Source organism: Cuculus canorus, chromosome Z (genome assembly GCF_017976375.1).
Source record: "Cuculus canorus isolate bCucCan1 chromosome Z, bCucCan1.pri, whole genome shotgun sequence".
NCBI lineage: Eukaryota > Metazoa > Chordata > Aves > Cuculiformes > Cuculidae > Cuculus > Cuculus canorus.
In genome coordinates, this window is record NC_071441.1 from 9,509,386 (window position 1) to 9,577,539 (window position 68,154).

The 68,154-nt window shown below is 38.6% G+C and overlaps 1 long non-coding RNA gene across 6 annotated transcripts; it reads right to left on the minus strand.

Annotated features, from left to right (window-relative positions):
* Positions 1 to 8,787: 8,787 nt before the first annotated feature.
* LOC128850554 (uncharacterized) lies at positions 8,788 to 38,338 on the minus strand. Of its 6 annotated transcripts, XR_008447992.1 has the most exons (8): positions 38,101 to 38,338; positions 30,166 to 30,288; positions 17,691 to 17,906; positions 16,392 to 16,474; positions 14,120 to 14,301; positions 13,526 to 13,605; positions 12,761 to 12,821; positions 8,788 to 11,564 (listed from the first exon to the last, which is right to left on the minus strand). It is a non-coding gene; the product is annotated as an uncharacterized LOC128850554 (long non-coding RNA). The 6 variants fall into 6 exon arrangements; XR_008447989.1 differs by having other exon boundaries at positions 8,788 to 12,821; XR_008447991.1 differs by having other exon boundaries at positions 12,761 to 13,605.
* Positions 38,339 to 68,154: the final 29,816 nt, after the last annotated feature.

Here is a 68,154-nt window from a genome sequence, read left to right on the forward strand (position 1 = left end):
TTGCTGTCACCAACACCTCCAGGTCCTTCTCAGCCAGGCAGCTTTCCAGCCACTCTTCCCCTACTCTGAAGCACCACACAGGGTTGGTTGTGCACCAAATGTTGGATTAAAGAGAAAGAGAGATAGAAAGAGGCTACAGGGTGCCCAGGCCTTCCCGCTGCACAGGCTCAAAAGGCACATGCACCCAGCTCAGGTTTTTGTGCAGCCTACACCCAGACAATGGATCACAGTGCCAGCGTTGCTGAAAAAATACAGAAGTGCATCTCACAATCACAAAGCAAATCCTGACTGTTCCAGTTCTTGCAGGGTTCAAGAATATTATTAAATGTCAAGAGCTGACACTTTCATGAGCTGGGTAAACTCGAACAATTTCCAAATGCAATTTGCAATGCAAATGCTTTGGATTTCCATTCTTTCCATCCCAAAGCACTGAAAGAGACACATGGAAATATTTAAATTCTAATGTTGAATTCTCTCCTCTCTCATTGCAACCTTGCACTTTCTGCTCCCAGCTGGGGGAAATAAAAAGCTTTTTTTGTATTTCTACAAATACTCAAAACATCATTACATATAAAACACATTGTACAATTGGAACATCATTGTTACCATTGCTGAATCAATTTCCTTCTTCATTTGTGAAGTGCATTTAAGAAGGAGGCAAAACGTTGTGAGAAGCAAGCACATGAAAGAAAGAATTGAATTAATTAAGAAAACCTCATAGAGAATTCGTGTTAGGGCAGATCACTGATCCGGAGGCTCTGGGTCTCTCTGCTGTGTAATCAGGGGATTTCCCAGCAGCCTGTCCCAAATCAAGGTGAGCACAAGGTGCTGCGGAATGAAAGAACAAAATAACTCCTTCACACTTTCAAGTTGAGGATTTTCATAATCCTCAGTGAAAAAGGTCCCTATGCCACACACCTCTGAAGGATTGCGAATTAAAAGAAAAGCAAAGGAAAAAGGAAATTAAGCTTCTGTGACCAGCTTAAAGCTTTAGAAGCTCTGCAGTGAACAGCAGCTCAAAGAGCTCTTTCAGACTCACATATCAGGGCAGTTAAGGGCAGAAAACAGGAGTGTTTGGGTCAGTCAGAGCAGAAACAACAGGACTGAGAGAATGTGGGGGAATGTGACAATATGTCAGCGAGATTTGGCAGCCAGGGAAATCGAGAATATGGTATTGTGCCTCTGTGGGCTGAGCGCAAGGTGTTTGTGAGAGCGCTTGGGAACGTAAGTGTCTCTGAGGATGAGAGGGTCTCTTTAGGGGCCAGGGATGAAGTGTGGCAGCAGGAGATTCCCTGTGTCGGTGTCAGGCAGTAGTAGAGAAGACATTTGTGTTGGGGTGTGTATGGGTGTTGGGAGTGCAGAGTGGAGGAAGGAGGATTATGTGGAGATGTGGTTCACACTCCAGGAGGCAAAATATTAGGGAAATGAAGCAGCAGAGGGTAAGCAGAATAGCAGGGGAGGAAACGGAACTATGAGGTTAGGTGGGGTTGAAAAAGGTGCTCCACAAAATGGCTGAGGATAAAAAATACTAATACTAAAGACATTAACTGAAAAACAAGTTATAAACCAAAGGAAAAAGCAGCAAACAATGGTGAAGAAGAGTAATACTGTAATGAGAATAGATTTAAGAAAGCATAAACAGAAATGAGAATATTAAAAGCCCGCAGGAATCTTCAGAATTATTCCCCATGGTATTTCTGTGGCTATGCAGGATTCTGTGAATGTGGGTCTCAATCTGCATAGAAAATACCATGTGATATTTGGATTACAAGCTGTTTGCCTTATCCCATTCCTCTTTCATGTTTGTGTTATATAGACATAGTATGAGACAAAATATTGATAGTCCATTCATAGTACCTACAATGAAATCACTGTGACTATTATACATGTAATGTTACAAGGCAAGGGTATCTTCCTCCTAGACCTATGCACAGTCTGAGTGACTATTACAAGGAAGAAAATGTGCCTAAAATATGCATAATTCATAAGGCTGTCTTGAGTGAAAAGAATGATATTGTCAGGAAATTTTAAATTCTTTTATCATTACCAAAATATATTAATTTCCAGTAATAATTTCTCTGTGATGAATCAAATAACTTCATATGCACAGACCATTTTATAGTACTGTTTTCATTTCAGCACGTCTTGGAGCCCTGTTCATGTACTTGGACACTTCACCGCAATAGACACAAGTAATGAAGCAGCCAATGCTCCCAAGAAGTTTGCACTGAGCACAAATGACAACTTAATCACCTTTGACAGTTGGAAAATACAATATATTCGTAAAACTTAAATAGATTCTAATGAACAAAATGTACTGTTCCAAAAAAAAAAAAAAAAGAGCAAAGCAGACCACTCAAATAAAAAACTAACCAAGACAAAACAAGACAAATCAAAACAAGGTATTTCTTTTTTCTTAGATAATGATTAATTTCATTTGCAGTATGACACAGTTTTAACCCTCTGAGGGGACATATGAGGTATTCAGATAGTTCACTGAGTAGCAGGAGCAGTTCTTGGCCAAGGAAGTGTGAGCAGACACAGCACATAGCTTTAGAGCTGTATAAGTACCGTCTTGACAGAAGAGACTAGTGCATCTTTTTAAAATCAGCAATGAATGTGTTTTAATTATTGGCAAATTATCTCTATATATACCTTATGTATGTGAATACAGCCCTCTTACAGTTTATTGGCTTAAAATACCAAGGAATCAGATCACACCATTAAAGCACTGCTAGATTAGCAGAGCATTTTTAGGACAACGACTGGGAAATTCATTTTGTTGGATGATGGTGAACAAATTCTCAAGGCAAGTGCTTCACTCCACGTGAAAATCTGAGCCTGTACTAGTTTTAGTTCACACTGCTTATTAGCAGTTTTTTGGCACCTCAAACCTTTCTAAGATGTTTGATTGGTACCTTACAAATTGAAAGAATATATAACCCAATAAATAGATACCCCTTTATGGTACAGAAATGAGGAATATGACTTAACAGCTGCGTGTAATTTTGAATCAAATCAAGTTTTCTCCTCAGCCACCTCACCAGTCCAACTCTAAGGAAGTGTTATAGTAAGACTAAGAGAGTCTCATATGATTGAAGACATGTCTATCTGTGACTTGCGTGCCTGTCTTGGCAAGGCACTGAGTCTGAGCAATCACAACTTGCCTTTTAGCAGGGTTTATCAGCCTGGGTAGATGGATTTGGTACGGACAACATTCAGCTCTCATCCAAGCAGATATGCCCTGGGCCACAAGGCACAAAACCCAGGTGGAATAATAGGCTGTCCATGGTAAGACACAGTTATGATCAAGTGAAACCCAGCACTTACTTAAGCTCGGTGAATTTTCCTGCAGCAGAGGCCATTTACTTTACATACCTGTCGGGAAAGCTGCTGGCCTTCCTCTCCCTCCTGCAGAGCATCCAGCAGTTAGGTGTCTCAATCTGGAGTTAGACGTCTGAATCTGTGGTAGTTGTATGCCTTACGTGTATCCTCTTCCTTTGTCCAACATATGACTTCAAACTCAGTAAAATTGTAGGTTTACACAAAATATGGTAACACACTTATGACAGTTCTTGGTAAAATAATATGAGGATGATTCATATAATTCCATCTAGTCTTCAAAAGAAAAGGAGCAACAAACAGTTTGCTGTTGCTTCCGATACTCTGCAAATCCCTCTCAGGACTGTCAACAGGCAGGCTAAATTCTCTAGCACATGGCAACCACTCTGCCAGATAATTGTGGCACAGGGTTAGCTGTGCAAGCAAGAGGACCAAGACATCTTCTGTATCAGTGGTGAAAGAGGCTGGAGTCTGACCCAGAAAAAATGTTTCTCTCAGAGCTGCCCATATGGCAAAGCCCTGGCTTAGCAAAATATGGAAATAAATGTGTAACTATAAAACTAGTCCATGACATGAAGGAAATCCATGGGACTACACAAGGTATATTTCATACCAAAGGGACTACATGGCATCACATATCTGATAAGAGGACTACAATGTTGCAACACAACCTCTTTTGTGGAATAGGGTCATATTTTTTTTGTTTTTTAATTCTATCTGAGCTAAATAATGTTTAGTCCCACAAATGTGATCAGCAGTTTTAAAACCTAGCTGATCCTAATCCTCTTCCGTAACTCTGCTCTGCCCTGGATGTCATCCTCTGACCTCTGTGTTACAGCACTTTAAAAAGATACAAATGATGAACTCATTACGCTCTAGCCTGAAGCATGAATGTGCATGAGCTGTCCTCTCAAGCCTTTAATGCTCAGAGGTCCTCTCCAAATGTTAGGTTACATGTCCCACAGTGGCCGAGTGGCTGAGATAAAAAATACAACCGTAAAATAATAACGTAAAGCTATTTTAGGCCTGGGGACGGTGTTTCCTGGTTAGATCTAGTGTGGAGATGCTGTAGGAAACACGTCAGAAACATCTGGAGCTGCGTTCCGCCTAATGAGAAGGGTGAGAGATAGAGATGGGACAAATGGACACAAAACCAAACCAAGAGTAAAACCACATTATCATGTTTGCACGTTTTCTGAAATTTCATTTCTACTTCTTTATATATGGAATCTCTTTTCCTGAATCCCTTCTTACAGCATGGATTTTCAGCTCCCTTGTGCAAAAGCAGAAGCCAAGTTGTTTTGACATGTATTCTAGCAGCTGAATAGCCATTAAAAATTATGAGGCTGATAATGCAAACCTAACTAAAAGAGACCAAAGGGAAAGGTTCATGAACTGTAAGCAGTCAGCTTCACTTCCACAGGCAGTTATGACAGAGCTGTTTCATATTAAACCCCCTATCACACCAAATCAAGTCAATCTAGAGCTCTTTGCTGCCTTATCATACATTATGAATAAAGAAAAGATGAAGATGGAGACAGCGAAATCAGAGATAAAGAAAAGAGACTGTGCTACAGAAAAGGAGCATTCCCTGCAAACTACCACTTGTCATAAGTCAAGTGCAAGTTCTGTTCATACATTTCACTCTCAGACCCACCGGTCTCTGAACTCCTCGAGGTAAACTAAAGTGGGAAAAGGAAAGGGAACAGCAAACAAAGAAATTAATAGGAAATGTTCAGCTCCTCTGAGGCAGAAAAGCTAGCTATGCTCAGGACAGTATGTCTTGCATGCTACTAGCAAGGCGTGTCTACATTTGGGGTCATCTGCATTGCTAAGCACAGACAGTAGCAAGGAGGTTCTGTCCTCGGTACAAGCTGGAAGATAACCACAACCACCCAAGGTAATAGTGAGGAGAGGAGCAAGGCCCCTACACACTAAGGGAACAGTTTTACAACCAGAGTGCTACGGGAATGTGAGAATGAGTTGAGCAAGAAAAACAGTTTCCTTGTGAAACACTCCAGAACCTCAAGTGGGCGCTGCTGAAACCAGTTCTGAGCTTCACAAACTAAATTACAAACACTGACCAGAGAGGTGCTTCATTTTCTTCCTCCAAACACTAATCTCTGAAATTTTAACTGTGTCTTTAACATAGGCTAAAATATCACACACACCACATGATCATGTCAGCTGCATAGCTTGAGATGTGGGTTTTCTTCCAGACTGCTTGACCATGGTGTCTGTTCCCTGCTTCTATGAGAAAGTGTTATGGTGAACAGGAAGTAAAAAGTTTAAACAACTTTGCTTTGTGGATTATTCTTACAATACTGGAGTTAGATTAGTACATCCAACACAAGAATCTGAAAAAAAGCTAGAGCCAGAAAAATTTATACTTACATCTTTTGAGTACCTCCAGGAAAGAGGTAGTAGCTGATTGCTGATCTAGATGTAATATTTTCCAGACCTGCAACAGTTTAGGCACCAAACCTTACTTCTGCGAGTAATATCTCATGAGTAAATAGACACAGGCATTTCCAGAAAGGAAATGTGTCATTGTCATTGTGCTCTATGCTTTATCTAAGTTTTGCTACTAGAATAATGTTAATTTTTTATTATCCAATGCAAAGGCATGAAGACATCATCAGTATGCCTCAGGCTTCGTTACAGAATTGAAAGGAAACATGATTCCTTTACCACTGCTTAATATTTTTGAACGAGAGTTGCTGGTCGTACTTCAAGAAGATGCTTGTAGTTATGCATTCTGAAGAGATGGAACTGGTTCCTTGCGTACCAGCTGGGATGCCAAAGTGCCAGCATTGGTCTATAAGCCTCATATCTCTCTTTAGCCTTCCACCCACCGGTAAACAGAGTGACTTTTCTGTTTGGGGTTTGCCTTTTGGTGAGTCCATTCCCGAGCACTTAATGCCATGCCAGTAGCCCTCAGATAGATGCAACCATGTTATCAGCACTGTTAACACAGTACTGTTAAGAAACACCTTCCAGAGGCACCAGAAGTGCTATGTGCACGCAAGATCAGTTAATTACGGCACAGCATCATGCAAATCCTGTGACATTGCTTCTAGACCCCAGGCAGCAAGGCTGTGCCACTTACTAGGTCAGGAAATTGCTGCACTGTGTTTCATTGCACCCCAGGTAGACATGCCCTAACTCATTTTATGTTTCATAATAAGCAAAAAAAACCTCACTTGGACTTTGTAAGTTTCATTAAATACTTGGCAGGAAGGTGCTGCAAAATACGAGATACTGATTGACATGCAGCAGCAGATTAAAGTTAGATGTCTGGAAGGATTATGACCCTCCCCTCAGCACCTATCATACCTCATTCCTGACAGAGGCAATGAATAGGACACACTTCTATATGCAATGCTGCAATTCTCTCTTTTTTAGCTGTACTTGTTTGCACACTTAAATGTGCATGTCTAGTAGGAGGGCATTAGCCTCTGGGAATCGTAGTGACCGTGTAAGGCAGTAACTACTTTAGATGTTCCATGTCTGCTACATGGAAACCGATATGTCCCATAGTCAATGCCTACTTTGTCCTGGTAAGCCCAGCCCTTAGGTATCATCTAAGCTAATGAATGACTTTTCAAAACCAAATTCAGATACTCGAGAGCTAGAGGGAGGGATGAAAAGCAGAATGATGAGTAAAACCTCAAAGGTTTGATAAGACAGGATTTATCTGTAAGGAACTTCCCCTTTTTTTTTTCTAATTATTATGTTGTTGGTCTGCTTACAGATGATAAGGCAGTAAACGCTGCCAAGAACCTTACACAATCTGAATGAAATTCAGATTGCAACTGGCAAAACAAATCATTCGTAATCATGTTGAGTGTTTAGTGTTGTATATACAGATGTCATTTTCTGACACGCAATACAGTGGAAAAAAGTAAAAATGTTATTATTTGAAATAAACTGACCATCTCACACTGTGTAATACCTTCTGTGAAATAAGGATTATTCAGCACTCCTGTGACTACACAATCACTGGCAAGTGCAAACAAGAAGGTATATATATAGAGAGAGAGAACACATCTCAGCTGTGCAACCACTAGCTGTGGGAAAAAGGCAGCACAAATTTTAGCGGCTCTGCTTAGCAGATCTGATGACAATTAAGAAATAGTGTTGGAAAATTTGCCTTTGAAAACATCCAAGATGGAGAACTACTCTTTAGACTAATTCTAAAGTAATTATACCAGACATATATTATTTTTTCTCTATATGGCTTATTTCAGGGTTTTTTCTTCTTTTTTGCTTTATTAATTAAAAACATTTAACATTTGTTTGGGGAAAAAAATAACATTTTCAACAATAATGACACACTAACATGCTTGTGTGCTGAAAACTAAAAATGACCATTTACAGCTCAAAAGCAGTTCTTAGTTAACCCAAATAGACCTATGTGCTTACAAATTACCTCTGTACAATTGGTAATTCAGAATCCTAAAACAGCTAGTCAGCTTTAACTCAGAATATTTTCATCCTTAGCATGACTTTAATGCTTTTTCAAATAATAAATATTTTACAGTGTGAGAGCAGGTTAATGCTACATGGGTTTGCATTTCTTTAAATGTCCTGCACTACGTGACTAACATTTCAAAAGAATACCCCTCTCTACTACACCCTTGCAGTACATCTGCAATGAAGTCTATCACATAGCATACAGCACTATAACGTACTTAGACTGATGAAAAACTTGTGCAGATAAGATCCTTGGAAATACATTTTATATCAGTTGTACTCTCATTAAAGCTGAACAAAGCCTCATAATAGCATGGAAATAGCTTGGTAGTTCTTACTGTGAGCTCGTAGAATGCAGACCCTCAAAAAGAACTCCTCTGACATGTTCTGACATTCTGCTAACACAATTACAATCATCACAACACAGAGAGATAAGAAAGCGGCAAGTTGAAAAAATTTAGCTTTTTTTTTCCAGGGGGAGTCAGACTGTTTTTTCTTCTCCTGGCTTTGCTAAAACTGTCTTTGAAAATGGAGGTAAGGCAAAGCCTTCTTTGATTTATCCACAAAGGAAATAATCACCCAGAAAAAAGCTCCCTCGTCAAAAGAATAAGTCATTCTATTACTTGTTTAAAGGAGGTCCAACTGTGGATCTTGGGGATTCATAAGAATCAAAAAGCAGAGAACAAACATGCTTACTGCGTTCTCCTGCTCTATGCACAAACACTGCCTCTGTTTTGTGGCAAGCACTTCTTATTTTTACACCGGCTTTGTACGTCTGTGTGAGTTTGAAGTGCGGTCCTGGCCCAGATCTGCTAGTTCCTATTGCAGTCATTTGTCTCTCTGACAAAGGAAGACCCGTGGCACGCGTCCCTGTGACAGCTCTGTGATGTTCAGATGTCTCACTGGCAGAAAGCAGCTGCATCACTACTGATCATTTGGTCCGATAAGCCTGCTTAGTGTTCTGCATAAAAAAAAATCAAATGTGCAGGGCTGAGATTAACGTCCCTCTGTTACCATTCCTCTCATATTGGAGACTAAATGTTACAGTGCTGACAAACCCTTGTTCCTTTCCTCAAGAGGACCAATTTAAGGCCCAAGCTGTCCTCATTCTCATCTATTCAGAAGTTTCCATCAGAGGATAAGATGTGGCACAATGGCATAATGACAATTACAATGTCTCTACCTCAGCGTGATGAGAAGAGCTTCCCAGAGACTGTGTCATGTAATAGCACTGTTAGAGAAATTGTTTCATTATATTCCTCATTTTTTAGCTGTATTTTAACCATGAAGCTACTTCACGGAAACCAAAAGACATTTATGAGCACACAACAGTGATTAACAGAAGCAACTATATTTCTGTACAGGCAAATGCTGTTTAAAAAAAATCTCATTATTGTATTAATATACATAAGCCTACACAGACACCCCTCTCCTCATCTCTCACGTAAGTCTTTAGCCTCTTCCTCCTCATAAATTTTCTACCCCAAAACTACATTTCTGCTGCAGTATCCATAAGCGCTCTGCAGTCAGGATTGCGCAAATCCCAAGCCACAGCATTAAAAGCTGATATACAGCAATTATCTATAAACAAATCTTGATGGCATTTCTGAATTTAGTTTTTTTCTTGTGGGCAACAAGTTTAATGACTCGCCTAGTGGGAAAGGCATTGGAACAATTAAAATATATCCAGATCAAATTTGGTTAATATATGTAGTTGAAATATAAAAAATATTTTCAAAATTAATTATATAGCTTCTTTGAAATAAACAAATTTAACAATACAAAGTTTAAAAGAAAAAAAATAATTAACTGAACTTGTTGTCCAACAGATTGCAATAACTGAATCAAAAAACTCCATATTCACACATTTCTTTTAATAATATGTACAAGTGTAGTGAGCAGTAGTCATTCTCCATAAGAAGCAGAAATATGCCTATTCAGTACCTCATAGTACAAGACCAAATATAATATATCTGAATGTTAAGGTCTAGTTTCACTTCTTTCAGTTTTGTGTGCATTTCAGGGTAGGTTCACAAAATTCTTAGAAGGTGGTTTATTGTTTTCTCATGACTTTGTAATTTCACCTGCCTAAACAGGTTCAACAAAATAATCAGTGAATTGCCTCCTTAAAATATGCAAAGCTTGTAATAATTTTCTTTCAGTTGTGAATGATCATGAAACCTTTGCAAGACAACATATAGATTTTCAGAACACCTTTCTGTAGCTTTGGGATTTATTTATCTGCTTTGTGATTAGTCAATGGAATGAATATTCATAACTTGCAAATTCCAAGAAGGTTTCCATTTCCAATGCACAGTCACAGACTTCCCAGCAGACACAGGAATACATAGCATTTTTTTCATCACTCCGTCAATACATTCCACAAAGGAAGTGAGGCTTAGTAGTCCTATTCAACACATGAGAAAACTGAAGAAACAGGCAAATAAAGGCAGTTGCCCAGACTACCACCCAGGGTGTGGCCTCCAGGGAAGCAGATTACACTGTCTTACAAAGTGTGGTGGACACCAAGACCAGATCCGAACACCTCACAATCTGTGTTTGGACCAGAACTGTGGGTTCGTCACAATGTTCCTTCTATATTGAAGGATCTCAGTAAAGTGGAACGCTCACAAGGTTCAGGGTACTATCAGAACTTTCCTGGATTTACCTGTGTGACAGTATTATGCCTAGGCTTATGGAGTGCAGCACCTCTGTAACAGCTGTTTATTTTTAGGCTACATAGAAGTCTAAGTCAATTATTTGGGAAAAGTCGTTCCTGCTCTCTACTTCCTTTGAAATAAGTAAAGTTCAGGATGCATTCAAGGAAAATTCCTTAGCCGTAGAAGCAAAACGTCCAATAAATTCAATACAGAGGTGGCTTTGGCAAGCTATCTTGTTCAGACTAGATTTGCTAGCATTAGAGGGTGACCTATGCTGTCCGTCTACACGCTCAAGTGTATTCACATGCCATCTGTTGCAGACTTCACTGTGCAGAAACATAAATCGGGGAAGACAGTGGGCTTCTAGGACAGAAAGGTATTTGGGGTGAACACCTCCTCCTGACTGAAGGGAGGCAAGCAATCTGGGAACTTCTTCTAGCACAACATTTTTAGCCAATTCAAATAAATTCGTCCTCCAGGCTATTGTAACTCCTGCCAGGAACTGATTCATCCATGATAGGTTTCTGAATCTGGGTGATGGAATCATGATGAAAAGAGCAAAGCCTCAGTGTTTTTCACAAAACAAGAGTTTTTTTCCAGGTTTGTTCTTCTCCCATTCCTCTTTGCATAAGTGCATCAAGCCCTTGGCATCAAGCCAAGGATTGAACTCCTTAATAGTGTTGGATAGGTATCTTTGGAAAGGACTTCTTTTTTAATCCTTTTAATAAGAAAACATAATTTTTTTTAGCTACCAGACATTCCTTATATAGACATAGCATTACAGGCAAAAGCTAAAACAAGAAGAAACCTTGCTTAACATTTTGATAGCATTGAAAAAATTTCAAAAATTGCAAAAATTTAGGTCTAATCGTACTTCCATAAAATTAACATTCCCAAGTCTTACAATACTCATTTTTTAAGCTTTTCTGTTGGCAATTGCTGTTACAAAAGCATGTACAGAAAATTATATCTTGTCTGAAATAAAACTGAACACGCATTTTATCAAATTAAGAAATGTACCAGTTCCATATTTGTTTTTGTCTGCTAGCATCATACTCCTGCTTCTCACATCATGTTAGCTTTTTTCTGTGATACAGGACACAAAAATTTAAAAAATCAAAGAGAGAATTAAAAGAAAAAAAGATGCATATGTTCCTAAGCACAAAATTAAATTCCAAATTTACATACAGATTTCTAAAATCTGAAAGAATTATCACTGTAAGATATTCTGTGTAGAATATTTGCATAAATATCTACATGACGGTAAATCTCTTTGTGTGACAGAGAGATACAGTAAGCATCTCAGATTTTACAAATAAACCACGATAAGTTTTTACTATATGAATGATTATCTAGAAGAGAATCAAAGGGTGACCCAACATGAATGATAATTATTTTTAAAACTTTTGTTCTGTCTACATCATTTTCTGTCACTCCGGATTTAAAAATCTCATTATCCTTAGTGCCAAGGAAACAGAATAAAACCGGTAAACAGAATACAATAATCATGCGTTTCGTCAACACGAAAGCAATGATTCATTTGAAACACAAATTAATTCTTGACTCACTCGTTAAATGCTTTACTTTTAATGCTGTAAATTATGTGACCCCAAAGCAATAATCATATTTTGCATTTTGATAGAGCTTCTCACCCTGCTTGTTTTTAATTGTAGTGTGTATAATTAGTTGGTAGTTATCTTGCTATGTGCACGTTGAGAATGTAAGGTCTATGAGAGAAGGGCCTTCTTATCCTTTCTAATAACTACCATCATGGGATTGTGTCTCATTATACGGACTTTTTAAGTTATCCCCAGCATTCAAGCACTTCAAATCAATTAATGCAGGTCAGTCATTATTATACTTTCATGACTTGTAAGTGAACTCTAGCCTGAAGATTTAATTTTCTGAAGTTTTCAGCTATTTGATTCTGCCTAAAGAGACTCAATTCAGAGCAGATTCACTTATGGATGTGTCCAGGCGCACTCAACACATACACATGCCAAACGATGTTCTGCATTCCAGTGGGCAAGTATGTGGAAGTAACTGCTCTGTAAATATCCCACTTTCACAGCCCAATGGGACTGCCATGATCCAGCTTGGGCAAGTATCAGCTCGTACATAGGCAAATATCAGGTAGCAAGGTGAATTCAAGCTGCCAATTATAGCCTTTCTGTACACCTCTTGCACATTGCAAAAGCAGAAGCCGCTGAGCAGCAAAGAGATAGAGGAACAAGCTGATGGCATCTCTGTTGGTCTTTGTCGTGCAATGCTTCTGTTCTTACCTGTCCTGAGTTTCGTAGATTCCAGGAACACAACTAGGAACTGCAGACAGTATTATAAGGTCTACAAAATGGATAAGTTATTTAGACCATGAACACACAGGGCAGCTGTAATGACACAAATCATCACTGCTTTGTTTATCAGGAAAGTGACTAGGGGACCTTAGGCCTGGCATAAACAGCCTTTTGGAAGCAAAGAGCCACTGAACAACCCAAGCAGGCTGTTGTTGCTTCTAAAAATCTTACGTACACAAACACGCAAATCCAGTGCCCCAGTGCACGCTCTGCCATTTGGAAAAGAGAGATGACTTCAGTCATTCTCCAGGCTCTGAGAAAGCAAAACTGCAATGCAGAGGTTTCTCTGTCAAATGACTAATACAAAAAGTGTCTGGCGTTATATGGGCAAAGGAGGATAGGATGTCTTACTTACTCACAAGTATCCTTAGTGAGCCATAAAATTTAGGCAACCTGAACAGTTCTAGCACTCTTATCCTGTTGGTGCTACATTTCCTTTCTTTATATTCAAAAGAGAAGGTTAGGCGCTTACACACCTGTAGATCTGATGTTAAAATTGTGGGGTCTATAAGTTAAGTTGTCCGAAATATTTTCTTCCTCAGGGAACATTTCCTGAACAATATTTATTCTATAAATTTATAGAGCTTCTGGATTTGCAGAAATGTTTATTTGGTTCTAGACAGAATAAGTTATAGCCTCAAATCTGGATTCTCAGCAACCATGGTTTGATGGAAACTTCCTGTGCTCTCCTACCTGATCCAGAAATACAATATTCACAGAAGCTGACAAGCAGCTTTATTCTTGACTCTTCTTTTGCATTTGCTGTTCTCCTCCTGCATTTGAAGAGTATAAAGTAAGGGAAAATATGAGTTGTTTCAAAATACAGTTTAAATGATTTACCATATATTTACATCCTACTACTATTAATTTTTTATTAAAAAATCCCTTTTTTTTCCAACAGCTGCAACCGTTAAAAATTACTTGTCAAAATATTGTCAAATGTTAATTAGGAGAGGATGGAATTTAAACTGTATTTTCTGTCTTACAAGGCAACTAATGGAACAATATTTAAAATCCTATTAACGAACACTCATTTCCATGTAAAGTAGGGGTATTTCTACATGTATGAAGCCAATATTTAAAAAGCATACATCATAATACCAGGTAGTGACTACTTCTTCACTGATAACATAGAATAATATATTCCTTTTATGTAGAAGGCATGCACAAAATTCTGGTAACAGCTTAGCGATGGACATTTCACATTTACTCTTACTTACCTATACATGCCTTAAAAGGTTTGAGTCAGTTGTAGATTGATTTATTCCAAAATATAAAATAACTTACATTTTTTCAATATCTTGTGCATGAATGAACTCTGAATCTTCTGGATTTATCCCTTTTAATGAACGTCTGATTTTGTCTCCTCATACTTCAGGTAGAATTGTGGGCCCTGTATTATCATTTGCAAAACTCTCCCTAGATTTCAATGAATCTGAGTGTATTAATTGACAGTCTGTTCATCGCCCCTGTAGAAAAAAAGAACAATTACTGTCAACGTCAGTGCTGTGATTAACTGGGTCTCAACTCATCAGGATCTCTCAATGCATGAGCAAATCTCATATTTGACAGAAGTCATGTCCCAGGCAATGCAGCCACAGGAAAATTATTGGGTTGCTGTGAAATTACATAGCCATTTAGTGGCGGCTTCCCATGTGCTCACTCTTATCCAAAGCAGCTCTGAGGTGGTGCGAGATATTTGAAAGTGAACCCTAAGTGAAAGTGAAGGTAAGACACCTTACTTAGGGCCATGAAAGAAAGACTTTGTGGAGAAAGAATAAAAATTAGACTAACCAATGTTATCCCAGTCAAAAGAACAGAAGCAAGGTCTCTGACTTCACCACGCCCTTTGTTGGCAAAGATAATGCCTGGTGCTGGGGTCTTTTCTCATTTTCAGTTGTAGGAAATTCACATGAGGTAAGAAAGGGAAATTCATCCTACTGTAGCACTGCCATTTGCAATGAGAGTTGTGACACTTCATGCCTAACACACTAAGAGCTGTGTTTTCAAGAAAAAAATAGTGCATTCCTGACCATGTAAGAGATCTGTAATGAGAGAGCCTGCATCAGACAGAGTAATGCACAAACATGTTTATGTTTTGTGGTCTTAAAATAACAGCACTGTAAAACAAATAGAGATTGGCATGTGCATGTGTTGAGTGCGCCTGGACACCTTCTTCTTCCTCCCATGGAAGCTGAAGGACACCTGGTAATCTGTCTAGAGATGAAATATTGTTTTACACGCACCATTTCTCTGCTTCTGTTTAGGTAGGGGAAAATGTTGTGATTTCCTTAACATGGCTCTGGAGATAAAAGATGTTTGTGATGTAATGACATTATGAGTCAGTTAATAAGACCCTAAATGGCAACCGTATTTTGAAGCTTACAGGTTATGGATGCTAAAGAAATGGTGCGCCCATCTAGCTAAAATGTGAAAAGACTGACCTCCACATACTCACAAGAAAGTCAACAAGTACAGTGGCTTACTGAATGGCTTGAGTGCTTCTTTCTAATTCAGTGACGGAAACAGCAGTAACAATTCTACAGATAGGGATGATGGTGAAAGGAGATTCAAAAAGATCAGGGAACACTATAGTCTATCCCAGAATGTTAACAGGAAGAGTGCAATACACGTGATGGGAATCGTATGATATGATGACTCACAGGTTAACGAAGCAGTCATTTCCCCACCCACCATTCCCCAATCCATACTAATCCATACTGCAGTTTCATCCACTCCTGATCATATAACCCACCCCTCTGCAGTAGGAAGGAGAAACGCTATTTGAAAAGCTCTACACCTGTTTCTGCCAGAGATTCCTAAAAGAGTTAATTCCCCTTCCTTTACGTATCTGTGTACCATCCATAGAGAAACATTATTATTTCTAGTCATGCATTCTCTTCTCTCCATGCCCTGCAGACGGGTTAAGAGACAACTGGAAGGAAACATATCATCTTAGGACAGAAAGGTTTTTTTGGTCACTTTCCAGTAATCAGACACTTTTATAGTACTTTTAAAAGTAAATTATCTTTAGTTTCTCATTTGATAATTATGTCTTTGTTGCCATAGACAAAATATCTTAGGATGCTGGCTTCCATACATTTACTTCATGAGCTAGTAATTCCTAGATTGTTTTTTTCACACCCCTGTGTATTAATCCAAGGCATATATAGCGCTCACAACACAATTACTGTGGCAAAGGACTTTCCAGACTTTTGGCAGAAAGCTACATGGTCTCACATATTTGCAGGTGAAAATTATGTCTTTTATGTAGTTGCAATCTATGTGCCAAGGCAGTGAGGTAATTGAATGTGTAAATGACACGATACTCATTGCAGCATATTTTCAGTCAAAAAAATTCAGATAAAATCAGGAGGCAGCTTTTCAAAACTGGGATGACATGCTGAAGTAAAAATGTTTCTAAACAAATCCTCACAATTTTTTGGATAGCAGGTTACAGTCTTATACTTTCTTCCCAAGCTGTTCTAATAAAGAATGAACACCGATACAATTTTGGCAAACCAAAATGCAAGATAAGAGATCTTTCAGAGCCACCAACCTTTCCACACAGCCAGTCAGCCAGAAGAAAAGTCATGTAGCCCCTCGACGCCAGCAGGCTCAATGTGATTTTTGTACAGAAGCCTGCATTAAAGGATGATACAAAGTGTCAATGTGTCTTACAAACTGGAATTTGAGCCTAACTAAATACAAATCAGTCCTGAGTTTTATGGTTTTACAATAATCTCTCTTTTATTGTGGGTTTTCTCATAAAAGTCAGTAAATTTGGGCTGGGTGTTTGGATCAGTTTTTTTAAGGTTTTTGTTGGTGTCTTTACTAGATAGCACCAACTGTTTAAGATACATATGCATATCAAACACACATATATATGTTTTAGCTTTTGCACAATATTTAGAGACTGAAAACAATTATGAAATGCTTAGCTGTACCTTTTTATTGACATAGCCTTCCTGTTCCTATGACTAGTTTCCTCTAAGGAAAATGTGACGTGTTGGATGATTTCCCATTTTCTGTTCAGGCAGGAAGTGTAGAGCCCAACTGACATTTGGCTTTTCTGCTACTCTTTAGTCACTGAAGAACACCTGCAGTCTAACTGTTAGCTTGTTCTGCTGCCCAAGGTCTGTAACTGTCAAAATGCATTGTTCAACAAGGGAAAAACTGACGTTACACCACCTGGGAATTAAATAATTTATAATTTATATACAGCAGTATAATGGAGACACACAGGGCAGAATGATTCAAAAGAAAGAAAAGCAACCAGTTAGAATTATATGCAGAAAGCCTACATTTTCTTCTTAGCCCATGAAGATTAAAAGTGCGAAAAAAGCAAAAGGGCTTAGTATTCTTCCCTCTCTATCATTATCTCATTGCATGACCCTAAGCAACTCTGTAATCCCTTGGTGCCTCAAGTTTCCTGCTCTAAAAAGGTGAGTTGAGGATGTTAGGTTTGTCAGAGTGGGTTTCGTCCTATGTAACTACCTTCAGAAAGGGTTCTTGTTGAAGTTGATTGCCTAGGCTCTTTCTAAAGACAAATAGAGAGAAACAAGGACTTGCAAAGGATGTTACAACCTATACAGAGTGTGTAAAATATCAGAGTGCTCTGTTCCAATTCAAAAGCCTTGTCTGTCTCTCTCAAGTGACTATAGAGGAAGCCTTCGTGACCAGGTTAAAGCAGACACTAAAATAGATGATAATAAGTCTCATTTGTCAGGAACCGAAGTTAAGACTTATTGCTTAAATACTAAATTCCTGTGCAATATTTTTGTGCCAGTAATTCTTCCATACATGTACCGGTATTGCAACAATAAACTGTGTATATAGAGATAAAATATTCCCTTACCTTTAATCTTGAATCTTGACAGCAACTAGGGAGTAAAAAAAAATCTCATGCTGATCTCTCTGTTTCAGTCTTGCCCTGAGCAGAATTTAGTTTGCTTTCACTTATTGTCTGTGATCTCATTTGATTTTAGGTGCCTGGTTGTCACAATCACTATGTTCTTCCTCGGAAACAGCTCCAATGCTGGCCTCTGCCACTGCTTTACAGGAGTCCAGCTTACTGCAAGGGAACAAAAATGCATTTTCAAATCCCCAGTGACAGGAAATTAACCCTTTATTTTGTATCTTTTGTAAAATTCTGATATACTGTTCAAAATATGGGCTTGATCCTGAACTTTTTACTTGGGTGATGCTACCACTGAAGTCAGTAGATATTTTGTCTAAATAAAATTCAGATCCAGGATTTTAGACTGCAAGTTTATTTTTATAAGCACACAGATTTTATAAATACAAACATATATTAAAGATATAAATACATGTATGGGTTTTGTTGAGTAGAGGGAGATTGTCAGAACTAGGAGTGAGAATTAACCCCACAACTCCCACTGACTCAATACAAAGATCCACCCCTTTGTGCTATTAAAAAAACCTTCCCCATCATTTACATATTTTTCTGACTTGGTAGAGGTGTTGCAAAGGGGGCATTTCACTCGTGACAGCTGCTAGTTTACATTTTTTTTAGCTGGTATTTAAAACAAAAGAAGGAAAGCCTCGAGGAAACAATAAGAACTAGGGACTGCAGGGAAACAGGCAGAAAGTAGCATCCTCAAGATATGTCACAAGGGAAGGAAGAGCAAATGTGCCAGCTGTTCCAGAGAAACTTGTAGTTCTCTAACATTCCTCTAGTACCCTTAGTTTAAATGATACTCTGTTTACATTGAATGCAATGTTTATTTTTTATTTTAATATATTCCTTACACTGCCATAGCCATGATCTTTTGTGTAGACAGATGTCGGTTTTGTCCTTTTTGTTGAAATGCGACAAACTCTATAGCAAGTAACTTTCCCGAGTTCTGTAACTTATGACATTACCTGCAGAAGACTGATCTTTAAATCCATAATATCAATTATTTGCTTAGTAATTGCAAATGTCTTGATTGGCATACAACAACCAGCAAAGCTGCAGAGACCACACTGTGAAAAATGACACAGTGTCCTAACAGGAAGTACATTTACCCAAACTTTTCTACGATACATACAGAATCAGCCACAGTTTGTCTGAATTATAGTGACTTTACAGTCCTGCTGACTCTGGTAGAGGATACTTCAGGATTTTCACAAGAGTAAATAAGAGCCAAGTTGTGCTGATTTTAGTGAAGGGTAAGAACTCTGCACCATTACAGTTAGGTAGGTTTTAGTATCCTGACAGCTCATTTCACACCATATATGGTTCATCTGCATGGTGCAGATCTTTCTAAATCTGCAGCATGCATCTACAAATCTGACTTGTCCAAGTTTGGGTAGGTAAACAAGACAGAAACAGTACTACATCTTCAGCCTATGCTTCCCAGATTTCAGATCCTACACTTTGATGTGTAAGTGCTTTAAAGCCTTTTTAATAAAAATGTTTCCTGCCATGAAATAACACCCCAGTGTAGGTTCTTTTCTCTTATCCTCATTCCTGTAGGAGGCTAAACATTTATCTCCTCTGCTCAACCACAAAAAGTAAAAGGAAATAATAATTCCACAGTGGTTAAGTAGCATGAAAAAAATTAGCAAAGGAAGGGTGAAGTTAAAGATACGTCAGTTATGCATACCACCTACAATTGAGACATAAAGTCCAAGCAAAATGAAGCACAAGTAAATGCATTGTATGCATTGTGCATTTCTTGGTGTACTGTCATTTTATGTCTGTCCACTCTTTACTAATAAAAAAACCTTACAACAAGCCCCGTATGCCATTCTGAGATCATTTATTTGTGGTATTTGTATCAGCTACGTGCTGTGAATATTACCTCCCCAAAAAGGTAATCAACATTCTCTTGACTTCCTTACAAAGTATTTCTTCTTGCTTCTCCAAAACTAAACATGTTGCTAGAGCAAAGCAGAACATTTACTCTCTCTCAGAACTGACATTTGGTTCATATCTATGGTAATGAGAATTGTCAGTTCTAGTTCCTTGCAATAAAGCTATTAGCATTCTTAATCCCTTGGACAGGCTTGCTCTTAATTCATCAAGCCCATAAAGCTTTGCCTCAGTAAAATCCAGGGCTGAAAACCTGGAAAGGTACTACCCAGGGGGTTTAATTTCTATGTTGCTAAGGAAACCATACGCACGTTAAAAAAAGGAAATAAACATTTTAAATGATGTATCACTCCAATTTAAACCCCTTAGCATTTTTTATATATTTCATGTAGTTGTATTCTGAAGGAACTAAAACAAGGACTCTTATGACACTTGCCTAAATAATATTCTTCAACTGGCCTTCCAGAAACAAAGTTTTAATTGCACACCACAGAAATGTGCACTATGATTTTCACTGTCTACTACCCTGTAGCCACCCATCTATTGAAGGCTACTATGAGAAGGAAAATAAGATGCTGCATGCATGGTAGCAAAGAAATCTGGTGAAACTAAACACTCTTCTCTCTGGAACAGCTGGCACAAGAATGTACCACCAATGCTATCATCTTCACACAGTACCTTTGTAAGGGACAAGTTTAAACAAGCCCTGACACTTTAGAAACACTATTCTACTTGCACAAGTACCTTGCTTTTCATTTTGCATACTGCACTGTCAAATTTTGTAAAAGTTATTGCAGTGTAAAGCACTAAACACCAAAGGAGGGGCACGCTCAGTAAGGCTGGGAAAAGATTTCAAGAACTTCTTACAGAGATTTTCAAATAGATAGTTACAAGACAAAGAGATATTTGGGAGTTTTTTCATTTTATTTCAGAAGCTGAAATATATCTGAATTAAAAAAAAATTATGATGTTTCCAAACTATCCAGAGTATTCTTAATATAATGAGGTAGTCCCTGCTGAAAAAGACATGAGTTTGATTCACGCTTTTGTGCCTTAAATAAGTCTTTTCCAAATGCAAGAGTGGCAAGACTCAGAAGAAACATGCAGATGAGGCAAGGAAAACACAAAAAGAAGTGATGATAAGTAAAGAACGGAACCGCTCCTATGCTCAGATGGGCAATGACATGACACAATCAGGTCCAGGGATCACATCTCCAATTTTCGCAAATGCTTGGAGGGAATGAAAAGGAGAATAAGCTTTGTTGTGGGAGTCCTAGGACTTTTCTCCATATAATGAAAAATTCAAGCAAGACTATGACAAACATCTTCAAGTATTAGGCCGTCTATGTGTGAGAATTATGCATGAGGAAGCCATCCTCCAAGATTTATATGGGTAGATAGAACTTTGAAGAGTTGAGTCTGTTTCCCTCTCCGTGGTCCTCAGCTGTCTTTTCACAATGTCTGCCTTCATGAAAGAAGAATTGTCATGACAAAAGAACACTTTTATTCTATTAATGTAGCTGAGATATATTTAAGTGGTATAACCAGCACCAATGAACAGATGATAAAGACAGGAAAAAAACCCTGAAATACAGCACAAGTTTACAGCAAGTGTGACTATCCCTTAATATAGACTAATTGAAAAGAGGAGACAGAGAAGTTGTAGCAAGATCTATTGTCATTAGACATATGGAAAAATTTCTCCCCAGGGAAGGATGGCAATCATTAGAGTAAGATACCCCGAAGTTTGTGGGACCTCCATTCCTGGAAATTTTTAAAACTCACCAAAAAAGGCCTCTGTAACCCAATCCAACTTTGAAGTTACTCCTGCTTTGAGCAGCAGGTTCAACCAGATGACCTCTGAAGTTCCGTTCCAGCTTAAACTATTCAAAAATGCTATGATGGTCTCACTGCCTTTCATATCCTCATATCAAAAGGGTATGCAACTCTATAAGTGTTGCATTGACCAAACGAAAGTAATACTTGAATGCGGACTATGGCATGTGAAATATATACAGTACATATGACAGGAGGACAGGTGATTCTGAGTTTTGTTTTGGTCATCAGAAATATGTATATAAATATCTATATATGTGTGTGTGTGTATACATATATATGTATGTATATATTATGTTGCAAAGGGGACATATCTATATAAATCTGTCTATATATGCATATATACACACATCGGGAATATATATAAAAATGTATATACTATAAAGTTATTGACTTAACCAACAAAATATAGTGCAAAAAACCAAAAATTTATTTTTCCCTCCAAGCTGAACATCAACAACACAGAAATATGTTTGCTGTGATTTGCACAACACATTATAGCACTTATGTCATCCTTTACAGTGCTGTCAAAGCTGATGATACTGTAGTACAGTATTATAGATTGTAGCTACAGTCAGACCAAGTGGGCCTTCCTGTATGTGTCAAGTAAAAGAATGAACTATACATGAAGCAGGTAAGGGCAACTTTTGGTTTGTGGATTTTTGAAACATTGGTTTCCATGATGACAGATAAGTTGTTGTGTTTTGAAAAAAATACGATTGCCCATATTAGACTCCAAGAATCTAAAAAAAATATAATAATGGGAAAAGGAAAGCATATAAAAGACTTTTATAAAAAAAAAAATCTTTATTTAGAATGTGAATATGTAAATCTACTATAGATATGTTTAAAAAAATAAAAGAAACTGCCTGCTCAGTGGAGCAATTTGTGGAGAAATTCCATTTTAAGAGAAGAAGTTTAAGCTTAAGAGTTTAAGAGAAAAGAATAATATAGATAGAGACGGAAAACCTTTTAAATTCCTCGACTAAGAACTGCACCCCTTGGAAGTTTAGAAGTGCATTATCCTTCCCGGCAACAAACTTTTATGACAATTCCTAATGCTTTTCTATCTCTCAAATCCCAGAGTTCTTTTTAACAGTGTGAATGCACCAGGATTCCTCAGCCTCTTACCAAAGAATAGGAGGGAACTTAAAAGCAAGGCAGATTTCAGCACTGCAGTGAAAGCCTGTATGCAATCTCTAAGCAGATCCCGCTAATTCTCTCTACTGTAGAGTCATTGCCTGACGCAGGCAATAAAACTGTGTACCAATACAAGCAGAAATACAGTGGTGTGCTGGATCCTGTGAGCTAACTGGAAGACCTTATACTTTTCAAAAGCTAAAGGAACACAGTAAAAGAAGTTCTTTTCAGAGCCAAAATACTGCATATTTTGAAAGAGACTTTACAGCAAAAAAAAAATAAAAATCTTCCAAAACAATTTGAGAAAATCTTAAGGGTTTTGGATTAACTCCAGTGTTACTTAGTAAATAAAAAAATATTTATGCAAATGTAGCATTCATGAAGCTCTAGCTTTGTTCCCTCTCTGGCTGCAGGCCCTACTTCACACCAAATAGCTCAGCAGAAAGAAGACGCCATGTGCTCTTCAAGCTTGGGGCACGTAGTGTACTGTTGGCATTCTCTTCAGCTTTATGCTACCCAAAGTCTTTGCCAGGGACGTTGCTGAGTCACATCATCCTGGTCTAGGGCCACAAACCCAGCCACATAGGCCCTATTAGGATGCTGACTGTTGACACAAGATTGGCGTTGTTTGGTTGCTCTCTTCATTCAGTTTAATGTGTTTTAGCATGAAATCCTAACAGATTGCACTCAATGATAGCAAGGGAAGCTTCATCTGTAGCATCTGGCTTCCAGGCTCTGGATGAGAAAGAGGAAACAGGCTGTGTTTCTTAAAACAGGATAACAAATTGTAAACCAGCATATACACTTTTGTTGTCTTTAGGGGATGCAGAGGTAAATCATATTGTCTACTACTGTTATCATTATGAATTTGCTGAAGGGAAAAAAGGCTTCTCCTTGGCATAACAAAAGAGCCTCCTGCCTGCTAACTTTGACATTTTGCTGTTCCTTGTGAAGTGTTCTGCTTGTGCAACCCCACCAAGTTTCCCCTACGTCACTCTTGCAGCCTGTTTCCTGGTCTCTTTGGCCTCTGCAGGAACTTGGCAAACCTCTTCTACATGTGGATGCTTATGTGTCATAATAAATTGTCCCCTCCCATTCATCCACCCACCATCCCATTTAATAAACATGCAGTAATGACCTAGAATTTCCTCCACAGGGAATGAACAGCAAACAAGTTGAATATGGCAACAATCTCCACTTTTCAGTGACTTACACACTTTCTCCCACAATCACGATGCGACAACCCCTTCACACACACTGCTGGCTGTCTAGCATAATAAAAGCTCTCAAATATAACCTTCCCCAATTACTATCCCTTAACCAAATATAATTTTTCCCAGTCATTATCCCTTGACCACACGGATCTTCATCATATGGATACAACTGCTATTATCACACTAATGCTAGGGAGTACCACATAACCAATACAACCTCACTTTCCCTTCATTCTCTAAAAAGATTCAGTTTATAGACAGGGTTGGGCAGACACAGACAATTTGCCCTTCCATCGTATCTCTCCTCAAGGCTCCAGAATCCACACCTAAATTAATAATGCCTCAATTTCAGTGGATATTTAGCTTAAGAAGTGGATGAAGTTTTCAACATTCATCTTTATGCAGAAAAGAGGTTGTCTAACATGGGATTCATCTGATTGTCTTAAGGTGTCCACGTTCCAGCTAGTTGTTCTGCTAGAGGATATGGATAAATGATGGAGAAACCAGGCCATCTTAGTATATCAGTGATCTCATCTCAAGTTAGAGACAAGTATTAAAGTACAAGATCATGAAAAGTCTGGATAACCTGTCCCGATATAGGTACTATATAAGTGATAGTTAAGTGATACTCTAATTTCTTATGCCCTTAACATAAATGGCTAAACAAATACTAAAGAATAATTATATATATAAATGTATATTCTTCTAATAAAGAAATTATTAGACAAAGAGCCAGGATACATCAGTTTAGTGCAGGTAAAGCTTGACTCCACTTTTAAAGCCAATGGTAGCCACTGGAATCCTGTTTTAATAGCAACACAAGGCTTTACCCACTGCCAGGGAGGAGCAGCTGTTATCACTCACTGAACAAAGCTTTTGAAGAAGATGATTCAGTTACTGAGAAGCTGGTCAAAACCCATATAGATTAATGCAATTCTAGCCTGTATTAGACAGACCTTGCAGATCTGTTAACACTGCGAAGAAGGGTCATGAGCAGGCCATCCTTTGGGCTGCATTCCAAAGACTGCAATTTCAGAATAGTGCTGTTGGAAGCTGTATTCATGCAATTGTGACATTTGCAATTTTGCAAAAACTCCTTCTCTGGTTTGTGCGTTTTATGTAAATATAAACATGTGGGTTTTGCTCATATACGTAAATTTGATACCGCAGAAAGTTACTTTAAAATCTGAAGTTGTACTCCCTGCTTTAAAGTCTGCACTTGAAAAATGGAACTCAAGATGAAAAATCAAGATCTAGATACTGAAATCTTAACTGACTGCTATACAAAGTGGTTCTAAATAGTGAATGCATCACACTAGAAACAGTCTTCTGGCTCAAAAAAAAGGAAGTTGTGAAAAATGGGTCCTCACACAGTTCAGTAACTAGTCTTTTTCGGACTTGAAGATAAAGGAGGGATATTTAATCATCTGGGAACAAACTGCTTGATAAAATGTTCTACAAAGAAAACAAAGGATAGAAAGAGAAAAATAGGCAGGAGATTCATTAATCTATAAACAAATGATCTGTAATTTGTATAAACAAATCCTGGTATTTTATACATTCTCTATTAAAATATTTTTTCCTGAATTAGAATAAGGAGAAGCAGGATGTATGTGGAAAATTAAGTTCAAGGGTAAAATGTGAATGAAGGCAGAAAACTCAGAAGAGTGAGAGGCACAGTAGAAGAGGGGAAAAACAAGAATTAGAGGTGGAAAGGTTCAAAATACTCAAGTATTATTCACCAACTGAACAAAACCAGTCTTCTCATTAGGACAACAAACAATTATATCAAACTTGGTGATATAATTACTGACAATGACTATTCAAGCTCAAGATAAATTTTTCAGACATACGTATTTTGAATCATCTTTGAAGCCAGTATGGAAGATACTTTGTGTTTATTGAGTGCTGCTGCCATGAAATTGTCTGGTTGGATCTGATTAAGTGATTTCCTTAGAGAAGAGGTGGGAACAGGTGGGAATTTGCTCTTCCAGAAAACACATAAAGGTTATCTCTACATCTGAGAAGGAAATATTACTCTACCATACTCCTTCAGCACTGTACATGTTAGGCTAAATCTGCCTGCTTAGGACTACCTTCACGTCAGTCCAGGATTCCCAGCATAGAGCTGAAACATCATGGAGAGTCTCAAGGGGTGAAGACGATACCTTTGCTTCAATTTTTAAAATATCCAGCCTCCTGCCACATATGTATCAGTGCTCTTGGCTACCGCTGTATGTAGAAGGGATCCTGGGGTGAGAACCATAGGACAAACGTATCTTACAGAAGATAGAATGTTATTGTCCTGTTGTTAAGGCTCCAGAGGATGATGCAAGAAAGGGAAAGGGAAAGAGAGGGATTCAACTATTTAGAAAAGTTGTGCTGGTAACTATTTTTAAGAAAACATGCTAAGACCATATGATAAGCTTGAAAGAAACTATCCACTGGGAGGAGGATGAAGAAGGTAGATAAAGCTAAGAAACAGGGCAAAATAAGAAAACAATTTGCTTCTCCTGTCATTTGTCACCATGGAGTAAGTGGATTTAGTTCTATCCAAAATACTTTAGGTCTTTCACTTCCAAACAGTCATAGATTTAACACGATTTGTTATTACACTTTGCTTTTTAGTGGTACTTTTTAGAGTTTGAAAAAAAAAATCTCAGAATTGAAGTTTCAGTTACTTCAGTTACTCTTTTCAGCATGATATAATTGGAGGCTCTTAGGGTAACTGTTCCTGTTTTAACCAGAGGAAGCAGACAGGATATCTCCTTGGACTCCAGCCTTGCTTTCCACTTGGCTATACCAGACCTCAAATTTAGTGACCTTCCTTACGTGCTGCAAGACTTCACTCCTTCTCCACCCCATCTTTCAAGAGCAGTTGCAAACTGAATGATTAGACACTTCTGCTCCATGATAGAATATCTTTAACGCCGCTATCACAAAGATTAGCTTCTTTTAATTTCTGGACCATCTAATCTGGCATTCCTCAAAACAAGCTTTTCTCAGAACTTCATATTAAACTCCTCAGTCAGATAAACTACTGTATTTGCAGAAAAGCCTTCTTAAATTCAAGCATGTTCCTCTACACTTGCTGCAGCCCATAAGCAGGGTCTCATCCAGCATGAAATACCAAAACCTCATTGCTTCTCATCTTGTTAAACTCATTTAACCATTACTGCCTCTTAGCTTTAGGACATTGGAAGTTATTCTAAGTTATTGTCACATAAGCTCTAAAAATAAGGGAGTAGTAGTGCCCTGTATGACAGGAGCACAAGACAAGGAGAGGAAGTAGGAAAAGCTGAGAGAATGATGTTGAACATGATTGGAGGAAGCTTGCACCAAGAACAACATGCTGTTTAGGAGCTTGAGGGCATCAGTGGAGTCTGTGACATGTGTCTGGGATTCCTGAAAGAGAAAAAACTTCATACTCAAGTTCTCGATGTGCCACAGCATTTTTATTTTTTTCTTTTTGAATGTAGACTCTTTATCTCACTTCTACCACTTTGACTACAACACTAACAAATGCTTAATTAAATTCAACAGTTTGTCCCTGGGGTGCTCTTTAAGATGGAAACATTCACCTATTAAACCAAAGAGTAGCAACACGTCTGCTGGGATGTCATTTTGTCAGAATTATTGCCAAGTCCTCTTTTTCATGGTGAAGCATGTCAGTGTGCTATGTATTTTACACAAAACTAATTCTTAATAGAAATTTTGTTTGATTTTGGGTTTTTTTTAATTATTATTAATCAAGATCAATGTTTGGAAAAAGAGCCAAGATAAATGTAAATCTCTTTGCTGGCAGCTGTTCAAGTTTTTAGATGTGAGTTTTCAGTTGATTTCTGCCAGGAACATCTGCCTTGAACTCATTTTAGACTTACTAAGGTTGTCACCCTTCCGAAAGGAATTCCTGTTTCCCTTCCTTTCACACACATACACATTGCTTATCGGGGCATCTAGAGGAACACACAGATCTGTGTGATCAAGAAAAAAAAGATAGCCTGTCACTCATCATATCCCTTGGATTCAACAGAAAGGAAATTCATTTTAGTGAGCATTGAAGACAAACAATAGCAACTCTGCAGCTGTTTTCAGGGATCTGATGTCAACAACACTAAACACATTTTTATCTCATTTGAGATTTATTGAAAAAACAGAGTGTTTGATAAACAGTGGCTGACAAAAACCAAAACAGATTAGCTCAGCAAGTAAAGTGGGAGGAGAGAAGAATTGGGCCATACGTACTTTGAAACTTATCAAAGAAATCCATATATTATAAAATATTAGCTAGCTGTAACATAATTTCTGTAAAAGGTTCATCCATAGAGTTATATTTCTTCGCCTGTGTATAGGAATTACAAGCTTCATTATTGAGAAAAATGCCATTTTTTTTAGATTTGTTGCATTTACAGCTGCAAGAATTAAAAGCAATTTTCATCAACGTTTTTTCATCCCTGCAGCTGACAAACCAACCTTCTTCTCTCAGGGTGACAATGTTCAAAAAACCCCAAAAGCTCTTCTTTGAAGCTTTCAGAGATAACACAGTTAAGTATTAGTTATGAAATATTTTTGCTTGCTTTGCAAGAGGCAGTATGATCCAATTGGTTTTTCTATTCTCTACATGGGATCTTCCTGTTTTCTTTAGCTCCCACACTACTCTTTCTTATCTTCTATAAGAAATCCAGATGGCTAGGATGTAGGATAGCCCGTGGTTGGTGACTAATGCACTAACACAGAGGATGTTAGTTGCCTGAAGAATAGGCAGTGAGTAAACAATTAAAAGATTGTTTACATTGTCTGCAAAAAAAAGAGAAACTTCTGAAAATGCCTTTCACAGCATCCTAATCCCACTCTCCCATTCACTATGTTCCGTAAATCCCTGCGCATCTTTCTGTACTTTCCAGTATTTCTTAACAGCAAAATCTTTCATCCACAAAAAAATGCCCTTAATCCCATCAGCATGAAGGGATTTTCATGAAAATGTGCAGTATTTGATAGCTTATTTAAACACTACTGTGGTCACCCACTGATTGAATTCAGATTAGACACTGGGCAGCATGTAGTACCTCAAGGCAGAAACACAAATGTTCACATGGAAGGTTGTCCGGAATTAAGAGACTGCTGAGTTGTGTGAGGTAAATCTTCCCGCAGTAGGGAGTGGGGATGGGAGGGAGGAGTAACTTGCTTCCTCAAAAGGGTCAGAGAAGAAAAGGAAATCAGGAAATCCAAACTCATGAACTAAATGCAGTGCATCATCCTAGGTTACATCTGTATTGATAGATTAAATTGTGCCCAAGAACATTTCTGAGCACCATGCAGACTGTTAAAACAGCCTCTGGCATGGTTTTGCCTTAAATGAAATAACATTCTCTGAAATATGACCATATGGACTGGCTGTTTTTTGCATCTGCAGCATAGAAGTTCAAGAGAAAAACCATCCATATAAAGTTGACTAATAGCTTAGGAAGATATTTCTTGAGGAAGACAAAGAACAACAGAAGAATAAGGATTATAGGCATCATACCTATGTATAAATATGGTTACAATAAAGGGATGCTTATATACTTTTCAAAGTAAAAATATAATGCTAGGATTTACAGTCAGTTTGCTGATTTGTGCTCCACTACATGGTCTAAAGCTGGTTAAAATTGCAATAAACACCACTGTAAATTGACTAAAAGATTGATGCAGTGTTAGATATAGTGGGGACTAGCACAAACGATAAAAAGAAAGAAGAAAAATTACAGCAATTAATATGCCATTTGATGTCTTTCCCTCTGGGAAATTAAATTAAAAGACTTCCTACATGATTTTTCAGAAATTATATTCCTTTGCATTAGCTTTTATGTGACACACACTTTAAGGAAGTATACACCTCATGTGGTCTCTCCAGAAAAATTGATATATTTTGTTTCAATTACTAGCCCCTGGTAGGAGGAAGTTGTTGTCAGTCAGTCAGGACTTACACAGGGCACAAAAGTATTCCCAGGAAACAATAGCAACCACCCTGTCCTACAGGGACTTACTGGGAAAACTGCTCTTGATTTCCAAGTCTGAACAAGTAAGAATTTGTTAAGTGTATGTATTAAGTGGAAGATTAAGGAAAACAAACATTTTTCTCTGTCATTGACACAGCTAAGACCTTTTAACTGTTACACAATTATCCCCAAACCCATGACAATATGAACTACAATGATCCCAAGTGTCAATGAGTAACCACGTAGCTTTTGAAAGGCAGAGGAGAAGCATATTTATGGATTGATTGCATACTATAATACTAGATAATGTTATCATACAAATAGCAAACGTTCCCTAGCTGCTACCTCACAAGATCGATTTTACTGCTGAGGACAAAAGCAGGCAGGCTTGACGGTCTTCAAGCATGACAGTGCACACTCTCACACCCAATAGAGCACGCAAGGTAATTCCTCCTCTTCTTTTACCACCTGGAGAAAAAAAATGTGAAATCTGTGTTGCTACAAATGGTATTTTGGAGAAGAGAATGTCTGCAAACACGGCTTTCCCCTATTTACCTGTGTATAGTGCTCAACCCATTTACCTTTAAGAGCTCACTGTCTCAAAGGTCCAAAGCCTTTGGTGTGACTGTAACTGTTTTGCAAAACAAAGCAGCCTTCATTTCTTTTATTGAGCTTCTTAAGAATTTTCCTTATATAAGGTGAAACTTAAGTAATCCACAGACATGAAAGCGATGCCTTTACTTTTTGAACATTTCACATTGATGGAAGGAGAGCATCTGAGGCAAATGGGACACTGTTAAATCATCTCTTGCTCTTAGAGACATCTGTTCCTTGCAACTGTATTTAGGTTGCTCTAAAGAATGCTAGAGGCTTGGGCTTACATAGGTGAGACCGAGGAATGGAGAGTATGAAATTGAGTAGTGACACTGTTTTACCGTAACACAGCTTGGTTGCAGTACAGAAGGGCTAAGACCTGATTCTCAAACCCACACCAAAAAAACAAAAATCCAAAATCCACACCAAAACCCAAATCATTCCACCAGGCATTCCACATCTAACTACCTTAAGCAAATACTTTTTTGCTTCCAAATGTTTTTAATATAATTGAGCAGCAACTAAAGAACAATACTGCAGAACTGAAATAGAAATGAAAATCCCACATGCTCTGCGGCTGGTGGAGCTTTTGCATTCATTAGCCATGTTTCAATCCTGTTTGACTGTGTTGCTACTATTTTCCTTCATTCTTTTTCCACAGGTTGCCTGTAGTTAAATCTGATGACAGTTATTGTTTCCATTGTTGCTTTTCTACACAATGTTCAGAATGGCATATTGCTTTGCTATAGGTGATAAAACACTGACAAAATTAAAAAAAAAAAGCATAAAAAGGATCTGCCCACTAAAATAACAACAACATGCCTCTGGCAAATGAACACAACTGAAAACTTTCCATCCAGGACTTCCAAAGGTGCTCCTGGATCTGCAGAAACATCATATACAGAAGATTAGCAGCTCTTTCTATATATTTCTTAGCTCAATTCAGAAGACGGAAAAATGAGAATTATTATGAAAAAGAAACAATACATCCTATACACTCCTTTATTAGCATAGTATTTGTTAAGGAGAAAATTTCTCCTAAGCTGAAAATTATACTCTTGTATTGGAAGTCGCTATTTATTTAACACAAAGATGAATAATATTTCACCACATTGGGCTGCAAGTGAAGTGAAGGACTAGTCAACAGTGATCTCTCACTCTGAGATTCAAGAACAAGGTAGCTGAAGTCTCTTAGGTCTGTAATGCTGTTATTTTCCTTTCCCATTCTCTAACAGACAAGAAATGTGGGCCAGTTACGCACTGCTTTGCAGTAGTGCACTTGGGTTTGATTACTGTGGAGAAGAATGTTAGTGCTGAAGAGAACAGAACTTCTTTATTTAGCAACAACATAGGTCATGTTTTCTTTATGGTAACTGCAAAGCAATTTCTACTACAACAGAGATAAAAATGCTAGTAGCTCCACTACCAGCAGGAGACAAGGTGAAAGGGTGGAGGAGTACATATGCACTAAGCTGCCATGCTCCGTGCTAAGAGTTCTCCTGGACCCTCCAGGTCCTCTCCAGCCCACAGACCTCTCTTGTCCCATCCCTTGAGACATTAGTGCATAAACAAGCTTGACTTTTTTAATCCTTCAAAGTATGACTGTGTCCTTCAGCAAAGGATATTTTTACCATCTTGTATTAGACATCAGACTTCAGCTGATATTCAGCATTGTCTACATAGATAACGAAGAGCTGAAGTTTAACCTCTCTCCCTTCACCAGCCATTCAGGCAGTTTAATGTTTTCTGCCTAAATTCAGGCTGCCTGGGTTCCTTTAAGTGAGGCATTGCTACTTTTATTATTGAAATCCAAGCCATTAACACAGAATTCACATGTGGGAACTCTTCAAGCTAAAAAGAAAATTCATTTTATCTTCCCAAGAGAAACTCATTTAGGCAAAATAGAATCAAGAATCAAACTAGTCCCCAAACAATTTAAAAAAAAACCACAACCCTCCCTCCCATCCAAACTATGAAAAAGAGAACAGCACTACCAAAAAATGAGAGAACAGTGTCACAGTGTATGCTAGCTTCAGCCCTTTTACTTTAACATTTCTGCAACATTGGGAAGTACAGCGCAGTCCCATGTCACAGGTGGGGATTTGATATAAAAATGCTAAAACTCAGAATGTGCACAGTATTGAGATCTATATACTGAAATCTAAGCACCAAGTTAGTGTTAGGGAGCTATAGTCCTAAGTGCTTTAGAGGGAACATGCTTACATAGGTCTCGTTTAGCTCCGATCAGAAGCCTAGGTCATCAGAATGGATCTTCCAAACCCAACACTTTGGGACTTCTACTACCCTCTTCATAAAACTTACACTACCATCATAGACAGATTCGCAGAATCAGGCACACAGATATTAATCAGGCTTTTCTTTTTTAAAAAGACTTAGGCTGAAAAGACAGTCTTTTAATTCTTGCTTTTGCAAGATGTGCGCTATTCACTATGATAGTTCCTACACTATTTCCATAAGCAAGCCCCTCATGACTTGCAAAGAGCTTCCACTGGTTTCTTGGAAACTGGAGGAAATGAGCTGTGGGCATACCACAGCCTGTGTGAATCTTCAGATCAGGTCTTCCAATAATCATAGTCATTAACAGCTTTGAGTATAATGCTATTTAATAACAGTATCACTGGGAGAGCCTCTGAATTGGTAGGTCTTCTGGGGAAGAAAAAAAAAAAAGAATCCATGATAAGTACTAAAAATCTAAATAGTCAATACTCAGAAGTCGTAGTAGCAAGGAGCCAGCAGGAGTAGACGTATATAGAACAAAACAGTCATTAAATTAAATAAATATATATTTACATTAAAATAACATTATTATTTCTCTGTTCAAAACCAGAAACAACATCAAGCAGATTTTTTTTTCCTTCCCAATAGACTTTTTTTCCAGTAGAATGACAATAAAACAGATGTGAATATTCCAGGTGGGCAGCAAGGGGTTAGGTATCCTGTCTTCCAGGCAAAACATTGTGTTTTACAAATACTTAAAAGTTCTTTAGATAATTATGTGTTTTGCAAAAATAGTATGATGGTTTTGCAAAAATAGTATGATGGGAAATTTCCATCAAAGTCTGCTGTACACAGGAGCTCAGAGAGCACTCAAAATAAAATAGCTCAAAACTGCACTGAGGCAGCGGTGCAGTGGACAGTGCATGAAGCTCCACTCTGCTCCTGCTGTGTCAGTGTCAGCTGACTGCTTCCAAGAATTGTTCTGCCCCTGAACTGACCTGGGAGAGAAAATAGTTACAGCTCTGCACCCACACCAAAACAGAGGGAGAAGCATCACCCTGTCCACCTGTCTCCACATGTAACCAGGGATGGGGAAAAAAATTAAATTGTCCAGTTGTTGTTCTCATCCCTCTTTCCAGAATGACCAAAATTGCTGACTTGTAATCTATGTCACATTAGCAAATCAGGCTTCCAACTCAACACCCAAATATTTTATTAGTTTCCAGTCAAAACCAAGAACTATCATTATGATGAACTGTTCTATGAAAATATCTACTGAATGCCCAGTCAAAGCAGAAAATCAAAGTTCAAGAATTACTGGGAAAGAGACAGAATAACGTGTCCCATTATAAATCCATTATCTGCCAAGAACTGAACAGGAAAGCAATTCTAGTCCTATAATACTGAGGGAAAAAGAAGCAGAGAAGAGCAACAAGGTCAACTAGAGAAGTTCTAATAACTTCAAATGGGGTTTGATAAGGGAGACCTGATTCTTTAGCCTAGAAAAGAGATGGTGGGTATGGAAAGGGATGTCAACATGAGGACATAATAGAAATCTATAAAATTATGATTAGAAGGGAAAAGGTGAGTAAACTATAACAGTTCCTTCCCCTCTTCTCTAGAAAATTCATGTGTATCAAATGTCAAATGGCCTGTCACATGGTCCCCCACAACAACCTTCTCTCTAAACAGGAGGGATATGGATTTGATGGGCAGATTGTACAGTGGATGAGGAAGCGTCTGGATGGTCCTATCCAGAGAATAAGTCAACAACTCAATGTCTAAATGGAGATCAGTGATGAATGGTGTCCCTCAGGAACTGTGTCTGCGTAAACCTCAGGAGGTTCAACAGAGCCAAAGGTCCTGCACCTGGGTCGGGGCAACCCCTGGTATCAATACAGGCTGTGGGATGAGAAGAATTTAGGGGCACTGGTGCCTGAAAAGCTGGACATGAGCCGGCAATGAGCACTTGCAGTCCAGAAAGCCAATAATATCCCAGGCTGCATCAAAAGAAGCATGGCCAGCAGGTTGAGAGAGCTGACTCTGCCCGTCTCCTCTGCTCTGGTGAAACCCCACCTGAAGTATTGCATCCAGCTCTGGGGCTCTTAGTAAAGGAGAGGTGTGAACCTGTTGGAGTGGGTCCAGAGGAAGGGCACAAAAAATGATCAGAGGGATGACACACCTCTCCTGTGAGGAAAGGCTGAGAGAATTGGAGTTGTTCGGTGTAGAGAAGTGATAGAATCATAGAACCATAGAATGGTTTGGGTTGGAAGGGACCTTAAAGATCATCAGCTCCAACCCCTCTGCCATGGGCAGGAACGCCTCCCACCGGACCATGCTGCTCAAGGCCCCATCCAACCTGGTCTTGGACACCGCCAGGGATGGGGCAGCCACAAACTCCCTGGGCAACCTGTGCCAGTGTCTCATTACTCTCACAGTGAAGAATTTCTTCCTAATGTCTAATTTAAATCTTTCTCCCTCCAATTTATAGCCATTCCCCCCTCATCCTATCACTATGTGCCCTTGTAAAAAGTCCCTCCCTAGCTTTCCTGTAGGCCGCCTTCAGGCACTGGAAGGTCGCTAAGAGGTCTCATCAGAGCCTTCTATTCTCCAGGCTGAACAAATCCAACTCTCCCAGTCTGTCCTTGTATCGGAGGTGCTCCAGTCTTTCGATCATCTTTGTAGCCCTCCTCTGGACCTGTTTCAACAGTTTCATAGCCTTTTTGTATCGAGGATTCCAGCACTGGACACAATACTCCAGATGAGATCTCACAAGAGCAGAGTAAAGGGACAGAAACACCTCCCTTGACCTGCTGGCCACGTTCTTTTGTTGGAGCCCAGGACACGGTTGGCCTTCTGGACCATGAGTGCACACTGTCAGCTCATGCCAGGCTTCTAACACATGAGCACCCCAAGTCTTTCTCTGCAGGGCAGCTCTCAATCACATCATTCTCCATTGTGTACTGAAATAGTTGATTGCCCCAGCCCAGGTACAGAACCTTGGACTTGGCCTTGTTGAACCTCATGATATTCACAGAGGCCCACTTCTCCAGCTCATCCAAGTCTCTCTGGATGGCATTTCATCCTTTTGTTTTGACAACTGCACCACTCAGCTTGGTGTCATCTGCAGACTTGCTGAGGGTCAACTCCATCCCACTGTCTATATGATCAATGAAAATATATTCAACAGCACTGGTTCCAGTGCAGATTCCTGAGGGATGCCACTTGTCATGGATCTCCATCTGGACATCAAGCCGTGGACCAGTACTCTCTGAATCCAACCGATTTCTTATCCACTGAACAGTCCACCCACCAAAACCATATCTCTTCGATTTAGAGAGAGGGATTTTGTGGGGGATCGTGTCAACGGCTTTACAGAAGTCCAGATGGAACATATCTGTTGCTTTTCCCATGTCCACTGATGTGGCTATTCCATCATAGGAAGCCTAGGTTGGTCAGGCAGGACTTGCCCCTGGTTAAGCCATGCTGGCTGCTGTTAATCACCTTCCCATCTTCCACGTGCTTTAGCATAGCTTCCAGGAGGATCTGTTCCACTATCTTCCTAGGCACAGAGGTGGGGCTGACTTGTCAGTAGTTCCCGGGGTCCTTTTTTCTACCTTTTTTAAAAATGGGCACAATGTTCCAGTCACCAGGGACTTCTCCCAGCTGCCGTAACTTTTCACATATTATGAAGAGTGATTTGGCAACCACATCAGCCCATTCCCTCAGGATTCTGGGATGCATCTCATCAGGTTCCATAGACATATATATTCAGGTTCCTTGGGTGGTCATGAACCTGATCCTCCTCTACAGTGGGAGGGGCTTTACCTCCTGGTCCCCATCTTGTTGTCCATTGACCCAGGAGGAGTCCTGGATAGCAGTTGCCACTGATGACTGAGGCAAAAGTGTTGTTGAGCACCTCAGCCTTCTCCTCATCTGCTGATACGAGGTCACCATTTTCATTCATCAGGTGGGGTATGCTTTCTTTAACCTTACTTTTCTGATCGATGTACTTGGAGAAGCTCTTCTTGTTAGTCTTCACTTCCCTTGCCACTTTCAGCTCCAGCTGCACCTTGGCTTTCCCGACCTCATCCCTACACATCCGGGCAGCGTCCCTATACTCTTCCCAGGTTTCTTATCTCTGCAGTTCCCCCTTGCTCTTTAGTTTGACCAGCAGGACTCAACTAAGCCACACTGGTCTCTTGTCTTCCCTGCCTGATTTTCTGCATCTGGGGACTGACTGCTCTTGCGCTTTATAGAAATCAGCCTTAAATATTTGCCATCTCTGTTCTGCTCCTTTGTCCCTGAGGACCATATCCCAGGAGGTCCTGCTGACTAACTACTTGGAGAGCTGGAGTTCACTTTCCCGAAATTTAGGGTCCTGATTATACTCCTCACCTGTCCCATATCCCTCAAGACCTTGAACTCCACCAGTGAGTCAACATTGCAGGCCAGGCTGCCTCCAGTCTGATGTCACTGGTGAGCTCATTTCCAGTAGTGATCATCAGGTCCAATACTGCATGCCCTTGGGTAGGAGATGTCTACTACCTGGGTTAAGAAATTATCTTCACTGCACTCTGGTCTCCACAGAGCCTTATTGCAGCCTTACAGTACTTAAAAGAGTCTTATAGAAAGATGGAGACAAATCTTTTAGCAAGGACTGTTGCAATAGGGATGGTTTTAAACTAAAAGATGGTAGATTTAGATATAAAGAAGAAAATTTTTATGATGATAGTGGTGAAACACCGGAACTGATTTCTCACAGAGGTGGTAGGTGCCCCATCTCTGGAAATATTCAGTCAGGCTGAATGGGACTCTGAGCAACATGATCTAGTAGAAGATGTCCCTGCTTATTGCAGGGTGGTTGGAACTAGATGACCTTTAAATGTCCCTTCCAATGCAAACTGCTCTGTGATTTTATGGTTCTATGAAAATTCAAGGCAGTAGACTCAACATAAAAACCAGATTTTTTGCAATAACACAGTTAATCAATGTCAAGTCTCTAGGCATAGGACCCTGTGGGTATCAGACACTTACACGTATTTAAAAAGTATGTAGGTAAGTTCAAACAAGAAAAATGGTATCTGTTAGTTAGAACACATATGAATTATTCTTCTGCTGGATAAGGACTCCTTGGTCACAAATTGCTATCACTCAGAAAATTGTCATGGATAAGAATTATCATGCCATTTCCCTGTTGTTATACATTGCTTAGTAGCAGCTGCCAGCCACTTGCAGGGACAAGTCAGAAGAACAAAAGGACCTTCATATATGTCCTATTGAACTATTCATACGTTCAGTATTAATTTTTGATCAGACTGGTACAAAAGAACAACTGGTGTTAAAAAACAATACAAAAGAAATATCCTGGTATATTAGTACCTTTCGCCTAATTTTTCAGTGCTGGCATATCACTGCAGCCTAGTTAGACACCTGTAAAATACTGACCTGCATTCCAGATCTTCAGCCAGGATCCTCCAGTTCACTAATTTGTACCATCACATTCACAAGCACCACATAGGTAAATACTTATAAGATACATTTCTATCAGTATTTGGCTCTCAGACCTGCAGCCTCTTAAGGTCCATCTATTTCTCTAGGTACAACCATGAACAAGATAGAATGGAAGCTGTCTCCAAAAGCGAAATGGTTGTCCGAAAAGTCCTGTACCATCTTTCACCTTGCATTGTTTCCAGCACATTACTTAACAACAAACAATCCAGAGAGTGAACTTTGTTCTGTATTATCACATTGGAACTTTCCCATCTACAGCCAAAGCAAGCAGTAGGATCACAAAGGCTGACTGCATATTGATTTTGCAAGAGACTGCACGTAACTTCAGAGAGCACCAATGATAGCTTTTGCTATCAACACACCTCACTTTACAACAAAGTTGGAAATAAAACCTTGTTCACCTTTCAGGTGAAGTTTTTCTATGCTTCTGACCATTTCTGATTAACCAGATAATCTCTAGATGGTTACAAGTTACATACCAAGTGTCTGAGATAAATAGTTCACTTTAACATTGCTACTTTTTCCCTTTTGCAAGTGAATTGCTGAGTCACTTACACCCACCGCTCTGTGAAAAAGAATAATAGAGCCCTTAAAGCCCACTGGATGTTTATGGGTTTTTGCAATGATACTTTTTACTGTGTAGCTGATAAAGGAGAGCAATTTTCTTCCTCACACTTTTTGCCTATGACTGAAAAACACTGTGATTCAGGCTGCAGTAATGATCATATTCATTAAAAGGATCCCACTTAAATGAGCCATGCTGGGATCTTGTGTGTTCTTTTGTTACAATTAATTATGTCTTTTCACAAGAGTTACAGGCATTTCACTAGATGTGAAACAAACACATACCATTCCTGGTCTGAGTTTCTTCTGTGCATCTGCACAGTGCCTATTTGAGCCTGGGTGGCAGTCCATGACAAAAATAATTATTTTTTTTTATTATTGCAATAAAAGATAAGCACAACTCAGCAGTCTAAGCATCAGAAATAAAAGCTGATATCTCAATATTTTTGGCTCCAAGGAGAGTTTCTTCCACAATGATAACATGTAATTTATCTAATAGTTTCTAATTTTTCCTTATACTTGGTTACTGTTTTCCTGTTTACCACAGCTGCATGCAATAGGCACCAGAGGAGCACAGGGATCAAATAACCATTTTAGGAATCACAACGTGCCTCATAACATTTGATGTTCTCAGACATCTCTCGGTGCTTGGTCAGGTTATAGATTATTTAGCTGTCCTGAGAATTTCCCTGACCTGAGTTAACTGTGGCTAAAATTTATCTCTCATTTCCTGCCCTATCCCCCTCATAAATCCCAGCTCCTGGTTACACTGTCCAGCACCAAAGTCAAGCCTGAGTATGTCACAGTTTTGAAACTTTGGGATAGCTTCTGCCCCATACCCAGGGCTAGCCTTTTCATCCTTTTTTCCCCTTTGTGCTTTGCATGAATTGAGCGAACCTTAAACGAAGAGATTCAACAAAATCTCAGTGCTGATTATCAAATTACTGTGAGCCTAGAGGCAGCTCGAAACCAAAACCATCTCCCTTTTACTGAAGAAAAAAACAGCAGAGGTCTCCAGATCTACTTAAATTGAATTGCTTTGGTTGTCCTCCCTTTCCTTCACTAGAAAATCTGTCTACCATGCTATATCTTCTCCATTTCTCTTGTGTGATTATATAGGTTAAAGTATTCACTAAGTTCTGCTAATATATATTGTCTGGCAGCTGCCTCTGAGAATATATTAGCCTTTCAGCAGGACTGCTTTGAGCTCTTTGGCACTCCCTTCAAAGCATGCATTGAACTGTGCTGCAATCAACAAAAGGAAGACTGTCAGTTCATAAACAGCTCAGTTTCAAAGCAGCAGAATTGTTTTATGTTCCTTTACGGAATAGAACTTGAAGCCAGTAAATCTGCTGTTGAATAGGAGCATATGGAGAGTGTACGCTCAATTGCCAGTAAGCTGTAAGCACAGAGGATTTACCACTGCTTCTCAAGTCAGGGATAGCCTTGCCCTAAGAGCTTGGACATGCTGTCTTCAGACACCAAGAGTGGCTTCCTTAAAAAGCCAAACCAAGCTCCATAGTTCACTTTGTTCCTAGATCATCTACCAAGCAACCTGTCAATGGAAGATAACTGTGTATATATGTCAGTCCAACATATTTAAAATGTAGATTATCTCTCAATTGCCATCTACACAGGCAGACTGTCCCACGTCCTGTGGCATCTGTGATGATGTGCAGCCCAAGTACACAACTTTCATTGTACAGAATCAAGACCTCAGAGCACATTGTACTGAGATATAGAAGAAGCAGAAGCTGGGCGAGGATATGTAGAAGGTAGAACAAAGATGTTCCAGCTTCATTAAATTCGAATTGTGAATAGTTTAGGCTGCTTTTTTTCACAGATGTTCAAGTGAGTGGGGCATCTGAATCCCGATAAAATTCAGCACAACTAGAAATACTAATTCACATAAACTGTTTTAAAGATTCCAGGATCCACAGGGTTGTTTCAACCAACAGTAACTTCTTCCATGTTGTTTTTTTCTCTTAGATTTGAATAACCATATTCTTAGACTCTTTGTTCTCCGCTAGTGTAAGAAGACTGCTCCCAAAACTAAAACACACATTAGGCTTCCTCACTCAGAATTAGGAATGCTGGTTATCTTCACTTCTCCAGAAAACTTTGTTTGTAAAATGCTATAGAAGATATTTTTTTCTTGGTTAAAGGAGCAAGGAATCCATCAAACAAGTGGAGAACATAAAGTAGTAACTTCCACAGTGATGGCATCGCTTTTTAATTCATTTGAGCCTGCTTATATGCAAGCAGATCTTTAGATGCAAAACCAAACTATCCTCTTCTGAGAAATGTTGTCTCAATGTTTGCAGTAGAAGAAGAAATATGGAGGAAACAAGCAAGCAAAGTGATGTGTGAACAACCGCAGAAGATCTTCTCTCACTGAAGTCCAAAGAAGAAGAAGCACACTCAATCTGGACTTTACATTTTACCCCACATTAGTTCCTAGGGTTTTAATGGGTTTAGTCACAGGCTTATTGAGGTCACCTCTTTCCGTCTTTCCAAATATAAAAGAGAAGAAACTAAAAGAGAAAGACCTAAAAGGCACTCATTGTTTTTTAACGTACAGTGTTTGTATTTCCTAAATATGAGCCTTTTCCTATAATTTCTTAATCCTATTGTTGCTTCAGACAATCACTGAATATTCTTGCCTTAAATTTCTTCTGCTATGACAAGATTTAGATCAAGGGTTTGAATCAGTCAGCTCCTACTCGTCTGTCCTCTATTGGGTTACTTCTCGTTATTCTTCTCTAGAAAGTACTTACAGTGTGTCTGAAGCACTATATAAATACACATAAATTAATTCCTACAGCTTTTCTTTGTGGTAAGCACTTTGTATACCTCACACTCTTCAATAACCTGAGGCAGATCTATGGTAGAAAGAGTTTATCTGGATTAGCCTCCTTGATAAAATTGCAATACACTATGCATGCAGAATGCAAAACTTTACCCACCATTCCCTATGTTTTGTTAATTTCTAATGGCTAAGAGACTTTTTAATCAGAATAGTACCCCAGCAAGCTCTGCTTACTGCCCCTGCTGGTGTTTCTTCCAAGGCCCATATCATCCAGGTAAACAACACACCATACAGGTTGCCTTCTGGGTATTTCTCCAAGCCTTCCTCACTTGAAACTCTTGGGGTTTTACCTTCATTCCATTCAGGTGATCACACCTTCTTGTAAGAACTATTCTGCAGGTATTTGTTAATACAGAAATAATTTAAGTGTAAACGCAGCTTGCAGTGAGCTCCTTGTAGACCACTACTGTTCATATTGCTTCAAATGTAATGCTTTTAAACTCATTCTTGCTTGTGCTGTTGCTGTGCAAGGTGTATTTTTTTTCCACCTAAATTTGGCTTTCGTTCTTTGAATTACAACATCATTGTTCTCTTAATTATCAGCACAGCTTATTTTCTTAAATCCTTAGACTGGAGGCTGGCTGATGTTGTGCCCATATACAAGAAGGGTTGCAGAGAGGATCCGGGGAACTACAGGCCTGTCAGTCTCACCTCAGTGCCAGGGAAAGTCATGGAACAGGTAATCTTGAGTGCTATCATGAAGCACATGCAAGAGAACCGGGTGATCAGGCCCAGTCAACATGGGTTTACAAAAGGCAGATCTTGCCAAACTAACCTGATCACCTTCTATGACAAAATCACTCAACTACTGGATGGGGGAAAGGCTGTGGATGTAGTCTTCTTGGACTTCAGTAAAGCCTTTGACACAGTTTCTCACAGCATTCTGCTTCAGAAACTGTCAGCCTCTGGCCTGGACAGGCGCACACTCTCCTGGGTTGAAAACTGGTTGGATGGCTGGGCCCAGAGAGTGGTGGTCAATGGAGTTAACTCCAGCTGGAGGCCAGTCACAAGTGGAGTTCCTCAGGGCTCAGTACTGGGTCCAGCTCTGTTCAATGTCTTTATCAATGACCTGGATGAAGGCATTGAGTGCACCCTTAGCAAGTTTGCAAATGACACTAAGCTGGGAGGAAGTGTCGATCTGCTGGAGGGTAGGGAGGCTCTGCAAAGGGATCTGAACAGGCTGGACCGCTGGGCCGAGACCAATGGGATGAGGTTTAACAAGGCCAAATGCCGGGTCCTGCACTTGGGGCACAACAACCCTATGCAGCGCTACAGACTGGGGGAAGAATGGCTGGAGAGCTGCATGGAAGAGAAGGACCTGGGGGTGCTGGTTGACAGCCGACTGAACATGAGCCAGCAGTGTGCCCAGGTGGCCAAGAAGGCCAACGGCATCTTGGCTTGTATCAGAAATGGGGTCACCAGCAGGTCCAGGGAGGTTATTCTCCCTCTGTACTCAGCACTGGTGAGACCGCACCTTGAATACTGTGTTCACTTCTGGACCCCTCACCACAAGAAGGATGTTGAGGCTCCTCAGCGTGTCCAGAGAAGAGCAACAAAGCTGGTGAGGGGCCTGGAGAACAAGTCTTATGAGGAGCGGCTGAGAGAGCTGGGGTTGTTTAGCCTTGAGAAGAGGAGGCTGAGGGGAGACCTTATTACTCTCTACAACTACCTGAAAGGAGGTTGTGGAGAGGAGGGAGCTGGCCTCTTCTCCCAAGTGACAGGGGACAGGACTAGAGGGAATGGCCTGAAGCTCCGTCAGGGGAGGTTCAGGTTGGATATCAGAAAAAAATTCTTCACAGTAAGAGTCATTGGGTACTGGAACAGGCTGCCCAGGGAGGTGGTCGAGTCGCCTTCCCTGGAGGTGTTTAAGGAACGGGTGGATGAAGTGCTGAGGGACATGGTTTAGGGAGTGTTAGGAATGGTTGGACTCGATGATCCAATGGGTCCTTTCCAACCTTGTGTGTGATTCTGTGATTCTGTGGCATGCTTGCTCAGGCTTCCCATGCACACACTCTCACTATGTTCTTCTTCTAACCTTAGTAATATGTATCTCAAATCAATTACAATCAGTTTAATGCATTGCTGTTGTTATTGAGGTACTCGTGTCCAACTGTAGTGCCCATGATTGTTTTCTGCAATTGCCTTATGTGAATGCTTATCAGCAATCCAGAGACACCTTGGGTTTTTGACTGCTGTCTCACAGCACACTGCTGTAATTCCTGGTGTCCCATCCCATCTTTTGTTCCTCCAATCATCTCCAACAATACTATCCCTCACAGCCAAAAAAAAACTCGGTTCCCTGGGTCATCATTCCCTCTTCATTTGCGTTTAACCATTGTGTGGGTTCATAAAAGAATCTGTTATTGTAAGACAATGTATCTTTCCTGTCACCTCTCCCTTGGCTGTCTTCACTCAACCTGCACATTGCTTCCTCCTGAACTGCGTTTTTAATAGTAACTGAATCATTTGGATGGCTCCTGAACACAGCCCATCACCCAAAGGCACTTTGAGGGAACATTTAATATCATGATAAAGACGTGAAATCTGTATTCACTCTGATCAGTATTTGTAAACATTTACAGAGGCAGAGATTTCCCAAATAATCTCTCTTACACAGTCATTGTTACACTTTTTCTAGTATTTAAACCAAGTATTCCATCCTAAGAAACTATTTCTGAAGAAAAATATATTCATAAAACTGCTGGAAAGTAGGATTTACTGGCTTGAGCACAGTCCTATGCTAACACAATTAAGTCCATACAAAATCTTTGTGTTTCTGTCCTTTATCTATAGTGCGTAGACTTCAGATATCTTGTCTGTCTAACTAAATTCTTCAGGGAAGGTTTTTCCCCTCAGTGTATTCATATAGTTCATCCAAAGGGGGAAATGTGGATGAGGAATGTATGAACTCCTCAATTCTATATGCACCTCCGCCCAACAGTCAGTTGAAAATAAAAGTAATTCAATAAGAATTTCCACTCTTTACCCTTTTTCTTCTTCCCTATGGTTAGTCTTGCATCATAAAATTAGCATATTAGTAGTCAGAAAATAGGAACATTTTAGACACCATCTGTTTAATCTCCTGTCAAATCTGTACCCACAGCTAAACATAAATTCGCAAAATTATACAGGAAAAAAGCAATATCTTACTGTGAAAGATGTTCTTAAGATGTTTGGCTGTAAGTGAAGTTCTGCTGCTATATACAAAAGATATTCCCATTTTCAGGTTCATTAGACTAAAATTTGATATACAAATTAATGGCCTTGACAAAATATTTCAGATTAGAAATCCAGAGCTCTAATTACTTTCTTTACCAAAGTAATATTTAAAGGGAATGAGATGCTGAAAGATATGTATGTTTGAACTTTATTGTCAGAACTAGATTTTTCAGTGCAAGTAGCATGCTTGGAAGCAGGTCTAATGCCTTCCTTCAATCTAGATTTTCAGGAATTTTAAATGTAATCCAAGCCTACTAAGTCACTTTCAGTCAGACCCGTGAAAGTTATGTAGGAGTAGACAGCAGCAAGTTCTTTTCTTTGAGACGCAGATGGTGCAATTAGAAAAATTGCGGCTACAACTTTTCATGAGTGACAATCCAGCTGTGTTGAATTCTGCCTCCTTACAGAGCATGTCTATTTGCTTTACAGACATAGGACATCAAAGCACTGCCAAAGGATCGTGTCTGCATATCTTAAATACCTGAACAGCTCTCATTCCAGGGTCACAGCCTACAGGTAGAACTTTATGAGTCAATTAGAAAATCAGAGTGTGATATCGCCTGACTGCAACTACCTCTGGGATGGAGATATCAGCAAATAAGTTTGCTTACAGCTTGGCTACACAAGAAATAAAGCAAGCTCAGAGGAAGTAGCAAGATAAGAATTTGTCCTGGACATTGCTTAAAAACTTCATCCTGAATTGATTGAATGTGTTTAAAAATCTACTGACTTCTTTTTCTTACATTATTCCCTGTTGGTTCAGCTATAAATAATAACTTGAAAAACATCCATACTCATTTTCTTAGGCAGATATTCATGCTCCTTCACACTTCTGAGAGCACGGAATCTATGGTATTAGTACACAGTTTTGGTCAATTATTTTGCCAGAGGGTTTTAAAAACCTTTGCCCCCAAGTTTCAAATATATTCAGGATGACTCAGCTGTCATTTTCCAGAGTGACTGTTTAATTTACATGCAGATCTGGAGGTTTGTGTAGATAGTCAATAAGGCCAGAATCCGAGGAGGAGCAAAGGGTGGAAAGGTTGCAGATTTGCCTGAGACAAAACACAGTATATCTCAAATTTTGTTCGAATCATATTAGTGGAAAGTGAACAAGTGGTACTGGTAACACGTATCTGCCCAACCATATAAATATCTTACTGTGTTTCCACAGCGTAGGACTTATATAGCTAACTACAGAGCAGGCATGGTGTGATGTTTATTCCAGCAATGTGTCATTCAACCTGACTTTAAAACAGTGTTGAAAACAACTTTCAGAGAAATTAGTTTTGCATTCAAGACCCACATGCTGTGCTCATTTTAACTTGCACAGTATTTAGGTCTAATATATTTGCATAGCATGTTTTTAGTTACACTTCTCTGCTGCAACACAGAGTTGTAGCCAAAAAAAAAAAAAAAGAAAGACAATAACCTCAATTCCAGGCATACAGAAGAAAACTACTAGCTAGTCCCAACTCTTCACCTTGAACAGGACTAGACTACAAAATATGTGAGCATGGGCATGTAAATATCTATAACAAGCATTCCAGTGTTTCAATATTTTGGAGGCAATCCTGGATACAGGAAATACAAACACCATGTGGGGAACTCCCGTCACATGTTACCTGTCATTGCTCAGAAGAGTGGTGCAGCAGTTCAGACAAGACTGTCTGTTTAGTGAAGAGCATGGGATGATGCTTCCATTCCCCATTATCCTGAGAGCAGCTTCCTATACTAGGAGTACATCTGTTCACAGAGTAACATCTATACTTCAGGGATAATGTGTGCATGCAAGATATGTATCTCACACTCATTCATTTGCCCTAGACAAATGGCACGCCTTCAGTGGGGCCGCAAGAACCAGTTAAGGCCATAGTTGAGTATCACAGACCTAAGGATCTCAGTGGCACACACTGAAAAAGCCTAATCACTTTTCCCCACTGTTTCCCAGAACACTCATCTAGCAGTGCTTCATTCTCAGTAAAGAAAGAAGGAACATTAAAGAAAAAAAACATTAAAAGAATGAGAAGAAACACTTAAAAGAATGAGCACACTCTGTAAACAATCTCCACATACTGCAGAGATACTTTATTTCTACTTAGGGTGGGTTTTGGTGAATCTATTTTATCAAAAAAAAAAAAAAAAGAAAACCAAACCAAACCAAAAAAAAAACAAAACAAAACAAAAAACAAAAAAAAGGTAATCTGAAGACAGAAAAGAGCTAAATCCTGACAAACTTTTAAAAATATGTTCAGCCTCCTGTCTGTTGATTGCAGAAGCCTGAACTTGACAAAACAGCACTTATTTTCTTGCAAGACTTGTGTTAAAGATGCAGAAGAATTGAGTTAATATGACATTCTTGTGGAAAATAAAGAAGGAACTGTACTCACAGGTAAACAGTGACAGTTAGGAAAGGAACTGATGCAATGATAGTGAACATTAACTCAAAGTTGCACTATGTTCCTCCCATGCATGTAGCCCCCTGTGCGCCAGCTGCACCTCCATCCGTTTCCTTACCCTCAAGGCTTGCTGCAAATGCCGGCTTCTGTGGAGAGGGGTTAGAACCAGACACTCTGCTCCCTCATAGCCATGGCTGGTTTTTGGGAGGAGTCTGTAATGGAAATTTCAACACATATTTGCATCTTTCCTCACCACTACATTTACACACTGTTTTCAAAGCGCTGACACCAAGGAATTGGACATTGCCATCACAATTGTCACCACTGATGATTATGTGGAAAACTGCAGGTTGAGCCCACAGGAGCTTTCATTTGTCATTTTGTGCCAAGACCTTGCTTTGCTTGCTGACATTCCATAGCACAAAGGAGTAAGCCTGCAGACTGATCTTGAAAATAGCACAATTTCACAAACAGAGAGCAACTGACTACTTCAGGGGAATCCTTGAGCTGGAACCAGCCTCTCAGCTTTGTCTTTACAGCCTCCATTTTTGGCTAAAAAAAACCCAAAACCATAAAACCCCAGAAAGACCTAGTACAAAACCAGAAAACAGAAAGAGGAACTAAAGAACCTGAAATAGTTCAGTGAAGGAAAACAGAGTTTACTGTTCCTTAGCAAAGAGTAAAACCAGACAGGCAGGATTCCTCACTTCTATATAAATGTGTGGAGGAAAAGTTTCAAAGCAGAGTGTTGTGAACACAATCTCATGTTATGAACTGCAAGAAGACTTGGTGGCCATCAGTTGCCAACCCATCATGATTTTCCTGTGAAAGATCAAAGGGGTTCAAGTTGCTGTGAAGAAGTGTCCCTGGCACAAAACAAATCACTCTTCATGCAGCATAGCACTGGTCTTGACAAATTCTTTTCAGTATCTGCATTATCTCTCTTTGTGGTATGGCAAGAGTGTCTTCTGACACTGAAAGATGGCAACAGGCACCTTTACAGGGATTCCTCTTACAAAGAGATCTACTCGGGTGGAAGAATGAGTTCGTGGAACTTTGCACCTGTAGGAGTGCCTTGAGTATTTCATTTTTGTAACTGGAACTGAGGAGGTATGCGTTTATTCCCCTTTAGGGCATATACCAGCCAAGCAGGCGTATAACATACAGAGTCTCTCAGTTTTGAACACAGCTCAGAATGGAACAACACATATTATGGTGACTTTCATAAAATTAAATACAGAAACAGATAAGAACTATATGTCAATGAGTGCAGGACCTCTTCAGTGCTGGCCATACCTCAAATCTGTGCTTAAGAAGCTGTCTTTACTCTTTAAGAGTAACTTTTTTCATACTTTCACAGAAGCTCCCAGTTTGGTCACCTGTGTGAAACAAAGTGGTGGTCACAACACAGTAGTCCAACTCTGTTTGTAGCTGATGTGGATTTGACAATCCAAAACATTATTGACTTTAGCTTCTTAGTTTAGTCATGCAGCAATGCACTCCTAGATACCAGAAACATTAAGCTACTTGAGATGGAAAGGGAGGATGACTTAACTCCAAAATGATCATAGTTCTAAAGCCAGGAAAACTTCATTAACAAATTTTAGAGCTAGCAGTTATGCAACAAACAAAAATTATACCTCCAAAATATTAAAGCTTCATATAACTATTAATGCAACTTGCATTAATTTAGTGTGTTAGTGACTTTAGCCAAGGTCTGAAATTTTTAACACAAGCAAAACTTATTTGCATAGGCAAAAGCTGTGATCACATTTTCCTCAAAAATCAGATTAGAAATCAGATTAGAAAATAACTCGTTGATTTTGGACAAAGACAAATTAATAGTTTTGCACTGAAAACAGTATCACAAATAGATGGGATGTAAGAGAGGAAGAAGAATTATAAGGCCCAATTTGTTATTTAATAATTAAAAGTCTGGAAAATATTAAGAGGAAATTTTCCCTTTCAGATGTGTGATGCCATGAAACCATTCACAACAGTCTTCCTTCTTTTCCTCTTCTTATTTTGGGACCAGACCTTCAACGCCTTAAACTATGGCAGACTAAATATTTTTTTCATTCTAGGTGCTACCTCTCCCCCTCAACATAGGCCCAGGAAAAGATTAAGTAGACACAAATAGAAAATCTAAGCCATAAGACAAAAGCAGTAGTGTACCATCACCAATCTATTAAAATCTAAAGGTTCTGCTACCTACTTTGAGCCATTTAGTTTCAATATCTGGCAATCTGAAAGCAAGCACTAGAGCTAAATAATCTGCAGTAGCCGGTCAAATGCATTTTTTGCTCCCTTCATCCAGCAGAAGCTTTTCTTACTGCCTCTATGACAGCACTGCTGAGAAAATAATCTTCTTACGAGCTTCTCCTTAAATTTAAATCCCACTATGCTAAATAGCCTGATATGTCTAAGCAGTACAGATCTGAAACCTTACTTTGCAATGTTTCCTGGTTATTCTTCATCTGCTATAGTAGGAAACAATTCAGATCTTGTCTGGGTACTTAATTCAAGGAACCTCAAAATATTTCTAAGAAGTTTCAGAATATTGAATTTTCCTAACACAAGACTTGAAGCATTTGTGTCTCCAAAGTTTACTACTTTTTTTTTTTCCATTATATAATGAGGATTTCAAAACCCTAGGGTGTTTTATTTAAATTAGTCTTTGATAAGAGGAATTTTTCCCACCTGATGAAGTGATCTAGTTGTCCCATGCAGGACTAGTGTAATAAGTGTTCTATATATGTATAACTTATTTACACATATATACATAGATATGAAATAATTGATTTACACAAGCAGGAAAACACTGTGCACAGTCAGACTGCTTCTCAGGGCTTTGCCATTATGCTTGTACAAACTGGCTACAAGAGGTCAATATGTTCCATTCACTTTACATTTCTATATATGGAAAACTTTTAGCTCTACTAATTTCATAAGATTCTTCATGTAGATTTATGGCTGTTTTGAATTAGGTTTTCTTATTTCAACACATTTCCAACCAGGTGCAGTCCATACAATCTACGAGAAAGAAGACCCAAGCAGAAATCTGCACCAGCATATCTGACTGTCATAAAACTACTTTTAGTAAAGCAAAGACAAATAGTGTAAAGACCAGTCTTTACCAATTGTATCTTTTTTTTAATCTATTTCACATCATGTATGACCTTAAAGAAAAAAAACTTAAATCCACTGAACTAGGACTTGAAACACCGTTTAGCATTTAACACAGTGTAACACCTTCAGACATCAGGTTAGTCTTGACATTCTTGCAATTCTTAAAGTTGACTTTCTTGAAGTGAATGTAGCTCAGACAGGCTGGCCAACAAACAAAAACTTCCAACAGTCCTGGAAGAAGATAATCTATATAGTTATTAGGAAAAAAAAAAAAGATTTCATACTCTAAACACATAGCAAAACATGACTGACAAACTATTTATATCAAAGTAATAATAAGCAAATTACTGTACAGGAAATTACTCTCTTACATATAATCAGTGGGACACTTCCAGGTACAACATTTTTTTTTTTTAATCTTTCCTATTTTTTCTACTTTAGTATCTTAATTATACATATGTGTATGAATGCATAAATATGCATACAGTCTTCCACACCTTTCTTTAAAACCTCTGATATTAGCATAGCAAATCATATTAAAAAATCTCATTTCTCAAGCTGTGACTCTAGTCTCTACTATACATGCCCAGACATATCAACATACAATACCCAGATGGCTTAGGTGAGCAGTAAAGCAGATGCAAGATTTGATTATATTCTACAGACATACCTTACATCAAGTTCCTAAGTGCATACTGTTGGGTAGGTTTAGCTACAAATGGCATGGGCAGCTCAGATTTTAGTACAAGGCTAGGAAAACAGCACTCACGTGAAAACAGTATGTAATTTATTCAGCATTTTAAGCCGTAAAGGAAAATGTCTGTGTCTGATTTAGAAACATACATGTTTAATACTGCCTTCTTACTGCATTCTGCGTCATGCAAATTGTATAAAATGAGGAGAATACGTGCATTCACCCACGACCAGAAGCAGAAATAAAGACCAGCAATCTCCAAAGAAAAGAGAACAATAGTGACAATCTTCTGTAAGGCCCATTTTCTCTAAAAGTTATGATGAAGAAGGGGAAGATGAGATGAGTAAAGCAGAGTTTGATGGAGCAAACTTTTTTCTGAAGAAACCACAAATCAGATGCTGTCACTGAAACTTAGACCTCACAAAAGGCACTAGGAAAAAAGCAAGCAATGCTGCAGAAACAACATGTAAGGAAGAATGACTAAGGAATATGACAGAGAAATTAAAGGACTGATCTAGGAATTTAATACCTGACTGAAAGAGGTGGAGGTTGAAGGTTCAGATTAAAAGATTTACATGCAAAGTCTAAAACTCTCTTGTACGTAAGGAAAAATATATGTATGTGTTTTATTACTGCTTAGATCTGTTAAAGACACATATTACCTACAAACAGTGATTTAGTTTCAGATTGACTAAGAAGAACCCAGGAGCTTCCCCATGGAGCCCTGGAAGCTGCTTGAATCATTCTCCTCTAATCTTATGTACAACTAAAGCTATGAACAATGCTGAGGCAGCGAACCCCACCATGCTGTGCTTCTGCACCTATGTGTCTTTGCACAAGTGGTGCCCCCTGCCCAATCCATTGGGTTTCGCAGAAGGGTCATAATACTGAACTGTTACATATAATTAAGATCACACAGGTCTATCACACAGGACCAAACAGGCAGCCTGATGGCAAAAACATAACTAATCTCGAGCTAAAACCTATGATTTTTGGTCAGACCTCTCATCACCTTTAACAGGAACAGAAGGAGTCATAACAGGAAATAGATCCTCAATTTTCCTTGAAAAGAAGCATGTTGAAATGAACTAGTGCATTCCCCAACAGCATTTAATCTAGAGTTTTAGATAAACCCAGGAAAGGGGAAGGATTATGTTTTCCATGAGTCTGTTAGTAGTTTTATTCCAGGCATTTAAAAAAAACTGGCATGACATGCAAAGTGAAAATTAAAGTTAAAAAAAAAAAATCCCACTTCACCCGGTCCTTCAGGACGAGCTGACATTGACTTGGATGGTATACAGGTATTTATCAAAGCACAATCTCCTATATGAGGAAGGAAATCCCCTTACCTCAGGTTTCACAGAGGAATGTTAATGCTATGCCTAGAGCCATAGACACTGCTTCTATCCTGGCATGCATCTTAAAAGTTAACAGTTGGCTTTTTTGAGATCTTCAGTTTTGAGGTAGGCTATTTCTCAGTGGTAGTACAGCAGATATTCACTGGATACAGAAATGCACACCAGCAGTTTTGCACAGCAGGCTTGTACAACATCTTCAAATTGTTATGAAGTGTTTGGGAGGTAGATGGGTCATGACCCGTCAGCAATCCAAGTGTGAAGTTTGTCTTTCTGGACAAAGGGTCCTTTTCATGGTTAACTGCAATTCCAGGAATATCCTTTCAGACCTATCTCCTATGTCAAAGAGCCAACTGCTGCGTTATCATAACTATTCACATTCAGTAGTCAGTAGGACTGCCTGGGAAATAGACAAGGGCAAGTTTTCATATAAATCATGAAATAGATGTTTATCATAGCAACATGCAATGTTGTCTTGCAAATATCTTACTTTAACATCCATCTACCTTGCAAAGCAGATAAGGCAGTGGTAATAAAATAAAGAAGAAAGACTGATTTCAAAGTCTCATGTTCAACTGATGCAGTCTTTTCTACTTTAACTTCACTGATAAGAGATATCTATATAAATAAATTCACAAATCCTGTAACATTTAAGTAGGTGGATAAATTAAATGCTCTGATGTCAAACAATCAGTATTTCTAATTGTCAGGACTTGTGTACTCCCTAAAATAACCAGAAACCCAGCTTATTATAATGCCATAAAATAAGATAGATTATACTACACTTTAATTTGGAAAACTTAGTAAGCAGAAGAATTAAATCCTAAAGCAATTCAAGTAGTTAAATGGTATATATATTTGCTGTGAGAAGGAAAAAGAGTGACTCATTCAAGTTGATGTTATTTTCTACTATAGACAAGTTTACACTGCAGTATGAGCAGGTTTCTAATTGAAAGTGTCAAAAGAAAACATTTTCTGTTACAGTCTGCTGCTAAATTCTAACTAAACCACCTAATATATCCTGTGGGGAAAAAAACAAAAACAACAAACATGTTTGAAACAAACATTTTTATGTGCTTATGTTGATATCCTGCATAAAATGTAGAACTCAGTAGAAAACTCATTTAATTAGTAACATTAAAGGAGCTTAGAGAAAGAGGCCTTCTAGAGTTAAACCATATAGCTGGTAGTTGTTAAATGGACTTAGATTTGAATGCTCTCCAAGCAGAGGAGTTTAACTGGTTCAAAACAGAGTGATCGGTCACATTAGGTATACAGCAGACAAAGAAGTTATTTTTCACTATCCCATAGATATGAGGAGGCAGCAGACCCTGTCTACCTTAGAAAATTCAACATTGCACATTTATGAGTGCCATTGAACTCAGTTTGAACATAATTGAGAAGGGAGCTAGGACCAAAACAAATACCACATGTACTGTGTAGTTCGGTACCTGTAAATATATCAAAATTCCTGAACAATTAATGCAGACCTGATCATTAGCTGAATGTGCCTATACTTGCACCAAAAAACATTTTACTACTTACTTACTTCAGCTGTTGGCAATATCCTGGAGGACAGACGGTAGGAGATTTAATACACATAGACATGTTTTTGCAAAACATCTTTTCATTATCACACTCCATAAAGCAGTTAACACTTTCACGATGAATTATTTGTCTCCTATTCATTTCTTCTCTCTGCACAGCAGCAGTTTATCCTTGTCTTTGAAATCCTGCATGCTCCTTGGACTTCTGTTTGGGAACAGAAATCTTAAAACTAAGTACAAAAGAAGATGAACACTTTTTTTTCCCATAGAATTTCCCTGTGTTTGGAGCTCTTAGTTCCTCTCTCACCTTTGAGAGAGGTAACACAGGCTAAGAGGAACTATAGGCACCAGGAAAACAAAATTATCTTGTGCAAACATAGCTTTCATCTTGTCACGTCCATGTGAAGTGTATCTTGCTTTACTAGTTTCCAGTTACGGTCAATGCTAATACCGACTTCTATTGTTTTTCTCATTCCTTTAGAGATATGTGGTAGAGAGATAGGTTTCTCTCAGTGTTCATTTCTGTGCTGACAGGAGTCAGCCAGACTCCACATTGCCCGTGCAGAATCCCTTGGGGAGGGAAGTTACATAACAGAATCACAGACCAGGTACCTTGGGCTTCAAGCAGTGCTCTTCATTTTTCATGGAAAAAATATTGTCATGTAATTAATACTTCTCATTCTTTTAGTTTTCCCTACGTATTTTCAGTCACTTCAGAAGCATTTTTCCTTGCCAGCTTTTGAATTTAGATCATATTAGCAGAAGATCTAATTCAGCAACAGCTTCCATTTCTAATTGCATAATGATACTTAACGATAGATTTCTATAGCATTTTACCATGATGTAAAAATGCTGGAATGCACACAGCGTGATAATAGTAGAATGTACCTAGACATCACTAACCCAGGATATTGTCAGTTATCTACTTCATTCTGAATTTGAAGGTAGAAATTTAATACTTTTCTGTGAAAATAAATAAATCAGTGGAACAATCTACAAGAGTTTAATGCAACCCTAGAGACCCTGCTGCAATCTCAGATATTTCCATGAATCTTGTCCTTCATTATTTGCCTATGCTTTTGAAAGCTATTGATTTTCAACATCATCGTTTCTCTTAAACAGCTATCGGCCACATTAATATCTCAATTGCAGTTCCTATCATCTTTCTGTAGTATCAGCCTTCAGCTTCAACTTTGTTTCTTGTCATGCTTGGAATTATTTACCACAGTTATAGCAATGTTTTATGTTGTAGATTCTTACTTATTTATAAGATAAATATAATGTAATCTGGAATTAAATAATATCAATTCAATTTCTACGTTACTAATTAAAATATCTGTTGAGACCTCAACGCCAAAAATTTACAGACATGCTTCATTTTGACTCCAGTGAGTCAAAGGATCAAGCTTAAGCAAAATAAAGACATAGACGGCCCTACTCTACCACCAGGTAATCCTTAGGCAGGTCAGAAATTTGTTTTCCAAGCCACTGAGCGGAACAGGCACAAGAAACATCTCAGGAGGGTGTCCCACCCACCAGACTATTGGATGTCGTAGACCGCCATCCTAAACTCTTGGCATTACTCTGTTAGGGGTAATAATTAAATATTCACTGAGCCAAAGAGAAGGAGACAAGGACTTTCAGGCTCAGTGGTTAGGGCACTGAGGTGGGAACAAGAGATTCCAGTCTCTGCTTCACTGAATATTTAATTATTTATAAAGCAGAACAGCTCCAAAGATAAGATAAAGAAAGACCCTATCAAGAATAGACAACGACCAACAGGTTATCACGTGTGAAACCCATGTTTAAGTCCCTACCTCTTATCAGACATTACAGGTTCAAAGCTCAGCCTTTTATATCCATCAGAGCAGTCCAAACACTGAGCAGCTGAGTAGAATAAACATCAGCATGTCCACAAAATCTCAGCCTTCTTCCCAGTGACACTTCATAGGGAGGACATGATTTGAGAGTGCTTAGCCAGAAGGATTTTCAGCTGCAAAAGATAGCAAGAGCTTTAACATTTCATCAGGATTTTTGCGTGGTCTACTAGATCAAGCTAGCAAACCATGTGGCTAGAAATCAGCTTTTCAGCAGAAGCTTAGGGGCTAAATGCTTAGTCAGCAGAACCAAGTGTGGTCAACCCTGTCTAAGTGTTGCCTTGCTGAGTCAATGAGGTACAGAGCATAACGGCAAAAGAAGAAACTGCATTTTTTTATTGTTTTTTTCTTTTGTTGTTGAGTATCATCACAAATAAATGAGAGGATTTGTTTCAAATTTTAAGCAAAGAAAAGGCTTGCATAAGCCTTTAATCTTATATAGCTTGGTTTCCATGGTGGTCTGATAAGTATTTGACTGAGTTTACTTTGTCATTATTATTTTACATAAATCTCTGTAATTCTTCAAAGTGGTTGCTTTCATCTAAACTACTTTGTCTTCATATCCCTCCCCCAAAACATATGAAAGTATTAAAGTATCTGATTTTCCTGCTCTGAAAAAACAGGTTCAGAAAAATTTAAATCATGTGTTGGACTTGAATCTTCTAGCCTTTACAGGCTCGCAAAAATTAAAGTCACCACATTTTGTGAAAGGGAGTTAAAAATGCCAATAGAATATGACTTTTTTCCTCCTTCTCTTATGAAAGACAGGTTTTATACATTTTTTTAAAGAAGCATCACAGATAGAAACAAGATTCTCATCCTGTCAGTAGAAAAAAAAAAAAGATGTTAATTCCACCAGTGTCAATAAACATAGCATGAATCTGCTGTTTGATCTGGTCTTTCTTATCAACTGTTGTTCTGTTAGACATAAACACCGAAAAAAAGGGATTCCTTACTCACAGCAGCTGCACACTGCACTGATAGTCCTAAAAGGATTATGACTAGAGTTCTGGGGATTTGGAGTTTCAAGTTCCTGATAAGGCCGTGGGTTTCTTAGATGTGCTTGACTAAATCACCAATGGATGATGGAGTGACTGCATGAGTGGACAAGGGAAGGGCTATAGATGTCATCTATCTGGACTTTGACACGGTCCCCCACAACATCTTTCTCTGTAAACAAGAGGGAGTCAAATGTGTCAAATGGAACTGGTTGAATGGTCACATCCACAGGGTCAACTACTCAGTGTCTTAATAGAGATCAGTGATGAGTGATGTCCCTCAGGAGTCTAAATTGGGACCAGGACTGCTTAATATCTTAACCACTGACACAAACAGTGGTATCAAGTGCACCCTCAGCAAGTTTGCAACAACAAGAAGTTGAGTGGTGCACTTGACACCTGTGAGGGACAGAATGCCATCCAGAGGTACATGGACAAACTCAAGAACTTCATCCACATAAACATCAGGAAGTTCAACAAAGCCAAGTGCAAAGTCCTGCACCTGGGTCGGGGCAACCCCTGGTATCAATACAGGCTGTGGGATGAGAAGAATTTAGGGGCACTGGTGCCTGAAAAGCTGGACATGAGCCGGCAATGAGCGCTTGCAGTCCAGAAAGCCAATAATATCCTGGGCTGCATCAAAAGAAGCATGGCCAGCAGGTTGAGAGAGCTGACTCTGCCCGTCTCCTCTGCTCTGGTGAAACCCCATCTGAAGTATTGCATCCAGCTCTGGGGCTCTTAGTAAAGGAGAGGCGTGAACCTGTTGGAGTGGGTCCAGAGGAGGACCACAAAAGTGATCAGAGGGATGGAATGCCTCTCCTGTGAGGAAAGGCTGAGAGAATTGGGGTTGTTCAGCATGGAGAAGTCTCCAGGGAGATCTTATTGCAGCCTTCCAGTACGTAAAGGTGTCTTATAAGAAAGATGCAGACAAGACTTTTAGAAGGGCCTGTTTCAGTAAGAAAAGGTGCAATGATTTTAAACTAAAAGAGGGTAGATTCAGATATAAGGAAGAATTTTATTTTTTTTTTCAGTGAAGGTGGTAAAACACTGGAACTGGTTTCTCATGGAGATGGTAGGTGTCCCATCTCTGGAAACATTCAAAGTCAGGTTGGATGGGGCTTTGAGCAAACTGTCTTGTGGAAGATGTCTCTGCTTATTGCAGTGTGGTTGGAACTATATGACCTCTAAACATCCCTTCCAACCCAAACTATTCTATGAATCTAAGATCAAGCTTCAGGGAATCAGACTTTTTTTAAGTATTTCAGCACTTTATCATATAAATTGACACCTAGTACCTTTCAATAACTCACACGTGTTCCTCCATTTCCCACATTCCTAAGCTGGGATAATGCCATGTTTTCCCCATGGAGTGGTGTGAAGTTCAAGTCATTAACATATGTAAACTATTCTGAAAATCTCACATTGAAACCTGTAGATACAAATAACTTGTGTTGTTTTTTATGATTTCCTCAGGCACAACAGTTGCTCCAGGAAATGAATATTTAAAGAATGATTAAGTTCTATTTCAAATGTTTGACCAAACTGTAAAAAATACCACATCATGCTACACATAACATCAGTGCAGTATCTTAAAATAACATTCTGTTTCTTTGCCACTTGTATGGAAAACATGCAACTTGATTCACTGAAGAAAAAAGAAGGCTGGGAAAGGCATTTTGTAACCTGAAAAAAAGTTATGTACTGCTAAAGCAGTGCACATCTTTAGAATACAAATAGTTATATGCAGTAAAAATTTACACAGTATCTTCAAGTATTTTGATATTCTGTGAAACGATGAGACCTTGTGAAAACAGATTTATGCCCACTTTTCTTTCGCCTAAAGGCTTTTAGCAAACTAGTGGAAATGTAGCTGTGAGTATATGGAATGCTAAACTTTCCCTAACTGGAATAAAATGATCTCATATTGTGCATAGTTAAGTTGCAGAATAAATAAATAAGTTTAGAGTATTTTTACCATAGTGTCAGGTCAACTTTAGGTAGTTTTACCTCAAGCGTTTTGCAGATTTTCAGTGTAGCATAGCATACTTAAACAGCTGTGTCACCTGCTGGATTCATAAACATTGGACAGTATCTGATTAGCATACCCATTAGCAGGGTATGTAGAGATGCAGTTAGGAAAGAAAAAGCTCAGTTTGGACTGCAATTGGCCAAAGTTGTCAAAAATTTCAAGGACGGCTCCTTCAGATATGTTAAAAACTAGCAGAAGCAGAAGGAGAATACTGGCCCACTGTTAAAGAGAAGTGGTGAACTATTCAACAGTGTGTTGCAAAGGTATTCTTCATCCCTGTCTTAACCAGCACTGTTGGCCCCCAGGACATGGGAACGAGCATCCGGGTTGTCGCAGGCACTGACACACCATCAATGAATGAAGAGCTGGTGTGTGAAATATTGAGCCTGACCTTTACAAATTGATGGGCCCAGATGCCATCCACCTGAGGGTGCCGAGGAGGCTGGCTGGACCACACTCTATAGTCTTTGAGAAGTCGTGGAGATCCAGGGACATCCCCAAAGCCTGGAAGAAGGCAAATGTCACCCCCATTCACAAGAAAAGCTCCAAGGAGGACCTGGCCAATTAGCTTCACTTCAAGCCCTGGGAAGGTTATGGAGCAAATACTCCTGGCAACTGTCACAAGTTAATTGAAGCACATGACTGGAAAAAGACAACATGGATTCACTAAGGGCAAATCATGTTTAACAAACTTGATCACTCTCTACAACAAAGTGTTCCAATATGCTGATGCAGGGTGAATGGTGGACGTTGTCTGTCTGGCACTACTTCTCCAAGACCTTTGACACAGTTCCTCACAGCCTCTTCCTTAGGTAAACTAATGCTCTATGGTCTAGACAAGTTCTCAGTGATGTGGTTGAGGAACTGGCTGACAAGCCATACCCAGAGGGTGGTGGTAAATAGTTCTTTCTCAAACTGGCAAGTTTGAGAAAGTCGTAAGTGGGGACCCCCAGGGATTGGTATTTGGCCCAATGCTGTTTAACAGCTTCTTAAGTGACCTGGATGTTGGGATTAAGAACACCCTAACAAAGTTTGCAGATCACACCGAGTTGAGTGGGGAGATTGACACTCCAGAAGGATTACCCTCCAGGAAGACCTGGACAGGCTGGAAGAATGGGCTAGCAGGAATCTTAAGAAGTTCAATGGAGATGAGTGTAATGTCTTGCACCTGGATTGCACCATAACTCTGCACCATAACTCTGGAGTGCAGCTCAGACTGGATTCCACCTGGCTGGAAAACAGCTGTGTGGAGTAGGACCTGGAGGTCTTGGTAGACAATAGACTCAACAAGAGTGAACAGCAGCAAAGGCTGCTTTAAAAAATCTTTCTGTTCCCCGTGTTTTGTGTATATGTCATTTATATTATGTTTTGTTCTTATTATTTTTGAGACTTATTAAGCACAGTTAGCATCTCCTGGTCATTTGCTGCATTACAGTTTCCTCTGCAGTATATGCATTTTTGCCATGTACAGACTATCAATGCCTTAATGCCTTTATGTCCTTGGAAAACTACAAAAGTCAGCACATTAATGTATTGATATGTAGAAACTGAAGAATAGAACCAACGTGGAAAGGTTAATATCGGATTCTTGAAGCTGTAAGACTTTGGGGAAACTTTTTAAACTTTATGTTCCCATATAAGAAAAAGGAAGCCAATCAGTCAATATACTACCAAACTGTAGAAAATTGTTAGAATATTTATATCTCCTCTTTTTAATCCCACAGCCCAAATACACGTGAAGGCATATTTGAAACTCACATCCTAATATTCATCTACATCAGCCTCTGGAAGAAAATATTTGCTTTTCAGCAGAGGAGGACAGAGTGAATACTATGTTCAGTATTGGGTCCTCCACAACAAGAAAGTCATTGCAGTGGTGCAATGCATGGAAAGGACAATGAAGCTGGAAGGAGACAGAGGCAGTCCTAATTGCTCTCCACAACTACCTGAAAATAGGTTGTAGTGAGGTGGATGTTGGCCTCTTCTCTCAAATAACAAGTGATAAAACAAGAGAAAATGGCCTCAGGGCACACCAGGAGAGGTTTAGATTGGATATTAGGAAATATTACTTCACCAAAATGTTTGTCAAGAATTGGGAGAGGCTGCTCTTGGAAGTTGCTGAGTCACCGTCCCTGGAGATATTTAAAAGACCTGTAGATGCAGTGCTTAGGGCCATAGCTTAGTAGTGGACTTGGAAGTGTTAGGTTTAAGGTTGGACTTGATCTTAAAGATCTTTTCCAATTCAAATGATTCTACAATACTGCCTGTCCCAGTCAGCAAGAAATTCCTACCTAAAGTCCTTTTGTCATTGGGTCCAAAAACCATGTAGGTTCCACAAATACATTAGAAATGAGAATATGCAAAGATAACTAGAAGATACTGAAAACAAATAATGACACATGATCTATTTTCTGCTCCAGTCCTTGCACGTATAGATACTCTGAGTGTATTTATTCAGTCAAGCAGCAACTGTCAGTATTATTTCAGTCAAAAAGCAACTGTATAGTGCTCCCTATCCCCAAAAGGCAGCTGATATTAGTGAAAGTCTCTCTGGAATTGTTTATGTTTATGGACAAACTTTGTTTTATAAAATGGGGCCATAAAAGATTTTGGATGGCATTCAATATTGTGTGTAGCAGTAAAGATGGATGTTCAAACACTGTATTCAGAAACGTAATGCAAAACTTTCAGTTCACATTGTTTTTACTCCTTTCTCAAACCTTAATTTTTTTCTGTGGTTTTCAGTATTTTTAAAACTGATAATTCTCTATAAAAACATTGAATAGGCCTCTTCATTAACAGTTAATTGTATAAGTAAATGTATACTTTAGGGTTGCCTTTATCAACATGTTCTATGCTACAAAATGGGCTACAGTGTTTCTGTTTGGATTCAGCAAAAGAATATGGATGGGATTCAGAAACACTTCAGAAACTTTGGAGGAAAGGATCACAACTAACAATGATCAGAATGCTCTGCAACAAATTGCACGAATTACCTGAAATCAGGTAATTTTTCCGTGTCATGTTTGAGGTACAGAAGGTCAAAATTATTTCATGTATTTGTAATATATCCTGTGATGGTCAATAATTTTTACATTTCCTTCCTCAAGGAACTTCTCAGGAGAAGAATAAAGAAGGATGTGGCATGAGAAACAACTTCCCTAAAACCGTATGAAGCCATCTGGTATTCATTGTAATGACAACTACCAGGATGGATTGATTGAAAATGTGTCCAGTAAATGGAAAAAAAAACGCTTATTATTGATATGCATTCTATTTAATCCGTTATTCCAAAGTCACACTCCTTCACCCCATGCTCCTGTCACACCACAGCATAATGACAGCCACCTGTTCTGAAGAGCAGCTTTTTGCCTATCTCTGGTCAGGGAATCTCTAATTTCTTTAGTATCTTCCCAGTATTAACATACTAAGGTAGTAAAATGACAAATACAAAGGATGATCTCTTGACTTTACTTTAGTGTTAAAAACTATAATCTTCTCTACATTAACAGCAAGAAACCGTATTGTTTTAATTGTTTTCTCATCGTCAATGAATTTCCTAACAGAAGAGGGTTCAGGGAGAAGAAACACACTCTAAAACACACTCAAATAACAGATATTTGGCTTAGTAAAATCTGTTTGTTTCTTTGCTGTAAAAATGTCCTAGACATTATTATTTTCCCAGTCCACATCAGGGTAAAACCAAGATAATTGAAATTAATATGAAAGAACCATCTGAAAATCTTTACTGAAAAAAAGAAACAAGAGGTGCAAACTAATTCTGAGGAGTCTAATGATTAGGGATCTGATTTGTGATGCAGAAGACCCAGTTTTAAGCCCTTGGTATGCATTATTTAGTGATAGGACTCTCTGTTTTCCTATCTCCCCAGTGACTGTTCTAACTTCTAAGCTGATCTGACAAGTTGTGACTGAAGTTATCCTGTGGAGTTCTGATTATATAAATAATTGAATATTTTTTGAGCAGAGGTTTGAACTTCATTCTTCCTAAATGAGTACTCTCAAATGTTGGGTGGTACAGTTCCTCCTCTTACTACTTTTCTCTGGTTTAATGAATATTCAAAACTTTATATAAAGTGGAATTGGGCCAAGAAGAGCAACAGAAGAACAAACTGTATTTTCTTCTAACTCAACTCTTTACTGTGACTGTTGCTACACTGTCTCGTGTTGCTGTTAAAAATGTGCCTGGCTCAGTCTGTCAAATTCCCTTCTGCCTCTTTAAGAACTGTATTTTGGAAGACCCTCTTTTCCCACTGGTTTTACTGTGCATCCTATCTTATTATTCAGTCAGTGAATTTTTAACATTCTTCTCCCCATCTTTTTGCAATGGCCCAAATTTCTGTGAAAGTTTGGTCTATTTTCATTGGCAGATTTTTCGTAAGTTTTCGGTGCAATCAATTTTTTTCCACTACTTTCTCTACTGTTAGCATACAAGGGACCATGATAAGAAGCAAGTGATTAACTTCAACCGATCAAAAGAACAGAAGCAAAAAAGAAGACAGCAGAAGGTAATGTGACATTACTTTAAACTGCTATGAATGCAAAGGCTAGTGTCCTCTTTTTGGTATTATGTATCACAGGAAAACTCTTAGGAAGGCTTTTGAAATAGCAGACATGAAAGTATCTTGACTGTTTTTTTAAAAAGATAGAAAATTATAAAAAATAATACTAAAAGACTTAATAAAGAAAAAAGAAGAGCACAAAGAAACTCTGAAATGTCTTTTTTTAAAACAGAAGGTCATTCTGAAATGAAAGAAAATTCTTCTGGATGGCAGCAAAATATGGACAATACTCAAGAAAGGGAAGAGGAGTCATCAGTATGTCCTACAGCTAAAGCACAGTTCGTAGTGATTTATAATTCTCTTTTCTTAAAGGAAAAGTCTTAAGTGTAGTCTTCAAGGTTAAGACAACCACAGGAAAGAGAATGAATAGTGAGCCTTTTTGCTGTTCTGATGTCAGAAGAAAACTATGTTTTTCCTTTTGAGGAACACCATGCACTTTTCAGTTCACAGATTAAACCGGGGGCCATGAAATTTTGACGTTTCCTTTAAAACTAAATTATTATCAGCTGCTAACAAATGGGTTTGAGGAGAAAATCTTGTGCACTCAAGAAACTCAAATCAGCCCAAGAGTCAGTTCCTTTGTGTGACGGTTGTCTAAAACATGCAAATCATTCCAAATTCCAGTGTATGGGCATGTCATACCATGTAAATTCTAGTAGTCAGTGTTTCTTAGAGCTGGATATGCTATTCCACTGAGGTTTCAAAACCAACATATTGTGAGGCATTCCATTTAACTTATTGCAGCTGTGGTCTCTGCATCCACACTTCTCAGGTTTTCCCACTTTGTTTTATTTCGTCTGTAGCATTTTTTAGATGCCTGGCCTTTCCAATGCCAAGTGTAGGAACCCAGACCTTTATTTCCCAAATGATCCTAAATGCCAAAGAGTGTCTGAGCCACTCTTCTTTACATGGTTAAAATAAATACTGAATGGGATAAAAAGATTAATTGCCATACTTCTGAATGACTAAAGTCTTTCTTATTCATATAACTCAAAAATTAAGAACTCCGGGCACTTAGGCAGCATTTTCCCTCTCTCTGGAGGGAAAGATCCAGAATGTGATTATTCTTTGACACTGGAGAAAGGAGCAACTTGTGGAGCCTATACCATTTTTCTGAAATGTTCATAGAATATGACGCATCTTGAAGGAATAAGGTAATAGGACAGTAATCTTTAAATCTTGGCTGCTCCAAACTGGCCCATTCTTCTTTTCTGCCTTTCTCTACTATATTATTCACCACTGCTCTTAGTATAGAAATACAGCACTTGTAGGCAAATACAGTTGTGTTGTGTCTTTGGTCAGTGAGCTGGCCCAAACTATAACAATCCCATCAGTCTTTTCTTTCTGGGATCATTACTTCTAGCAAATTAGAGTTACAATTTTGATCTGAAGACTGAAAGCTTAATAGCACTGCAGAATATTATCACAGGCCATTGTTGACTATCTTCTCATGTTTCAAGTGAAGTCTTAATTATGCTATGAGAAGGCATTATGCCAAGAATCCAATTTTGTTTGATTCAACTTTCTGCCTTTTGTGATTTAGCTAGATTGTATTTTTGCAATTAAACATGCATTTCTACTTTCAGTAGAAATGTAATTCTGCTTGTACTCTTTTCCATTACTATTTATTGGTAAATAGATTAGTCTGAATATTGTTTTGTGTTTACATTCCAGAATTAGCAAAAGAAATGTTCTAGTGGATGAAGATATTTTTAAGTTAAACCCATTTTCTTTGGAATGTTATACATAATTTCATGGAGAGCTCACATTTTTTTTCAGTAAACAGAGAATGAATACAGTATTTGCAGAAACCTAAAGAGTAGTCGAAGCCCTTTATCCTGCCCTAAATTCTGACTTACTTGCACTTGCACTTTTTCACCCACAGTTGTAAATCAGTGCAGCTGATTAGAGCAATATTCTCCCTTAAAATTTCAATGTAATGGTTATTTCCTTTGCAGTGACCTATTTCCTGATGAGATGAAACTACCCTTTTTTTCTTTTTTTTTAAGAGAATTTTTTATTTCATTTTACTTATGAAGGACTATGCATCATGTGCTGATTCGTCCTCTCTTTCAAGAAAAAACAGATCAGAAAGATTATAATCTTTTTATTATTTCACATGTTTCACCTTTTTCTTTACTTAATGCAACAGGGGCTATAAAAATATATTCTTCCTGTAAATATATATATGTATATATTTACACATAAAAAAGGCTGAGATATGGTCTGGCATTTTTGAATGTCACACAATGTGGTGGGATGTAATCTGTAACATGTATGATGTAACAGACACACTCTTTGGCTTCAGCAAATGGTAGTTCCTTTTTCAATTATGTCTTTTACTACTTAATACTGCAGGCTACATTCTGAGGAGAGAAACTGTTCAGCTTCTGAGAGGGGGCAATAAATTATTCCTCTAAACTGTTAATTAAAATACAAACACAATAGCTTTAGAATCAGATTTAGCCTGCATTATTGGTTCTGGGTTTTGAAATGGAAATTGTTGTTGGCAGCTGCAAACTGCATACAAGAAGTTAAGATATAAAAGACTAATTTCTGTCTTATCACATGGAAGTGCAAATTACACCCTTTCATTATGATGAACCAAACTACTCAAGCTCTAGAATATCACCGCAGAATTAAGCCAACCCACTGGGATAATTTCAGTGTTGGAGAATCAGCATTGAATTTGGGTCTCTGGTAAAGGCAAAGCAATGAAAAAAAATATAAAAGAACCTAATTATACATGAGATTTTGCTCCTCCAAAACATCAAAGTTTAGGATTTAAAGCAGCATTATGTTATTTCCTGTACCTGCTTGGTTCCAGAAATGCATGTGGTTGTTTCTCATATAAAGCCAAACTGCTGTTTCCCTACTGCTGTGGGCATTACCCTCATGACATTCAAAGACATAATCTTTCCTTATTTTTCCAGTACTCTAAGGACAATAGTTTTAAAGCAGATATACAGTGGCCTCATTTGTTCATACAGCACACTGAGAAGACAAGTAAATAATGCACAGAAGAAAAGACAAAAAAAACCCTGCAAATGTTCAGCTGAACTATTAAATGAAATCACTGGCATTATTTCCACATCCTTGTGCTTACATTCCAACAGTCATGGATTAAATGAGTTACTTGACATGGATATTCACTAGAACAGTAAATATAAGTGGCAATATATTCATGAAGAACATATTTGAAATTTGTATTTACACTATTCAACGATATAAATCACTGGAGATAAGGCTTCACAATTAGTCACAGTAGCTAGAATCTGAAATATTAAAAACAATTCTAAAATAAGTTTTAGCACTTGTATATATTAAAATGTCAAACACACTTGTAGTCATGACCAGGCACAAAGAAAATGGGTTAAATACACAACTTGTTTCTAAATTACATTTTAAAAAATCTTTTAAGTAACTTTCTGCAACGGAAACTACGTCATCTTCTTTACAAGCACATTTGTCACCTTTTTCTTTATTCTAGTAAAACAGGCGTTAGAAATCAGAAGTCTTGTATTATCATCTGTGCTATGGCTTTAATGCTGTTATTCTTTTCCATAGAATCTCTAGGGCCACACTACATGTGTGTAACAGCACTGTCCATGTTAGATGCCCTATGGACACAGACTGACTAGGGATGGCACTGGTCTCGCAGTAGCCCTTTGTCACACCTGCCAGGTCCGTGCAGGTTCCTAAAATACACTTCCCATTAAAGATGTCACTAGACTTCTATACAGCGTCTGCAACAGCAGAAATCTGAATAATCTAATTTTAAAGAATTCCAGGAATAGGGCTTCTATCATTACTTTTTGAAACACTCCCACAGTAAGCCTGGCCAAGTTTTAAAGACGCATCCTCCCCTATATACAGAACAACAATTTTCCTGATGTGAATGTCTTTGCCACACAAGGTCCAGCACTGGAGATTCTTCTTGTACATTAGCATCAACAATATTTACTGCAGAGAATAGTTTTTGCAACACAGTATAAAAATTCTCCACAGTTCAGCCCTTGCAAGGATTATACAACCCAGCACAGTAAAGTCTCTTTGCGGAGCGAGTACTTTACAAAGCTGACACAGGCTAAACATTCCAAATTTTTGTCTGAACATGCCTTAAAAGGAATAATTTGAAGTCCTGCAGCTATTAGTTAAGGCAGGTGGGTGCAGACATACTTCTGCAGCTCTGAATGCTGCATGTTGTTGCGAGCTTTTCACTATTTTATCTCACTCTCGTTGTAACCTTAAATTATTATGCTCACTTGTAAGAGATCTGAAAAGAATATATTTCTTCTTAAACCCAGCATTTAAAGGTCAATGTAATAGAACAGCTCAACCACGCATTTTAATATAGAAATCTAAAGACTGAAGACAACAAGGAATTTGGTCTTTTGTTCTTTAAGACTTATTAGAGGAGTTTTTTTAATAATTAACTTGTTAAAAATGAAACTGTACATATGAAGCATCTTCTGTTACTGAAGGAAATATAATACACAGGCACATATTAATATTCCATTGAAAAGAGGAAGGGTGGACGGGGTAAAAAAGGCAAAAAAAAAAAAAGGCAAAAGAAGAAAGTGTGCATTAAGTTTCAGCCATAAATCAGAGTATAGACAACTTCTAGTTATTTAACAAAGTGGCAAACACCAGAGGTTTCCTTCAGAGAGCTCTCTGCTTCTGAGCATTCCTTACACATGACTGAGTGTATCTCTTGATGTCATACAG